General features: G+C 40.9%; 1 protein-coding gene across 2 annotated transcripts; it reads left to right on the top strand.

Annotated features, from left to right (window-relative positions):
* Positions 1-36,548: 36,548 nt before the first annotated feature.
* Positions 36,549-62,141, top strand: LOC138738540 (uncharacterized). 2 transcript variants are annotated; one of them, XM_069888952.1, is made up of 7 exons: positions 36,549-36,976; positions 40,596-40,666; positions 43,321-43,546; positions 45,598-48,317; positions 52,662-52,883; positions 53,559-53,683; positions 59,677-62,141. In XM_069888952.1, exons 1-7 carry the CDS (start codon positions 36,616-36,618, stop codon positions 59,681-59,683), a joined length of 3,732 nt encoding a protein of 1,243 aa, XP_069745053.1. In that variant the 5' UTR covers positions 36,549-36,615; the 3' UTR covers positions 59,684-62,141. The 2 variants fall into 2 exon arrangements, with proteins under 2 accessions (XP_069745053.1, XP_069745054.1); XM_069888953.1 differs by lacking the exon at positions 36,549-36,976 and adding an exon at positions 41,601-41,774 and having other exon boundaries at positions 40,612-40,666.
* Positions 62,142-72,089: the final 9,948 nt, after the last annotated feature.

Raw genomic sequence — 72,089 nt, 5'->3', positions numbered from 1 at the left:
TGCCAAGAATGAAACTTTGAATTTTGCCATCTCCTCAAATAAAATAGTGAGATAGGTCTATAAAAAGATGGCTTTAACAGGTCCTTAACTTTTTTCAAGATCGTTGTAATGATTGCTGTTGAAAAATATTCTGGGAGTCTGTGAGTCTCCATTGCCTGATCTATCACCTCCATATTAAGAGGTATCAACAGATCTTTGAATTCCTTGTAGAACTCAACGAATTGAATGTGCTCACTATTTCTTCTTCTGTGAAGGGACTTTTTGCCTAGACCATAATATACCCACACTCCTGTTCGTCTCCAAATCATGGGTCCTCTACCGGCATCACCTACGGCTCCTAGAACGCTTCCACCAGCGTTGTCTCCGCTCCATCCTCAACATTCATTGGAGCGACTTCATCCCTAACATTGAAGTACTCGAGATGGCAGAGGCCAACAGCATCGAATCCATGCTGCTGAAGATCCAACTGCGCTGGCTAGGTCACGTCTCCAGAATGGAAGACCATCGCCTTCCCAAGATCGTGTTATATGGCGAGCTCTCCACTGGCCACCGTGACAGAGGTGCACCAAAGAAGAGGTACAAGGACTGCCTAAAGAAATCTCTTGGTGCCTGCCACATTGACCACCGCCAGTGGGCTGATATCGCCTCAAACCGTGCATCTTGGCACCTCATAGTTCAGCGAGCAGCAACCTCCTTTGAAGAAGACCGCAGAGCCCACCTCACTGACAAAAGACAAAGGAGGAAAAACCCAACACCCAACCCCAACCAACCAATTTTCTCTTGCAACCGCTGCAACCGTGTCTGCCTGTCCCGCATCGGACTTGTCAGCCACAAACGAGCCTGCAGCTGACGTGGACATTTACCCCCTCCATAAATCTTCGTCCGCGAAGCCAAGCCAAAGAATATGGCCTTTTCCATGCTGTATATTTGAAGTGTGTTATTTTTCAGCTTTTTGTTTGTTAAAATCCTGTACTGATCTTCTGAGCTGATTTTTGTAAGTCCTTTTCCAAACAAGTGATTTCTTGTCCAATTTGCCCACCTCCCTCTCATATTCTTTCTTTATTGTTTTAGTATATCCAATTATTTGACCCCTCAAATATGCTTTGAGGGCATCCCATAAAAGGAATTTATCTGGAGTAGAGGTACAGTTGGCCTCACAAAACATATCTATCTGCATTCTTATAAAACTACAAAACTCCAGCTTCCTTAACTGCAATGTATTAAGATGCCATCGGTATACTCTCTCCTGCTTATCTGGCATCTCAGTCTTGACTACTAAAGGTGAATGATCTGGGAGAAGTCTCGGCATGTACTCAGGTTCCATTATCCTACCCTCTATATGGGCTGAAGCCAGGAAAAAATATATTTTAGATTACAAGTCATGTTGCCTTGAATAGAAGGAACAGTCCCTCTCCCTCAGAGGCTTCCACCTCCACATGTCCATCAAATTCAACTCTTTCATACCATCAATAGCAGCATGTGCTGCCATTGTTTTCATTTTTTTTGTTGACTTGTCCAAAATGGGGACCAGACAAAAGTTAAAATCTCCCCAAATTAGAATATTCTTTTTTTTCTTCCCCCAATCACAGGAAAATGTCCTGCATAAATTTTTCATCATCTATATTGGGGGTGTATAAATTCATTAGGGTTTAGGATTCTCAGTATATTTGAAAGTGAACCATTATAAATCTACCTGCTTTATTTGTACTCTCATTGGAACACTTTACTCAATCAGAATTGCCACCCCCCCATCTTCAAACCAAACAAGAAGGCTAATATCTGGCCCACCCATCCTCTTTTTTAATTTTTGGAGCTCTTGTTTCGTTAAATGGATTTCTTGGAGGAAGGCTGAGTACACTCCCATTTTCTTAATGTATTCCAAGACTTTTTCTCTTGATCATACCATTCAAACCATTAACATTGAAGCTTGAAAATGTTATACTTTTAGCCATTACCCCAGGGGTTATCATAGTTATATTTCTTTTGTACCTCTATCACCCTGAATCCCCTCCTCATCCAACCCTTTTCCATCAGCCATCTGCCCCTGACCACTTGAGCCAATGCCAGATCCTGGAAAAAAAAGACAAAAACTAAAATAATTAACCAAAAAGAGATGAAAAAGACAAACACATACACAAACTAAGGTAACTATTTAATTAATCCCAAATGATTTTCTCAATGCAGTCCTTGTCCTGCATTGGATTCCCCCTCCCTCCCTCAGTGACTACCCCCTTTAAGTCATCACCATCCCCCCCCATTATGACAGGTTGTGCTTCTTGTACCCATCCTCTCCTCCATCTGGCTCCCATGGATTCCCAGGATATTTACCCTTATCACTTCACTTCCATTTGCTATAAACACAATATTTACACCTTTTGATACCAGTATACTTTATGATACATGATATAATTATGGGTTAGTCTCCAACTTGGTTTTAACCTTTTTTTTTAACCAATCTTCTGCAAATAGCCATGCCCTCTCCAGATGAGCAATATATTTCCTTCCCCCCTGGTAATACCAATTTCAGGGTGTGGCTGGATGTCTCAACACACATTGGTATCCCTTTTGCTTTATTAGCATTTTGGTTGGCTCAAACATCTTCCTGGCCTTCAAATATGCTGCACTAATATCCCCTCTATTTCCATGCAAGACCCTCTTTTTTTTGCACCAGCAGCTGATGCCCCTCAAATTTTTTTCCCTGACATGGTAACGTAGGGTGGTTTCTGCCTGGGTCCCAGTCTTGGGAGGAGGGACCTATGTGCCCTCTCTATTTCTACCCTTTTCCTAATGTGCCTTTGCCCAGCTCCTCAGGGATCCAGGTCTGAAAAAAGCCCACCAGAGGACACACCAGCTGCCAATCAAAGTTTGGTTCCGCCCCACCCATTAGTGCACACCTTGCTGTTGGACTGGACACTCCAGCCTGCCTGTACTTGGCCTTGGGCCATTGGGTGTTGTAATTGGATTTACCCTCCTGGCACCGAGTCATTAGCCCTTGCTAACAAGATCTCATGTGTTCTTTGTTCTCTCTCTTTGTCAGCTCGGGATCAGCCTACTTCACTCCAGGCCGAGAAATGTGGAAGGGTGCTGGACAAACTGTTGTTAAGATGTGCACTGTTAAAGGGTTGGGAGCATTAAATTAGTGTCCCTTGTAGCATAGACCCATGCCTGCATTGAGTCAAGGGGTGATGGGACTTCATAGTGATTTTCCCTTGATCATTGTATGTACCAGTTCATTGTATATGTGTGCATTTTGTTCCCTCGCTATTTCCCCACATTCGTTATTAATTGCCTGCTATTTCTTTCCCACGGCTGCTGTAAACTCTGTGTGTGTGTGTGTGTGTGAGCGCGTGCACGTGGCATCAGTTACCATTTCCCACACTTGCCTTCTGTAAATAAGATCTTTCCCTACTAAAACTATGTTCAGAGTCCTTGCCTTTGAGACCTACCAAATCTGTTTCCTCACTCACAACACAGCCTTCCTTGGGCTCACTGCTCGAAGCACCCATCTCACCTCATGTTCTTGCACAGTGAGAACATGGCTGATAGGGGCCAGTGAGCGTGTTACATCCATCTCTTCCGCTTCCACCTCAAATTGAGTGAAAAAATGATTGAGATCCTCGGCCAGCCTAACAGCACCATCAACAGACATGCCATTGTTGCTTTTATAATTGATGAAGTGCTGGATGCCCTGCCACATTTTCATTGAAGTAGTCCTATTAGCTGCTTTCACATCCCTGATACCTCTCTTCAAGCTGGCTCTAGCCACACTATACAGTACACTATCACCTGACCTGAAAGCAAAATTGCGGTCCCTGAGAAGAATTTTAACCTCCCTCATCATCCAGGGCTTCTGATTGTGGTACGGTGACGTTGTCACCACAGGTGTTGCTGTATCCGAGTACAGCAGCCGTATACTCCTCCATATGTTGACTTTCAAAGATGTCCCAGTTGCCTTCAAGTCTGCAATGATGTGAGCTGCTTCAGATTGCTTACTCTGTTGTAGTTAACAGCTTTGAGAAGGAAACCCAAAGCTATGTTCACATTAGCATCCGGTGGGATATGAACAGCTATAATGATAGTAAGCTCCCGTGGGAGGCTCTTGAACCTCCCCATATCAGCTGGACCATAACATTACTGCAAGACCACGAATGATCTGTATGCACAGCTGACACACTTATTTACACTCCTGTACAACTGTGAATATTTATTATTTTCTTACCCTTTTACATTTATCATTGCTTTTTTTTTTCTCTTTGTAGCATTTTACATACTGAAATTGTTGTCAGTCTATTTGCCATCACTGGAAAGTTGCTCCAAGTAAGACTTTCATTGCAACTTTGCATTATTTTAATTAAAAAAATATTAGAGATACAGCACAATTCCAACCCATGTGCCTGCGCCCAAATGATCAATACTCAAGACAATAAACTCTTAATTTGTACATTAATTCATTTCTGGCCTACTGGATTTTCATCAGGAGTGCAGTTATTTTTGTGAGAAAAAGAGGTCAGTTTCCGGGGTCTACTCAATAATCAGTCATGGATAGATTCCTAAAGTAATACAGAGCAGAAGCAGGTCTTTTGACCCAACATTCATGCTGACAAGGATTCCTATCTAAGTTGCATTTGCCCATCTTCCCCTAAACCAGTGGTTCTCAACCATTTTTTTCCCTAGGGACTTACCTACCCAAAATAGTGTCAAGCGCAGGGGTAGCCAACGCATCAAAATACTCAGTGGCAAGGAATTTTGGCTGCCATGTTGTATTTGGCGTTGTATAATTGAAAGTGAATGCTAGGATGAGGAAGGAGGACGAAGGTACTGAGCAGATGTATGTTCCTTGTATGTCGGAGTGGCCAGCCTTCAAGTGGGGCACATGCCATGCCTTCCATACCCTAGATGGACTCCTGACCACAGCACCTGTAGCAAAGGATGCCAGTCCTCGCCCTTTCATACACTTCTGAGACCAGGACTACTTTAACAGACATGTTAAGGTCCTAGAAAAAGACCACAAATGCAAACCTCCGTGGCCACTATCCCCAGCACTGAGTCACAAATTCCTCTGCCTCACCTCCCCAACCACAGACTCCTGAATCCTCTTCCTAGGCTGCCCCAGCTCAAGTGAAAGGCATGAACCACCTCAAAACTATTCACTCATTTGACCCTTTATCCATCCCCTGCTGCATCTGTGGAAGAGTTGGTGACTTTATCAGTCACCTCAGAATCCAATAAACTGGGAGAATAATATAATTCTCGAGTCTGAGATGCTGCCAAAGAAGTTTTAAGGGCTGACATGGACTGATCATAAGACATAGGAGCAGAAATAACCTAATCAGCAAATCTGCCCTGCCATTTAATCATGAACTGATCTGTTTTCCCACTCAGCCACACTGCCTGACCTTCTCCCAATAACCTTCGATGCCCTGGTTAATCTCTGTTTTAAATACACCCAATGACCTGGCCTCCACAACTGCCCGTGGCAACTAATTCCAAAGATTTACCACTGTCCGGCTACAGAAATTGCTAAGCATTTTTAATCCTGAAGTCATGACCTCTTGTTCTAGACTCTCCCTCCATGAGAAACAACCTTTCTACATCATCTCTGTTTATGCCTTTCAACTGTTATGGACCCAGAGGACTCCAAAACAAGCAGCAATAGAAATTCACCAAGACAATTGTTACTTAAAAATGTTTTTCATACATAATAATAAGATAAATATTTAACTTACTACTATTAACTTAACCCCCTTCTAATTCTAAGCGCATGTGTATGTGATGTTTACGTGTTCAGGAAAGTTCTCAGTTTCACTGTCCAATCATTCATTTTTCACTTCTCCAAGTTCACTGGTATCAGGTAATTTTCCATATTGTGCACAAAACTGAACAGTTCTGATTCTTCACCAGGCTTTGGTGCTTTAACTGAAATTGTTACCGCAAAGGAAAGTCTTTGTTGGTTTCAGAGAGAGAGAGAGTCATTATTCATTGGTCACGCACACAAACTGATCTCCTTCGATGAGCCACTTCAGTCTCTTGCCAAAGTAACTTGCCCCCTCGTGAGTTTTCCGAAAGATAACCTCTTCTTCCAAGTTACCACGAAGAGTTCTTTTTCCTTTGTTTCAGGAGAAACACATTAACCAGTAACATCCTCTTGCAATTCTTGGTTAGGTTCTGCATTGTACTTCTGAATTTCTACACCTGATCCTTTTTGTACTCGTTCTGAAGCACATATCATAATTGTGCATTTCTTTCTATTAAATAAATGTGAATGAAATATTTTGTAAAGATCTCTACATTTCTAATGTGTGAACCTCAGCAGTAAATCTTCAATAGGTTTATACTTATTGGAATTTAGAAGAAGGAGAAGGGATCTCACGGAGACACTGGCAGGGTTAGACATGATAGATGAAGGAAGAATGTTCCTGACGTTGGGGAAGTCCAGATCAAGGGGTCTCGGTCCAAAATTTAAGGGAGAAGCACTCGGATGAGAAGAGACGTCTTCGCTCAGAGAGTTGTGAACTTGTGGAACTCCCTATCACAGTGAACTAGGCCAGTTCAAGGAAGTTGGATGTGGGCCTTATGGTTAAAGGGATCAAGGGGTATGGAGAGGAAGCAGAATAGGGTACTGAAGATGCATGACCAGCCAGGATTATATTGAATGGCCTCTACCCAGATAAGATGCCAATCAAAAAGGTGAAGTACAAGTTTTCTAGCTGAGAACAGTGCAAAGCCAGAATTGCAGTATGATCATTTGTGCCTCTACCTTCGTTCCTGGGATATGTTCTGATGCTGTTTGACGCGATGGGCTATTTTATTTTCCCTTTTCTGCATCTCACAGAATTCTAACATTTTTTTGTTTGTTTTTTTTCTCTCTCATCTCTTCTCCCTCTATTCTGCAAAGGGGATTAGCTGCCACTGACAATCATCGCTCCCTCTGTCAGCTGTCACTTTCACTTGATGTTCACCTTATCACAGCTCTCCCTTCTCTGCAATTTAACACACAGCTCCTTTCTAGCTTCTGATGACAGACTCTCAGTTGAAACATTAAATTGGGTTCCCAGTCCAAACATTGCTGTTTTCACTTTATGATTTTGGTGCATATCTTTCTTGAACTTGCTGACAGGTTCGTGGTGGTAAACCTATCACTTTCCTTTCCTGCGTGACTGCAAGCTGAGAGCATGGACTTTCTGGAAATGTCCATCTTCAAAGGCAAGAAGTCGGCCCACAGTTCCTGTGCCATGCTAGAACTGAATCAGAATCTCCAATTCCATTTATTTGATGGGCATTTTGAGGCTTCAGGGAAGAGAAGACCAAGGAAGATGTGGCACACTTTCAAATACACCTACATGCAGCTCTTTGACATACAATGTGTGGCTTGTGGAAATAAGTTGGCTGAGACAGGAATCGTACAATCCGGAGCTCACATTGGTAGTTTTAGTGGGCGTGTCTTGCGATCGCATGGTTAGTGCAGCTCTCAAGCATCTGAAATTCATTGTATGTGGCTCTTGTGTTAAATACGTTTGGCCATCCCTGGCTTAGTGCAAGAGGGTTGAATCTTGGAAATGAGGAAGCATAGATACAATTATGCAGAGTATTAGTGAGGCCAAAGGAAATACTGGCTTTGGAAGCAATGTGAAAGAGATTCACTCGCCTATTTGTTGTGATAAGAGGATTGTTTATTAGCAGCTAACAAAATCTGATCTATGATCTTTAGTGTCTAGATGAACAAGATCTGATTGAGATATTTCAGATCCAAAGGAGGAATGATAAGGCTGATATTGAGATGTTGGGAAATCTTGAAAGAACAGACATAGTTACAATGTGAAGGGCATTGATTTCAAAATGAATATCTTCTTGCAGTGGGTGATGAACTTCTGAATTCACCACCAGGGGGTTGTGGAGGTTAGATTGCTAGAAGGTAAATTCATTTTCAAAAGATTGGGAAGTTGAGGTGCAGGGACAATTGATAGAGCCGATGGGTCAGATCAGCCAGGATTGCATTGAATGGCAGAGTTGGATGTCAGGTGGCCTGCTCCTAGTTCTATTTTCTTGTAATCTTATGATCACGTCAGAGGTTTGGATCTGGAGCTTGGGCTGTCAATGAAGCGGACAGAAGTCTATGTGCCTGCAGAGACCACGGGAGGCGAATCCATGGACACTCAATGACTTTAAAGGGACTCTTTCTCTTATTGTTAGGTGTGTCGAGCTCATGGCAACTCTTTGTTGCCTTACTGCAGCTTCAGCTCGACAGGGTGCTCATTTGCTGACACCCGAACCCACACCCAAAATGGCACCAGGTTCATGGAGGAGGGCAGCCTAACTTAAGGGAAAGGATGGGAAGGGGTGACGTTACTTTCATAAGATCAATAATAATAATTCAAATTATGATTCTAATATACAGCCTTGCTGCACTCAATCTATTTCTCTCTCAAGACCAAGCTTGAGGAAGTGCACCTCATCTTCCATATGGGCACTTTGCAGCCTTCTGGACTCTATATATAGTTCTACCACTTCAGGTGACTTGTCTATATCTGTTGTCCAAATTGGATGTTGGTTCAATTTGTTGCTTTTTTTTCCCCCTTGATCCCAGGTTGACCTGCAGGGCATGCCTTCCTGCTTGATACTGCAGGTAGATGAATCTGGAACAAAACACAAGTTTCTGGAGGAACTCAGCAAGATAGGCAGCATGTATGGAGCGAAAGTGGAGAGTCGATATTTCAGGTCTTCAGGAAGGGCCTTGATTCAAAACATTGACTCCACAGATACCATCCGATCCTTAGAGTTTCTCCATCCACATGTCTTCTTTCTCTGAATTTCTCAACTCCTATATCCCTTTGTAAACATTCTCAATCTCTAAATCAGTAGTTTTCAAACTGGCCCCCTAAACTTACATTCCACCTTATGAAACTCAGCTGGTCAAACAGTGTACTTTATTTAGCAAAGATAAAGATGCATAACCAACATTTCAGACTTGAGCACCTCATCAAGGTGTGGACAAAATGAAGGCAGGCAATTGCCTACATCAGTGGTTTTCAAACTGCCCCCCCTAAACTCACATTCTATCTTAAGCAATCCCTGTGCCATAAGTGCTCAGTGATTAGTAAGGGATTGCTTAAAATGGTATGTGAGTGGAAAGAAAAAGTTTGAAAACCACTGTTTTAATCGTACCTAATTGACTTGGTATGTGCATGGTTTCATAACTCCAAAGGAAATGGGCCAGTGACAATTTTTCTCAAGCAAAATATTTCAGTAACAATTGGGTCTAGAGCAATGTATCTCAACCTTCCCTTCCCACTCACAGACCACCTTAAGGAATCCCTTACTAATCATAAAGTACTTATGGCATAGGGATTCCTTAAGGTGGAATGAGTTCAGGGGGCATTTTGAAAACCACTGCTCTAAATGATCCCATTCACTCACTGGCAAGATCGCCTTGCAAATAACTGATCTCCATGGTTTTACTCTACCAGAACAATCCTCCCTCTCTACTCTCCTGTAGCGTAAGAAGCGTCTTTTGTCTTCTTCCTCATTCTGACAAAGGGTTTTTAAACTGAAACATTCACTCAGTTTCTCTTCCAACAGATGCTGGTTGACCTGCTCTCCATTTCCAACATTTAAAAAAAAATTAGATTTCCAACAGCTGCGATTTAAAAAAAAAAGTCCTTTTATTCTTGTTCACAGTTATTGTGAAGATATTTAAATTTTAAACATTTAAATATTTAGATATTCAGTATGCAACAAGCCATGAGTCCATGGCCCCCAGATACCCCAATTAACCTACAGCCCATGTACATTTTGGAGGAAACAGGAAAACCCATGCAGACATGGGGAGAATGTACAAACTTCTTACTGACAGCGCCTGATTTGAACCTGGATCACTAGCACTGTAAAAGGGTCGCGCTAACCTCTACACTAACAGTACCGTCTGACATTAACCATGACGCTTGGGATTTAGCATGTTTGAAAATGAGCACGATTTACATCTGGCCAGAATTCAACCTAGCCAAGAGCTGAATCAATTTTGCTGGCTCAGGTCTCATAAGTTGCACAGGTCAGACTCACAATAGGATTTTTTTTAAACAGGGGGAGTTCACAGCTAATGGATGGGGAAGTCATCCCTTGTGAGGAATGGTGTACATTCTAAAGAAAGCATAGAAGTCCCAAGTCCAAATGGTTCGCTGGGGGTCAGCTGGAATTAGTGGAGGTCTTGAAAGTTGGGATAGGAAGGCCACCAGTATCGTGAATTCCCTTTCAATGATGCCAATGCCATCTGGTGCAATAGCAGAGATATCATTTGATGCAGGAGGAGAATTTAAATTCAACTAAAAGGTTGGAATTGAAGAGAAAGCTAACGTAACTAGTAATGGTTGCGAAACTACTGGGTGCTCTAAATATCTAAGGGTGGAAGGAAATATGCCATCTTTTACCCATTTTCTGATTCTATTTATGTTAATCGAGACCCGCAACAATGTCAGTGATTGATTTTTAATCACCTTCTGAGCTGGCCTCACAAATCAATTTGGCCTTCCATCTCTGCCAGCTCATCTGATACTCTGACATTTGGTTAGTGCAATAATAGGTGCCCCTGCTGTTTAATCAGATAGAAACTGATGGGTTCTATTCAGAACCACTGGAATTAACCAATGAAATCTAGCCCAGAGATATCTATTTTGAACAAATCGACTGCCTGCTGAATAGCACATTAAACCCCTGCAATCTGGTTTCAGGCAGAAAGTTAGGATTTGACCATTCCCTCAAACTAATGATCCTGCTACGCATTCAGGGAATCACAAGCATGTCTTCTAACACCATCTGAGCATCGCTTCAGGAGAAGTGTTGACACCATCACGTCTCTTTGACGTTGTGGATGTATAATGGACAATGTGGGTTGCAGCTGGATAGAACTACATCAAAATTGGGGGTTGCGTTAATGATACTAACATGTCTGCATTAGGAATTATTCAGGGATGCAGGGATCAAATCAAACCCCCCCCCCCCCCCAGTTGAAAACACATAACAATGAGTCATGGCTGGGGAATTGGGGGAAGATGGAGTGTGAGAAGGAAATTGGCTGACGGATAGGTGGTTTTCCTTGTCAGCCACATCCCCCCCACCTCCCCACACCTGCTAAACTGATCCACGTTTTCCCCACCACACCACGGGACCCTTTACACTGACATCAGGGAGATAAGTTCAGGTTCAAGTTTATTATCATCTGACTGTCCATATACTTGGCAAAACAGCATTTCCCTGGACAATGGTGCGCACACATAAACACATGATGCACAGCGCATAGTAATCACTTATATACATAAAATATATTAGATAAGTCACAGATGGGTAGCACATTTAGTGTAGCAGTTAGTGCAATGCTTTACAGTGCCAGCGACCGGGGTTCAAATCCGCAGCTGTCTCTAAGGAGTTTGTCCATTCTCCCCGTTTCTGCGTGGGTTTCTTCCGAGTGCTCCAGTTTCCTTCCACCCTTGAAAGCACACCGGGGTTAGAGGTCAATTGGGCACAATTGAGCGGCATAGACTCATGGGCTGGAAGGGCCTGTTACAGTGATGTATGTCTAACTTTAAAAATACATATTTTGGGATGAATAACTCAGTTGCAGGACAGTGTAATCACTCTCACAGCCTGCAGGAAGAAGCTATTTCCCAGCCTGCCAGATCTGATTTTGATGCTCCTGTATCAATATATTAAGAAGCAGATGAAGTCAGAAATGAAGCTGCATCGAAAATATATTGATGTGTTTGTGAGCAGCAGAGCAGTTTATGTCAGTGGTTGGAAAATGAATGGACATTATGTATGCAAATCTGAGACGGCATACACACAAGAGGCAGTTGATTCTGGCATCTGAAGCCACACACAATCTGCTGGAGGAACTTGGAAGGTCAGAGCAGCATCAGTTGGAGAAAAAGCAGAGAAAAAAAGAAAAACATCCACCTTTTTCTCTCTCGCTGATACGGCCCGATCCACTGAGTTTCTCCAGCAGATTGTGTTTGGCTTTTGTACGCAAATGTAATTTTGGTTCTCAGGGACCATTAGGAGTTAGGGCTCTCTCTGTGCGATTGGTTTTTGAATCAGAATTCGGGGGAGGGGGATAAAGGCAGCAGCAGAGAGAAGGATAGTTCTATGTTACTGACTGCAGCACCATGAGTGAAAGGCTGGGAACATAGACATCTGCAGCGCAATACAGACCCCTTGGCCCGCAGCATTGTGCCAGCCCAATAACCTAGTCTATCAAATGGCTAGAATTTCACAACTGCATAACCCTCCATTTTTCTCAGTTCCATAGTCTCTTAAAAGATCCTATTGTACCTGCCTCTGCCACTGTTCCCGGCAGCACATTCATGCACCCGCTGCTCTCAGTTTGAGGAATCTACCTCTTACATCCCCCCCCCACCATATTTACTTCCAAGCCCCCTTGTGTTAGCCATTTCAGCCCTAGGGAAAGCCTCTGCCATCCACATGAGAAAGAGACTTCTGTTGGCAATTTCTATTGTAAATTATTCCAAAACTGCAGTGCGAAATGGTAGATGCTGAGTGAGATGATGCTATTCCCTTTCTAGACCTATAGAAGAAAACAGAGAAATAAAGCTATATCTGTCCCATTCTCCATATCTGTGCCCAATTCCACAACCTACCTTAAAGCAAGTAAAACACATCATTAGGATTGCTAAAGGTCATTAATGCAACAGGTTGAAGTAAAAATGTAACTTGTGCTGCAACTAACAGATCTGGGGAAGTTCAAACCTGAAGGCTGAGTATAGGGTTAATGGTCGGATACTTAACAGTGAGGAGGAACAGAGGGACCTTGGGGTCCAAATCCATGCATCTCTCAAGGTTACTGCACAGGTTGATAGGATAGTTAAGAAGGCCTATGGAATGTTGGGCTTCATTCGATGGGGGATTGATTTCAAGAGTCGAGAGGTCATGTTGCAGCTCTACAAATCTCTGGTGTTCAATTTGGTCATTTCAATATAAGAATGATGTGGAAGCTATGGAGAAGGTGCAGAGGAGATATACCAGGATGTTGTCTGGATTGGAAAGTAAGTCTTATGAAGCAAGGTTAGTAGGGCTAGGATTCTCCTAAATAGAATAATACCTAGTGTCGCCGAGAATGTTCTCCTAGAATCACAGTGCGGCTTTCGCGCAAACAGAGGAACTACTGACATGGTCTTTGCCCTCAGACAGCTCCTAGAAAAGTGCAGAGAACAAAACAAAGGACTCTACATCACCTTTGTTGACCTCACCAAAGCCTTCGACACCGTGAGCAGGAAAGGGCTTTGGCAAATACTAGAGTGCCTCGGATGCCCCCCAAAGTTCCTCATCATGGTTATCCAACTGCATGAAAACCAATAAGGTCGGGTCAGATAGAGCAATGAGCTCTCTGAACCCTTCTCCATAAACAATGGCATAAAGCAAGGCTGCGTTCTCGCACCAACCCTCTTTTCAATCTTCAGCATGATGCTGAACCAAGCCATGAAAGACCTCAACAATGAAGACGCTGTTTACATCCGGTACCACACGGATGGCAGTCTCTTCAATCTGAGGCGCCTGGGGTGGAGGAGTCATGTGATGGAGTAGTGGCCGGACGGTGAACTCCAGCCCTCTCCAGAAAAGTCGGGAAAAACAAGAGAAAATACAAAGGCACAGAAATACAAGTTAAAGAAAAGTGAGTATAAAGGTGGAAAGAAGATGGAGACAAAAGAAGAAAAATCAAAATCAACGGTAAGAAGAGAGGAAGAGAAGACAACGGAGGAAAAAGGTGAAGGCCTTACCTGTCCGAAGAGGCCCGCTGTGGAGAGAGGAGCCCGCTACCTCAGGTCGGTAGAAAAAGAATTACAACAATGGCTCACAGAGCCGAGTAAAAGTGCGCAACCACGCATGCGCGAGGAGTCGCGCATGCGCGATGCGCATGAAAAAAAACACACCGACGGGAGGGGGGACCAGCTGGGGAGTCGATCTCCACAGCCGGCAACGACAGCTGCAGAACACCTGCAGCAAGAAGAGACCTCAGAAGACAATAGAAACAAGAAAGAAGAGGAGGAAAGGGCACCAAAGAAACAACAGATGGCCAACCCAGAGGAAGAAGAAGAGGAAGAATACAGTGAAATAGATAAAGGGAAAGGCAAGGTAAAGGACATACTTGCTCTTGTTAGAGGATACATGGAGTCATTTAAAGAATGGCAAACACAGGAATTCAATGATTTAAGAAGAAGAATAAACAACACAGAAGAGAAAGTGAATAAAATAGATATGACCTTAACAGAAATGGGGAAAAAAATGGACAAGATGGAAGAACGGGCAGTAGCAGCAGAAATGGAGGTAGAAGACTTAAAAAAGAAATTGGAGGAATCTAATAAAAAAACTAAAGAGACACAAGAACTACTAGCTCAAAAAATAGATATAATGGAAAATTATAACAGAAGAAATAACATAAAGATAGTGGGCCTTAAGGAAGATGAAGAAGGCAGGAATATGAGGGAGTTTATAAAAGAGTGGATCCCTAAGACCCTAGGATGTCCAGAACTACAGCAAGAAATGGAAATAGAAAGGGCACATAGAGCATTGGCCTCTAAACCACAACCACAACAAAAACCAAGATCTATTGTAGTAAAATTCCTAAGATATACTACAAGAGAAAAGGTACTGGAGAAGACAATGGAAAAAGTAAGAGAGGGCAACAAACCACTGGAGTATAAAGGGCAAAAAATCTTCATTTATCCAGATATAAGTTTTGAACTCCTAAAGAAGAGAAAAGAGTTCAATACAGCAAAGGCGATTTTATGGAAGAAAGGGTATAAATTTACACTGAAGCATCCTGCGGTATTGAAAATATTTATTCCAGGACAACAAAACAGACTGTTCTTGGATCCAGAAGAAGCACGAAAATTTGCAGAACAATTACAAAAATAGACTGAGGGAGGAAGACGGGTAATGAGAGTAAAAATGATCACGATTGATATGTATGTGGGTAAAGAGGTATAAGAGTGAATAGAGACAATGGGCATACGTGAAAGTATCTGTAATTAGAGGAAAACATAGATAGTATAGACAAGAATTAATAAGGGAAGGTAATGGAATAGAGAGAATAAGGAGGGAATTAAAAGAGTGACCTTTGTGACATATGAAAAGTGAAATCTTTTCTGGGGGGGGCTGGGTGGGGGAAAAGAGCGGTCACTGCAAAATCAGTTGACGCTTGCGAGTGGATTCGCAAATCCAAATGGAGAGGGGAGATGTGGTTGTCCGACAAGGGATAAAGGACAACTCAGGAGGGGAAGGGGAGATTGGGGATAAAGAAGATAGAAATAGGAGAATAAGGAAAATGTTGGATGTTGTAGGAATGTTGTCTGGTAAAGAGTTGAAAATAAGAAAACCGAAATGGAAAAGGAGGAAAGGTAATGATGGAAAAACGGAAAGAGAAGATAAACAAAATATAAAATGGCTACGCTGAACTATATGACTTTAAATATTAATGGAATACATAACCAAATTAAAAGGAAGAAACTACTAAATTTACTGAAAAAGGAAAAAATAGATATAGCATTTGTCCAAGAAACACACTTAACTGAATTGGAGCACAAGAAATTAAAGAGAGATTGGGTAGGACATGTAACAGCAGCATCGTATAATTCAAAAGCAAGAGGAGTGGCTATATTAATTAGCAAAAATGTGCCATTTAAAATAGAAGAGGAAATAATAGATCCAGCAGGGAGATATGTTATGATAAAATGTCAGATATATTCGGAGCTTTGGAATCTACTTAATATATATTCACCTAACGAAGAAGATCAAAAGTTTATGCAAGATATCTTTTTGAAGGTAGCTAATACGCAAGGGAACATACTAATAGGAGGGGATTTCAATCTGAATTTGGATCCAAATATGGATAAAACGGGGAAAAAAATTAACAGGAAGAACAAAGTAACCAAATTTATAATTAAATCAATGCAAGAAATGAAACTTGTGGACATATGGAGGAAACAAAACCCAAAAGAAAAGGAATACTCATACTACTCGACTAGACATAAAACATACTCAAGAATAGACCTATTTTTGTTATCAGCTAGTATGCAGGTTAGAGTAAGAAAAACAGAATATAAAGCGAGAATGCTATCGGACCATTCACCCTTAATACTGACAGTAAAGCTAGAGGACATCCCTCCAAGAATGTATAGATGGAGATTAAACCCCATGCTACTTAAAAGACAGGATTTTAGAGAATTTATTGAAAAACAATTAAAAATGTACTTTGAAGTAAATACGGAATCAAAAAAATAAAATATGAAACATTACAAACATATAAGGTGGAGAAGAATATAATGATGACAAAACAGAAATATTATGAACTAGGTGAAAAAACACACAAAATCTTAGCATGGCAGCTTAAGACAGAGCAAACTAAGAAAGTGGTATTGGCAACAAGGAAAAAAGACAAACAAATTACATATAATCCAAAAGAAATTAAGGAAAACTTCAGAGAATTCTATGAACAATTATACCGAACCGAAAACGAAGGGAAAGAAGGGAAAATAGATGAATTTTTGACTAAAATTGAACTACCAAAACTACAAATAGAGGAACAAAATAAATTAACAGAACCATTTGGAACAGTAGAAATACAAGAGATAATAAAAAAATTACCAAATAATAAGACACCAGGAGAGGATGGACTCCCAATAGAATTCTACAAAACATTTAAAGATCTATTAATACCGCCCCTCCTGGATGTAATCAACCAGATTGATGAGACACAAAACTTACCAGATTCATGTAAAACAGCAATAATTACAGTGATACTAAAACAAGGGAAAGATCCACTCTCACCAGCGTCATATAGACCAATATCTCTGCTAAACACAGATTATAAGATAATAGCTAAACTATTAGCAAACAGATTAGCAGAACAGGTACCGAAAATGGTAAATTTAGACCAAACTGGATTTATCAAAAAAAGACGCACAACAGACAATATTTGTAAATTTATTAACTTAATTCATGCAGTAGAAGGAAATAAAGCACCTGCAGTAGCAGTTGCTTTAGACGCAGAGAAGGCCTTCGACAGAGTAGAATGGAATTACTTGTTCAAAGTATTGCAAAAATTCAGTTTACCGGAGAAGTATATTAATTGGATTAAAGCATTATATAAGGGACCGTTAGCGAAAGTGACAGTAAATGGACATGTATCAAAGCAATTTAACTTAAGCAGGTCAACGCGGCAGGGATGCCCACTATCACCATTATTGTTTGCGCTAGCTATAGAACCACTAGCAGAATCGATAAGAATAGATAATAATATAAAAGGAATTAAAATAAAAGACAGGGAATATAAAATCAGTCTATTTGCGGATGATGTGATAGTGTACTTAACAGAACCAGAACTATCAATAAAAGAACTATATAAGAAATTGAAGGAATATGGAGAAGTGTCGGGATACAAGATAAACGTAAATAAAAGTGAAGCAATGCCTATGAATAACGCGGATTTCTCAAAATTTAAGAAGGAATCCCCATTCAGATGGCAAATGCAGGCAATAAGATACCTAGGTGTACAAATAAACAAAAATCTAGGCCAATTATATAAACTCAATTACAATCCACTAATGAAAAAATTACAGGACGATTTAGAGCATTGGAAAGAGCTACCACTAACACTGATAGGAAGGATAAACTGTATTAAAACGAACATTTTTCCAAGGATACTATACTTATTTCAGGCATTGCCAATACAACTGACAGAAAAATTCTTCAAAGAGTTAAAGAAAATAATAAGGAAATTTTTATGGAGAGGGGGGAAACCGAGGATAGCACTAGATAAATTAACAGAATGGTATAAACAAGGAGGCTTACAATTGCCAAACTTCAAAAATTATTATAGAGCCGCACAATTAAGGTACCTATCAGATTTTTATCAAACAAGGGAAAAACCAGACTGGACGAGATTAGAATTAGATAAAATAGGGGAAAAGATACCTGAACACATATTATATAAATGGGACGAAAAATTGATACAACATAGAACTTCTCCAGTATTACACCATCTCCTCAATATATGGAAGAAGATTCATGTAGAAAGAAATAAAACAAATTATCAATTACCAAAACTAATATTGACTCAAAATAAGCTACTCCCTTTTACAATAGACAACCTTTCCTTTAGAAAATGGGAAAAAAAAGGGATTAAAAGAATAGAAAATTGTTTTTCAGGAAGTAGATTCTTATCCTTTGAACAAATGAGAGATAAGTACAATATAACTGGAGATACAGCGCTGGCATATTACCAACTGAGATCCTACTTGAAAGATAAATTAGGAAGCAATTTGAGTTTACCAGAGGGAAGTAACCTTGAATATGTGATTACAGATACAATGTTAATTAAAAGATTTATAACAAATATGTATATTAAACTGCAAGAAAAGGAGAATGAGGAAACAAATGGTAAAACTAAACAAAAATGGGAACAAGATTTAAATATAAAGATAAAAAAGGAAACATGGGAGAAATTATGTTCTGGAACGATGAGAAATACAATAAATACGAGGCTGCGTATGATACAATATAATTGGTTACACAGACTATACATTACACCGCAAAAGTTAAATAAATGGGACCCAACAGTATCTGATAGATGTTTTCGATGTAAAAAAGAAAGGGGAACAACAATTCATGCAATCTGGACATGTGAGAGAGTAGAAAAATTTTGGGATGATCTCAATCAGATATTAAATAAAATAACAGAAAACAATATACCAAAGAATCCAGAGATCTTTCTCCTAAGTAACATAAAAAATAAAGAATTTGGAATTGACTTGGAAGATGCACAAAAAAGATTTGTTAAGATAGCCCTAGCCGTAGCAAAAAAATGTATTATGTCATCCTGGAAATTGGAAGATAATTTGAAAATACAACAATGGTATATAGAAATGAATAAATGTATTCCATTAGAAAAAATAACATATAGTTTAAGAAATAATATTGAAATATTCGAACAAGTATGGGAGCCTTACATTAAATACAATAGCAAAAACCTACCGGGGACAAATATTACCTAAGTTGATGGAAGGAGAAAGAAAGAAAAGAATGGACTCTGTAGAATTTCTGGTGTATTTTTGTTGAATGACAACATTGTCTGACTGAATTAATGCAACCTAGATTGTATACCTAAAATGGATGAGAGGGGGTGGGGTGGGGGGGGTGGCTTGGGAGGAGGGAGGGGTGGGGGAGAAAAAGTCACTGTAAATGTGTGAAAAAGAAAAAGTGTATATCATGGCTATTGTGATTTATGGTGTGAAAAATTAAAAATTAAAAAAAAAATCTGAGGCGCCTGAAAACTCACACCAAGACACAAGAGCAACTTGTCCGTGAACTACTCTTTGCAGACGATGCCGCTTTAGTTGCCCTTTCAGAGCCAGCTCTCCAGCGCATGACGTCCTGTTTTGCGGAAACTGGCAAAATGTTTGGTCTGGAAGTCAGCCTGAAGAAAACTGAGGTCCTCCATCAGCCAGCTCCCCACCATGACTACCAGCCCCCCTACACCTCCATCAGGCACACAAAACTCAAAACGGTCAACCAGTTTACCTATCTCGGCTGCACCATTTTATCGGATGCAAGAATCGACAACGAGATAGACAACAGACTCACCAAGGCAAATAGCGCCTTTGGAAGACTACACAAAAGAGTCTGGAAAAACAACCAACTGAAAAACCGCACAAAGATAAGCGTATACAGAGCCATTGTCATACCCACACTCCTGTTCGGCTCCGAATCATGGGTCCTCTACCGGCATCACCTACGGCTCCTAGAACGCTTCCACCAGCGTTGTCTCCACTCCATCCTCAACATTCATTGGAGCGACTTCATCCCTAACATCGAAGTACTCGAAATGGCAGAGGCCGACAGCATCGAATCCACGCTGTTGAAGATCCAACTGCGCTGAGTAGGTCACGTCACCAGAATGGAGGACCTTCGCCTCCCCAAGATCGTGTTATATGGCGAGCTCTCCACTGGCCATCGTGTCAGAGGTGCACCAAAGAAGAGGTACAAGGACTGCCTAAAGAAATCTCTTGGAGCCTGCCACATTGACCACCGCCAGTGGGCTGATATCGCCTCAAACCGTGCATCTTGGCGCCTCACAGTTCGGCGGGCAGCCACCTCCTTTGAAGAAGACCGCAGAGCCCACCTCACTGACAAATGACAAAGGAGGAAAAACCCAACACCCAACCCCAACCAACCAATTTTCCCCTGCAACCGCTGCAACCATGTCTGCCTGTCCCGCATCAGACTTGTCAGCCACCAATGAGCCTGCAGCTGACGTGGATATTTACCCCTCCATAAATCTTCGTCCGCGAAGCCAAGCCAAAGAAGAAGTGTAGGGCTAGGACTTTTCTATTTGGAGTGAAGAAGGATGAGAGGCAACTTTATAGAGGTCTACAGGATTCTGAGAGGCATTGATAGGGTAGCCAGCGAGCACCATCTTTCCACGGCGGGAGTAGCAAACACAAGAGGGAGGAAAACTTAGGGAGATAAAGAAAATTGTGGGTGCCTGCAATGCCTTGATGGTGGAAACTGAAACATTAGGGCATTTAAGAGATTTTTTAGACAGGCACATGGATGACAGAAAAATAATGGATTACAAGGTAGGGAGGTCTGTTTTGTTTTGGTAGGAATATATGGCAAACATCTTCATTCAGGGAAATGTTTGTCACTGTCCACAATATTTCTAATTACCGGTAGCTGTAAACTGTACTCAATTGAACAAAGGCGAATGTAAAAAAAATCGTCAATGAATGAATGACCAAATTAATGATCAATTAAGGATGAAGATCTTGCATAGTTTTCATGGTGAGAAACATTTCCTTGAATGGAGATGTCGAGCACAGAGGGCCTTGGAGAGTTGAGGAACACATTTGCACCCAGTGAGTTCTTGGAATCTGGAACACATTGCCCATATGCGTAAGTATGATTTGAGTCATGCTTCCTTATCACATCCTCTGAGGCCAAATGTTTATTGCATCTCCATCATGAAGTAATTTGAGGCATAACTTTTTCTGAAGTCACAATGTGAAGGTAATTTGTTGTTGAGCAATGGGACATCATTATCATGGTGTTGTCCACCAGCTGCGAGATGCGCAGTGAGTGCTGAGGGTGGATGAGGTTAGATCTTTAAAGAGTGCTGTTTGTTGAAAGTAATGAATTAACTCAACAGTGGACTTTAAAGCTTTATAAATATGTAGAAAGAACAGATTAATGAGCTCAAGTACAGGTCCCCTAAAGTCAGAAATAGGAAAATTCATCGTAAGGTGCAGGGAGATGGCACAGTAATTAAACGGATACTTTGGTTTTGTCTTTGCAAAGAGGACAAAGTAATCTTGCAGAAATGTTACACAGCCAATAATCCAATGATCTTAATGAGCTAAAATTGAGATTTAAGAAGAAAATTTTATTGGAGAAATTAATTACACTGTAAACCAATAAATCCCTAGGGAATGATCATTTTCATTCCAGGGTCTTCAGAGAAGCGGTCGTTGAAATAATGGCTGCATTGGTTATCATTTTTCAGAATTATATAAATTATGCAATATTCCCACAAAATGAATGGTGGCTAATGTGATCCCATTATTTTTTTTAAAAAGGACGAATAAATAGGAAATGGTCGGCCATTTAGCTGAGGTGCTATTATAAAAGATATCAGTCCATTAGGAAGCTTCAATGCAATGTAGACAGATTGAGGCAGTGGCAAACATTTGACAGACATAGTGAAGTTACCCACACCTGTAGTAAAACCTAAGGAATATTTTTTTAGAATGATGTTAGATTGGGAAGATTTGAAATATAAAGAGACTTGATTGTTGTTGTATACCAGTCACTGAAAGTAAACATATTGAGGCAACAAGCAGATGGTACGCTGGCTTTCAGAGCAAGAGGATTTGAGTATGATGGATAGAATGATAGGACAGTGCAGCACAGAAACAGATCCATGATGTCTGCACTGAACATGATGTCAAATTAAATTCATCTCTACTGCCTTCACGTGGTCAGTAAATCTGCATATTCTCCTGTCCATCTAAAAGCCTCTTAATTCTTACTATTAGCCCTTTTCACATTAGCTAACTGGTAAATTGGTGGTTCAACAAACCAGTTCAAAATAGCATTTTTGCCGTTCACACTGGACCAATGTTAACCGGTTCTCTGCGCCCTTTCATACTCAGCACCCAGTACCCCAAAGCAAAGGGTCGCTTATCCTCCAGCGGTGATGTCCTGAATACCCCCTGTCCCTTTCACAATGGGCTAACTGGTACACTGATTCAAAACGAATGGACGATGATACGCTCTTCCTAGGTGGACTGATGCCTGCATGCCAATTTGCGAGCATTCACACTGTCACGTTAATTGGTAGATTGGTGGTTAATTACTGGGTTAAAGTGTGAATGAGGCTATTGTCTCTGCTTCCATCACTACCCCTGGCATCACAGGTGGCATTCCCTTTCATAGAAGATGAAAGAAATCACAGCACTGAGAATATTTAAGAAGGCACTGGATAAACTTGGTGAAGGAAAAGCCATCAAAGGGAATGGGGAGAGTCCTAGAATACAGTATTGAGTTGGTTGATCAGCAATGCTGAATGGTCAAGCAAGCTCAAAGGATCAAATAAAACAAAATGTCGAAATGCTGGAGGAACTCAGCAGGTCTTGCAGAATCCTTAGGGGTAAAGGTGTATAACCGATGTTTTGAGTATAAGCCCTTCAAGGTATGAGTAAAGAGCAGACAAGTACTCGAATTAAAAGGCTGCGAGACCTGCTGAATTCCTCAAGTACTTCTGTGCTTTTAACCGCAATCACAGCATCTGCAGGCCTTCATATTTCACTCAAATGACCTTTTGCTGCTCGTATTTTTCCATCGACGAAGTCTATGCATTAGGGATTCATTATGCATTAACTGTATTTGAAACACAGTCTGCAGTGTACCTATATCAATGGATTCATTCAGAGCATCACCACTATTTTACAACCCAGGGGAGGGAGGGAACGTTCAAAGTCTCCATCTCCCATTTCATTCACATAATCACTAACTTAGTTCTGACCCAGCTATTTTGAACTCGCAGAGTAATACCTCCGCGTACACAGAAAACAGATTATTCAAAACCCAAAGCAACCTGATTAATTAACTGGTTTAGAGCACAGAACGGGTGGCGGGTTGCCAAATCCAAAGATTCCCATCCCAGCCGTCACATAAAACATTTGGGTCAAGCCCTCATTCCAGTAGCAAGAACACTACTGCTTCTTGGACAAAGGTCATGGACATCTAAGCTTTAACTTGCTCAACCTGGTCTACTCTCACATCCTCACTGCTTGAGCTCAGCTGATGGCCTTCCAGATACAGTAGTTTGGCGTGGTGCAAACAGAGGAAGGAGAGAATGGGGAACAATAAAAAAAATCTGGGAATGAAAGTGTCAGAGTCTGGCAGAGGCAAGGTAATTGAAAATAAAGTAAGAAATGTCTACAGGATAACAACCAAAGACATATATGAACCAGTTCCCTCAGAATCAGAAGAGGAGAAACAGCTTCAGCCTGAGACAATTATCTGGTGCTAGTTTGTTGCTTGGAGCCAAAACAATGTAGTCCACATTGTTTCATAAATTGACTGCATAAATGTGGGGAGCTCAATAGCTATCCTTTTCATTATATATAATGAATGTAAACAGCTATGAAAAAGCATTGAGTGGCATTTTGTATCAACGAGAAGCATATCGGTTGTAGCCAGAACCTCAACGATGGCAAATTACTTTTCTTTTAAAGTAGTCACCAGATTGGTTTACAGAGGCACTGAGGTGACTGAAGGGGTTTGCAGGGACTTCCAATTCGAGATGAAGTTTGCTTTAAAGTTATCACGCAAATCATCTGCACATCAAATGTAATCACATGCCAAAGGAAGCTATAAAACTGATCTGTACTCATCTGAGGGCACAATCAAACCAGGTATTCTAAGAACAATGGGTTCCAAACAGGGAGGTTAAGGTGGAGTGGGGGTATGTCAAAGTCAGTGATTAGGTGTAGATAAAGTATCGAGGGATGTAGATGTAGACGAGCATGGCGATTGAAAATGTTATGCCTTGTGTAGAAATCTCATTTAGGTAGGTGTTGAGGAGAGTGATGTTTTTCAGTTTTCAGATTGCAGTGGTCAGGAGGTTAGGGTGTTGGCACATGTTTGAATGTGATTGATAGAATCACTGTATCACAAAATCATGGAACTACTAATGTCAAGATAGAGGTCATTGGGCCAAATCTATGCCAGCTTCCTGCAAGAATAGTCCAGTCAGTCCAATTCTTGCATTATTCACCACAATTATTTTCTCCCTCAAATCTGTATCGGCATCCTCTTTGAAAGTTGCAATTGAATTTGATTCCTTCACCATTTTAACTTTGAATTCCAGATCACAAGCACTGATTTATGAAACGCCTTTCCTCTGGTCATTCCTGATTTTTTTTTTACCAGCATCTTGAATCAACAGGGCCTGTACTGTGCTGTAGTGTTCTATGTTCTATTCCCTTTATTCCCAAGGTCGTCTAAACCCTGATGTGGAACTATGAACAGTTCACAGCGGGATGTCTCCTATGCTGGACTTTGATAAAGGACGTGCAAACTCACTACTGCTGAACAAATTGAATGTAGTCTGTGGATGATAAGTACACTAATTAGGGTTGCAAAGGCAGTGAGAGTGAATTTGGGGCAGTGGAGGGTAAACATTCCAAAGATCTCAGAATGTGAAGAAGACATTTAGCTTGCCGTTCTTCCTCAGTCAGAGCACTGACTGCAAGATTTGGGACATCATTTTACAAGATGTTGGAGCAACCAGATTTGGAGTATTATGTGCAGGTGTGGCTGCCCAATTATAGGAATAATGCCAGTGAGCTAGAAAGGCTCTGGTAAAGATTCATGAGGGTATTACCAAGACTGAAGGGCTTGAGTTGGTACAGACAGGCTAGATACCATGGGACTTTACTCCCTGGAGTATAGGAGGTGAGGTTGATCTTATAAAATCATGAGGGAATTATTAAAACTTAAATATGATTTTAATAAAAGTAAATAAATGGTATTAAACATATGAAAACACTAATGAACAAGTCAACACATTACAATAATTCAAGCAATAAATTACCAGCTTAATGGAAAAAAACCAAGAATGTCTGCAGACACTGGGGTTGAGTGCTCAGCTCACCTTTTTTTATCCAAATCTTTTTTTATGGTGAATTCTCATTCAAATGAATCTTGTCCAGTTGTAAAAGCTTTCTATTGTATCTTGTGTACATAACAGTAAATTGAATCTGAATCTAGGTTGTAATGCACAAAGCAGCTTCCTGTACCCCTAATCCAAACATGCAACCATCAACACCTCTCCCCAGAGATAACTTGAGAAAAAGATTTGGAATGGAGTGATGGCCTAGATTGCTTGTGATTGATTCATTTGAAATGCAGCACGAGTCTGTGCCGCCCAATTTACACTCAATTAAACCTACACCTCTGGTACATTTTGAATGGTGGGAGGAAACCGGAGCCTGCAGGGAAAACCCACACAGACGTGGGGAGAATGTACAAATTTCTTACGGACAGCGTGGCATTCGAACCCTGGCCCTGTCCCGATCGCTGGTGCTGTAAAGGTGTTGCACTAACCGCTACGCCGACTATGCTGCCCAGAATATTTGCTTCTATGTGGGAAGGTGTAATCATTCCAGGTTTCAACCTCTAAACTTGTCTTTTCTCCTTTCAAATTATTAATTGAACTTTATAATTTGTTTACACGAGATGATTCCTGATGGAGTACTACATTCGAATGGCAGAGTCATAAAGGAGCTATAACATACAAAATCTTTTCATCATGGTCACATTTGCCCATGACTTAAATTCCCTTGGATTTTCTGCTGCTGTTAATCAGGTGGGCATGCGGTAGAGGTTCTGGTCATGTGGCAGCAGCTGGACCAAAGTAATTCGAAGTCATGACAAACATGAACAAAATTATGTCAAGACCAATCAAATCTGTCCGCACACTTTGAGCTTGTTTCCATTCTGCCTGTTTTTCATTCCTCCACTGGCCCAATATCTTAACTTTTACCACAATGCCTGATTCCTGGTGCACAGTTTGCAAATTATTCACCAAAGTTGTTCAAACAATGAATGGCATACTACATTAATATCTTCCCGATAATCAACCAACTGTCCTTTGAGTGATTCCATACATTGAGTGACCTGCTTACTAGTTAAGGCACAGCTGAGATATTCGGCTGACCAACACATCTTTCAGTCAACAAAAATAATCAAATAAATAGATCAACGATTACACAGTTGTACTCTGATGTTGCTGTGTGTAAATTGGTATATAACTGCCCTCTTAATGACTTCAAAGGTTCTTCATTGACTGTGAAGAATTTAGAAGAAAAGAACAAATAAAACGTTCCTCTTTTCCTCATTGAATATAGTCAAGTCAAGTCAAGTTTATTATTATCTGATTGCTCAAGTGCAACCTGACAAAACAGCGTTCTCCAGTCCTCGGGGCAAAACACACAAGATATAACACACATACAAACAAACAATATAGATGCAGGACAAGTATTCATATAGACAAATAAATAAATAAATATTGCTTAGAATCGGATGCTTAGTGTGAGCAGTTCGTTTGGTTGTTTAGCAGTCTCACTGCCCCTGGAAAGAAGCTTTTTCTCAGCCTGGTGGTGCCGGCTCTGATACTCCTGTATCCCTTTCCCAATGGGAGTAGCTGAAAGACACTGTGTGTGGGATGGTAGGAGTCCTCAACGACTTTAGTGCCTTCTTCAGACAATGATCCTGATAGAAAACATCAATAGGGGTCTGAAAGACTCCAGTGATCCTCTCTGCCACATTTATGGTTCTGTGGATTGACCTCCGAACCATTTCTCTGTATCAACTGCACCACACTGTGATGCAGCCAGCCAGGATTGTCCCAATGGAGTTCCTGTAAAAGGATGACACGATGGTGACTGGTAGCCTTGCCTGTTTCAGTCTTCACAAGAAGTGCCTTCCTGACATGAGAAGATGTTAAGTGTCCATAATAGGTCACTAGTTAAGTGAACTCTAAGGAAATTGGTGCTTTCCACTCTCTACTACAAAGTTGTTGATGTGTAATGGAGGGTAGTCGTTCCTAGCCCTCCTGAAGTCCACGATCATCTCCTTCATCTTGTTCAGGTTGAGACTCAGATTGTTACTCTTGCACCATTTCACGGGATTTTCCACTTCTCTGTAGTGCGACTCATTGTTGTGGCTGATGAGGCCGACGACTGTTGTGTCACCTGCAAACATGATGACACTGTTGAAGCTGAATCTGTTGATGCAGTCGTGGGTCTGTCACGTAAACAGGATCGAGCTGAGCACAAAGCCCTAAGATGCACCAGTGCTCAGTGTGGCAGTGCTTAACGTTCTGTTACCAATCAAGACAGACTGTGGACTTTCCATTAGGAAGTCCAGGATCCAGTTACAGAGAGGGGTGTTGCATCCCAGTGAGGACAGCTTCTCTACCAGTCTCTGGGGAATGATTGTATTAAGTGCTGAGCACTGGCTAGTCAATGCTAGTCAATGAACTGCAGCCTGGCTTATGATGCATCATTCTCCAGTTGGGTCAGGATGGAGTGAAGGGACGAGGCTACAGAATCATTTGAGGAACAGGTTCTTCTATAGATGAATTGAAATAGGTCCAGCATCTCTGGGAGGTATACTTTGATGTGTTCTATCATCATACGCTCAAAGCATTTCATAATTACGTTCGAGTTCAAGTTTATTATTATCATACTATGGTATGTACAACTGGACAAAACAGCATTCTTTGGTCCTCAGTATAAAAACACACACACACATACATTGACATAGCATATTGTTACAAATTAACAATACTTTCAGTTATTTTTAGGACCAAAAGGACTTTGTTATCACTAACACGGGAATAGCAATGGAAAATTCACCAGACAATGGTAAATTCAAAATAATAGTTTTTTAAAATTAAACTATTAATAACATAACATTACTTACTTATCTTTAAACTTACTTAACTTGAAACTTAACCCCACTATGTGCAAACATAAATGTGTGTGTGTGTGTTCAGGAAAGTTCTTTGTTTCACTTGTTCACATTTCACTTCTCCAAGTTCACTAGTATCAGGCAATGTTTATACTGTGCACAGAATTTAACATTTATGATCTTCACCAGGCTCTGGTGATTTAACTTAAATTGTTCTTGCTCAGGAAGGTTCTTGTTGGTTTCAGAGAGATATTCGTTGTTCTTTGGACACACACAAACCGATCTCCTTCAATCAGCTATTTCCAAGGAAACTTGCTCCTCATGGGTTTTTCCAATGATAACCTCTTCTTCCAGGTTACCACAAAGAGTTCTTTTTTTCCCCTAGATCAGGAGAAACACAATAACCAGCCACATCCTCTGGTAAATTGGGTTTAGAATAGGCTGAACTCAGAACTCAAAACCCGTGTTCAAATGGGATCTTTACCAAATCTCCCAATTTTGCAGCCTTCACCACAAACCTGCTACAGAAAACTTTCTCTCTCTCCTTCTCTGTTTGCAAAACCACATGACCCCTCTTAGATCATCAGACTTCAAGCTGGCACCAGCTTTAATAGCAAAAGAAGATTCATTCATTTCTGAGCCTCGACATCTGTTCCTTTAAAGACAGTAGCCCATTCCAATTATAACATCAGTTCCATTAACACCTACTTGTGAAGTCTTCAATACTGTAAGACACTGGCAGAGGCAGACATGAAGGCTCCACTTTAGTCATTGCTTTTGCATTTCAAATGAGATGTCTTTTGTGAACTGTTGATGTCTCTTGTGGAATGTAAACTGAGATGGCTGCTTGTGAAATGTATTAAGCTAATACCTAAACCCCTACAATTTAACTTTACCCCTTAAGATATTCCATAATTGTATTAACTTATTCTGCAACAATACATATTTACAAGCAATTTATATGCAACGCATATAAAAAAGTAAATAAATATTGTTAAATAAATAGTTGAGTCTCGGAGGGATTAAACGAGCAGTTCATCAGTCATTCACTAGTTTCACTGACCGTGGGAAGAAGCTGCTTCTCAGCCTGGCATTTCTGGCTCTGATACTTCTGTATCTCTTTCCCGACAGGAGAAGCTGGAAGATGCTGTGTCGATAACCACCTTTGACCTCTCGCCTTTGGGCCTGTGCTCCTTCCTCTGCCCCTCCCTCACACCATTTTATTCAGGTGCCTACTTGTATTTTGCTCATACCTTGATGAAGGGCTCAGGTCTGAAATTTTGATTATACATCTGTGTTTTTGCTCTATAAAGAATGCTGTGTGACTTGCTGAGATTCTCCAGCATTTTTGTGTAAACTTCCCTCATCTTACCATCTTTGCTTTTACCCTTACTGAACCTGGACTCTTACTATCACATTCGTATTTAAATATCACTCACACCTTGGAGGATGCTTTGCTCTCTAGGAACTGCATCTAATTGATATCCGTCAGCTCTTGCCTTACACTAGTGAAATCTGCCTTCCCCCAGTCTTGGGTCCTATCTCGAGGAGCAACCCATGAAGCTGAGACATTTCTATCACTTGACCATCCTCATTCCCTAAGGTAAGGTCTCACACAGCCCCTCCCCTCATAGAACACAATTCCAAGGCTATCTGCAAATTTGCTGATGACACCACAGTTGTCGCCAGAATCACAGACGGCAACGTTAGTAAAAGCAAGGAGATGATTGTGGAATTCAGGAGGAAATCAGGAGAACATGAACTAGTCCTCTTGTGGAGTCAGTTGTGGAGAGGGTCAAAAACTTCAAATTCCTGGATGTCAACATCTCCAAGGATCTGCCTGGAGCCTCCATGATGATGCAACCTCAAAGAAGGCTGGCGAGTGGCTATACTTTTTAAGGAGTTTTAAGGAGATTCAGTATGTCACCAAAGACTCTCAAAAACTTCTACTGTTGCACCATGGCAAGCATTTTGGCTGGTGCAGAGATGCCAATGGTCAGGACAAGAAAAAAACTTCAGAGGGTTGTTAACTCAGTCTGCGACATCATCGCCACCAGTCTTCACTCCATCGAGTACATCTATAAGAGGTTGTTTCTGAAGAAAGCAGCCTCTATCCTCAAAGACCCCCACCACCCAGGCCATGTCCTCTTCACTCTCCTACCATTGGGGAAAAGGTACAGGAGCCTGAAAAAAAAACACTCAGTGGCACAAGGATAGCCTCTTCCCCTCTGCAATCAGATTCCTAATGAACAATGAACCACAGACACTGCCTTGACTTTTTTTTCTTGCACTATTTTTATTTATTTTGTAAGATGGTTTATATAAATGTTTGCACTGTGATGCTGCCACAAAACAATGAATTTCATGACAATAAATTCAGATTCTGGATTTTCTACATACTGGTTCAAAAAACCTTTTGCAAGTTCCTCTCCATGTCAGCCCCTTTGATTAAGAGAGTCTGGTTTAATGTGGGCAAAGTTTAAAAACCCCCACGACTACAACCCTACAGCTTTTTCAAACTTTGGCAATTTGTCTAGATATCTGTTCTTCAACTTCCCATTGACTTTTGGGAGACCTGTAAAATAACCCCTCTAGGTGACAGCCCCTTTCTAATGCCTTTGTTCCACCCATGTGGTCTCATTGGCTGATTTCTCCAAGAGTTCCTGCATGGTCTCTCTGATGCAGTGAAATGCACCCTGACCTCTGCTACACCTGAAATATCTGTACCCCAGAACATTTTGCTGTTAGTCCTGCCCTTCCTTCAACCACATTTCTATGATTGCAATATAATCTTCCCGTGTGCTGATCCACACACTCGGCACTTGGGGTTAAACCTGCTGTCTCTTTCATACTTCAGACTTTTTTTTTTCGTACTGCCTCTATCAGCTCTTCTCACTGGACCTGTAGGCTATATTTTCTCCATAGGATTTATTAACATGGTGATAATAGCCATAATGTTCCAAAGATCTGGAAGGGATGGAGCCAAAGGGCTGGGGAGATGCAAATGCTGTATCCTTATTCAAAACAAAGGAAGTAGGAATAAACCTAGGAACCAAAGACCTGTTCAATCTGGGATTGAATTGGCAGTCTCTTGGAAAAATGTAGCAAGATGAGGGAAACTCTGCATGGATTACCTAAGGACAAATTGAATGACGATAGGCGAATTGCAGCGGATCCAGATTTTGCTTAGGTACACGTTAATTCTGGCCATGACCAGCCTCTCAAAGCATTTAATGACAGTAGAGGTTAGTGCTGTTGAGCAGTAGTCGTTGAGGCAGCTCACACTACTCTTCTTGGATACCGGGATGATTGATGCCATTTTGAAGCAGGTGGGAACCTCTGACTGGACCAGTGAGAGGTTGAAAATGTCTGTGAACATTCTGGTGAGTTGGTTAGCGTAGATTTTCAGTACCCTGCTAGGTATCTTGACACTTTGCAAGGGTTCACCCTCTTCACTGATGTTCCGACGTCACCCTCAGAGACAAATATCACAGGGTACACAAGTCAAGTCAAGTCAAATCACTTTTATTTGTTCATACCATGCACGCATGGTAAAGACGAGATAGCATTTCTCCAGGACCATGAAGTATATTTACATAAATATAGGTAAGAATAGAACTTCAACACATCTAAAATATTAAGACTTATACATTAACAATCCATGATCTTGCCAAAGAAACTTTTGTCCTTGTGGGTTTTTCCAAATGGTAACCTCTTCTTTCAGGTTCCCCCTATTTCAGAAGAAACACAATGACCAGTCAAAGTCTCTGTAAATGACCTCAGAGATTTGAAATAGGCTTAACTCAGAACTCAAAAACCCATCTTGAAATGGGGTCTTGCAGCAGGTCTGCAAACTTGCAGTCTTCAACACAAACTGCTGCAGTAGACTGACTGTCTCTCTCCAGAAAAAAACATGGATGAATTCCTCTGTTTGCCAAAAACACATGGCCCTTCCTGAAACAATAAAAGACCTCTCAGTTCTTGAGCTTGGACACTGTGCAATTATTCCTTTTGTCCAATGTATATGCCCCTCTTTTGTAACTTCAAACAAATCTGTTTTTTTTCTCTGTTCCAATTTTGACAAAGGGGCTTCAACCCAAAATATTAATTCTTTTCACTGCTGCTGTCTGACTTTTTGAGAGTTTCTAGCATTTACTGTATATTTCAGAGGACTTCGACAACAGACGTCGTCTTAAGAAAGCAGCTCCTATCTTCAAGCCACCCCATCACCCAGGCTATGCCCTCTTCACACTGCTACCATTAGGAAAAAGGTACAGGAACCTGAAAACCAACACCCAGCAGCACAAGGACAGTTTCTTCCCATCTGCCATCAGATTTCTGAATGGACAATAAACCTTGGACACTACTCCATTTTACTGATTTTCTTGCACTATTTATTTATTTTGAAATGTAATTTATCGCAATATTTGCACTGTAATGCTGTCACAAAAAAAAAGAATTTTGTGATATGTTCATGACAATAAACTCTGCTTCTGAATGCTGGTTGATATACTTTTCCCCTTTGAGGTGGGAAACGTGCATTTTTAAGGTCTTGTTATCTGGCCCATATAAACAATGGTGGTCCAAAATTGGTCTTTTAAACTACCAACATTTTGCCTTTTCTGGTGAAGGTTATTACAATCATGTCTTCACCTATTGGAAGAACTGAAATCCAACTGCTAAGACTTGCCAACATTGTGCTAGGATGATACACCAGATTGCATTCAGGGACACATTTAACTGATGGCCCTTCAATTCTCTCAGGTAGACATAAAAGATTTGTGGCAATATTTTGAAGAACATGAGGTTCTTGTGTTCTGGCCAACTTTTATCCCTCAAACTACCGATGTTAGATCAAAAGCAGAATATTGTTTATGCTGGAATTTTGAAATAAGGCAGTAACCTCTGGATAAAAGCAAATGAGGCAGAATCTGGGGAGAGAGAAGCAGAGTTAATGTTAAAATTGATGAACTTTCCTCAGCACAGCAAAAAGTTATCTTTAAGCTCTATGGAAACCCATCAACTGCTTCTTTCTTCATATTTGCTGCCTCATCTGAGCCACCACTGCTTTCTGTATAGTTTCAGATAAACAAGTCATCACTCATCACAGCAAAACTCTTTGTGGGAGCTAAGTGATGTGCTACAGTCGAGCAAAAACATTTAGGTATCATTTATTTATTATTATGTATTTCCATCATATATTATCTTTTTTTTTGCCCTTCTTTTTATGTGTTGTTTTGTATGTTATATACCTGGTATAAGACCTATTTGCATCTGTAAATATATTTATTTAAATTTCAATTTATTTTATGTTTAAAAAATTTAGACATACAGCACGGGAACAGGTCCTTTCGGCCCATGAGCCCATGCCACTCAATTACACCCGATTATTCTACAAGCCCTGATACATTTTGAACAGTGGGAAGAAACCGGAGCCCTCAGGGGAAACCTACACAGACATGGGGAGAATGTACAAACTCCTTACAGATTGGGATAGGGATTCGAACCCCGGTCCCAATCACTGGTGCAGTAACAGCATTGCGCTGACTGCTACACTAATCATCCCACCCATGTACAAGATAATAAATTTAAACACAAGATGATACTTCTTTGATGTACAGCATTTATGATTGTGATAGAATTATAAAGATGTGAATCCTTTCTTTAAATAGTGAAAGCTAACACTTTTTCTGGATTTACCGTATTTATTTTGGCGAATAAGACGACCCTTGAAGCACCCAAAAGCAAAGCCAAAAACAGGGGTCATCTGATAGGCCAGATATAAAAATCGTGTCCTTAAAATTTTACTCAAAATAGCAGTCAATTGGTCCATAACGCACTCAGATCCCACCCTACAATAAATTTTTAAGCTACTGGTATATTAGTGTGATAGTACATTGAATCCACGCTGCTGAAGATCCAACTGCGCTGGGTAGGTCATGTCTCCAGAATGGAGGACCATCGGCTTCCCAAGATCGTGTTATATGGCGAGCTCTCCACTGGCCAACGAGACAGAGGTGCACCAAAGAAGAGGTACAAGGACTGCCTAAAGAAATCTCTTGGTGCCTGCCACATTGACCACCGCCAGTGGGCTGATATCGCCTCAAACCGTGCATCTTGGCGCCTCACAGTTCGGCGGGCAGCAACCTCCTTGGAAGAAGACCGCAGAGCCCACCTCACTGACAAAAGACAAAGGAGGAAAAACCCAACACCCAACCCCAACCCACCTTGCAACCGCTGCAACCATGTCTGCCTGTCCTGCATCAGACTTGTCAGCCACAAACGAGCCTGCAGATGACGTGGACATTACCCCTCTATAAATATTCGTCCGCGAAGCCAAGCCAAATCAATCAAATCAAATCACAGATTCTATCACCAATATATATATGTACAGATGGTAGTGTAGGATGACTGTGATTGGCTGAGAGAGTAGCCATGCCTACTGGCAGGTCTTAAAGGATTGCTCCTAGCCAGACCAGGTCATTCTGGACTGGTCGACCTACTTGTGATATGCTCCAGTCTTTTAGTTAATAAAAACCTTGGTTTGGATCAACAAGTCTTTGGTTCTTTCGACGCGCACTACAATTAAAAAGAAATTTTTATTGTAAAAAAACAAATCTAAAATTCTTCTAAATCACTATCACCCTCATCATCTGAGGCGAAGAACTCAGCAAGCACATCCAGAGTCTCACTGTTTATACTGCCATCAGACTTTTTTTGGGGGGAAGTCATCTTATACACCCGATTTATGCTAAAGCCATGAAATTCAGGCTGAATTTGGGGACCCGTCTTATCTGAAGGTCATCTCATACACCAAAATAAGCAGTATATTTGTATGACTTCAGGCCCATCTTTCCCGACCATAGGTCACCACTTCTCAGCTGCTGACTGATTTGCTGTGAAATTATCTGCATTTCTATTTTCATTTTTTGACGTTATGATCTCCAAGTAAGACACAATGATGGAGAAACTCAGTTGGTGAAAGAGTGTACTTTATACAGCAAAGGTGAAGATACATGACCAACATTTCAGACTCGAGCCCTTCATCAACGTATGAGCAAAATGTAGGCCAGTGGTTTTCAAATTTCCTCCCAAAACTCACATTCCAGCTTAAGCAATCCCCATGCCATAAATGGTCTCTGATGGATAAAGGATTGCTTAAGGTGGTATGTGAGTGGGAAGGGAAGGTTGAGAATCACTGCTCTAGACCCAATTGTTACTGAAATATTTGCTTGAGAAAAAATTGTCATTGGCCCATTTCCTTTGGAGTTATGAAACCATGCCCAGAACGAGTCAATTAGGGACAATTAAAACAGTGGTTTTCAAACTTTTTCTTTCCACTCACATACCATTTTAAGCAATCCCTTACTAATCACAGAGCACTTATGGCATAGAGATTGCTTAAGGTGGAATGTGAGTTTAGGGGGGCAGTTTGAAAACCACTGATGTAGGCAGTTTCCTGAATGCCTGCCTTCATTTTGTCCACACCTTGATGAGGTGCTCAAGCCTGAAATGTTTTGGTTATGTATCTTTATCTTTGCTAAATAAAGTACACTGTTTGACCAGCTGAGTTTCTCCGGCTTTGTGTTTTTACTTCAATCACAGTGTCCGCATTTTCGTGTTTTACTCCAATTATCCCAAGATGATTTTATATTTCTTTTACCTGCCCTAATTTCCCCTACTCCTTTAAAAAGTTTGGGACGCTTCTAAGTGTGGCACAGTTCGCATAGCCGTCAGCACCACACTGTTACAGCGCCAGCAATCGGAACCAGGGTTCGAATCCTCTGCTCCTGTATGTGCGTGGGTTTTCTCCGGGTGATTCAGTTTCCTCCCACTGCTCAAAATATACTGGGGACTGTAGGCCAATTGGCTATCCTTGGGCGGCACAGACTGCTGGGCTGAAAGGGCCTGTTTCCGTGTTCTACGTCTCAATCTAAATACCCTTCTTGGGTGTCTATCATCAAAGTTTCTGCACAGGAACTTTTCCATCCTCCTGTGGTCTGAAGGAAACAGCAACACTCAGGAAACTTTTCCATCCTCCTGTGGTCTGAAGGAAACAGCAACACTCAGGAAACTTGCTCATCAGTCCAAAACTCTTTTACATCAAAAAATGGATCTATTTTGGAGGGGTGTGGCTGGAAGGGCAGACAGATCCATGTCTTTGAGATGGAGCATTGACAACACATCCCAGTCCTGACTCCTGAGAGGAGGATGGTGCCTTGGAAACTGGGTGAAGCGCCCGGCCCACCTAACTTGTTGACCCAGTGGCTCTCGTCATCGAGAGCTCCTCCGCCCCGCCCCCTCTCCTTCTCCAATCAGCAAGCGCCGCCGCCTCTGGCGGCACGTGAGCCGGGTGGAGACTTCTCCCATCAAGTTCGGTTGCGCCCGAGGTTATATAAGGAGTGAGGCGGGGCGGGCGGCGGGGGAAGAGTCGTCGTCGAGGGGGTCTCCGCGGCTCTGGGCCAGTGAGGGAGATACTGAGTGAATTAAGCGAGGGGCGAGAGGAGATAATTATTCTCGGGGGGGGGGGAAGGACCCCAAAGAGTAGGGGGAGGCAGCGCAACTCGTTTACCGATGAGGAGAAGCGGGGCCTGTAAAATGGCCGGCGACAGCGGCAAGTGCGAGGCGGTCAGCCGGTGTTTGAAGGACGCGGACGGGCCGGAAGCGGTCGGCGCCGCCTGGGCGGAGGAGGAGGAGGAGGAGGAGGGCGACCCCGGCGCGGCGGCCGCCTCGGCTTACGAACTGATCGAGGGCACGCTGTACCGCAAGAGGCTGGAGAGGGGGGCGACCAGCTACACCGAGGTGCTGGTGGGGGCGGCGGCCGAGCAGCGGCGCGCTGTCATCGCCTCGTTCCACCAGCAGACCGCGGCCGCCCAGCGCCACTGCACCATGGACGAGACGTACAAGAACGTGTCGGAGAACTACTGGTGGGAAGGTGGGTCTGCCCCAAACTTTGTCCGGCTCCTTCGACCCTTCCTCCTCGGCCAAAGGCTGACTTGGGGTTGGAGGTTGGATCCCCCCCCTACCCTTCCCAGCCCCCCCCTACCCTTCCCAGCCCCCCCCTACCCTTCCCAGCCCCCCCCCTACCCTTCCCAGCCCCCCCCTACCCTTCCCAGCCCCCCCCCTACCCTTCCCAGCCCCCCCCCTACCCTTCCCAGCCCCCCCCTACCCTTCCCAGCCCCCCCCTACCCTTCCCAGCCCCCCCCTACCCTTCCCAGCCCCCCCCTACCCTTCCCAGCCCCCCCCTACCCTTCCCAGCCCCCCTACCCTTCCCAGCCCCCCCCTACCCTTCCCAGCCCCCCCCTACCCTTCCCAGCCCCCCCCTACCCTTCCCAGCCCCCCCCTACCCTTCCCAGCCCCCCCTACCCTTCCCAGCCCTACCCTTCCCAGCCCTACCCTTCCCAGCCCTACCCTTCCCAGCCCTACCCTTCCCAGCCCCCCCTACCCTTCCCAGCCCCCCCTACCCTTCCCAGCCCCCCCTACCCTTCCCAGCCCCCCCCTACCCTTCCCAGCCCCCCCCTACCCTTCCCAGCCCCCCCCTACCCTTCCCAGCCCCCCCCCTACCCTTCCCAGCCCCCCCCTACCCTTCCCAGCCCCCCCCCTACCCTTCCCAGCCCCCCCCCTACCCTTCCCAGCCCCCCCCCTACCCTTCCCAGCCAATGTAATGGAATGTATGGGGCTGCGAGGACCTCAAACTCTTCAGCGAAACATCAACTTGCAACTTTCCTCGCTGCTGGTGTCACGTGACGGCCCTTTCGGCTCTGACCAGGTGACCTGCTTTGATGTTTGTTGGAGTGGTCCACCTTTGGTCCCCTCCACGGGCTCTCATAATCTCTTTACCAGCCGGGAGGTTCTGCAAAGGTAGCGAGGGAGAGTTGTCTGCCTTCATCTGTTTAACCTCCCCCCCCATCATCATCTTTGAACATTGGAATTCTCTCTCTCTCTGATAATTGTTATATTTCTCCTTGCCTTCAATGAGAAAGGGAAGATTATTTGTGCTCCTACAATGAGCGTGGTGGGTGAATGGAGGATGTTTCTCTTTCCATCCAGGATTGTTTCTGAGGAGCTGCAGGCTGAGAATTCTGGATTGGAGGAGGGGTGGGGTTAGGGTGTATTAGATTGACCAACAAGAAAAAAGATGAAAAACAACTCTGAAATTTGGGAATAGTGGTAGATCTTTTAGATACTATCACTTGATGTGGATATATTTGTTTTGGGGTACCATTTCTCCAGGTTCAAATAACATCAGTATCCTATGAGTTGAAAATGCAGGTATGTTTTCAAAGTTCATATTTGAATCATCTGACTCGTTCATAAAATATCAATTAATTTTTGGATGTTATATCAGAATTCCAGCAATTAATTGGGTGGGAACTTTATGTTAATACTCCACGCAGCTGTAAAATATACCAGGAAAATGTTTAAAAAGTCCATTGTTCAAACACCTACTTCAGCAGTTTTCATCCATGAAAGTTTGGGTAGCTCATCGTGAGCCTCTAGTGGCAATAAATAACCTTGCAGTTGAGGGCTGTTTCTCATAAAATTACCCAGAATCTGGATTTATCGCCATGAAACTTGGTGTTTTGAGGCAACATCCTAGCACAAACATTCATATTATAACCACTTTACATAAAGAATAAAAATAGCAGTGCACGAAAAATAAGGCCGTGGTTTTGGTTCATTGATCATTCAGGAATCTGATGGCAGCAGGGAAGAAGCTGTCCTTGTGCCATTGAGTGCTTGTCTTTTGGCTCTTGTACTTTTTTCCTTATGGTAACAGAATGAAGAGCGTGTGGCCTGGGTGATGGGGGTCTTTGAGGATGGAAGCTGCTTTTTTAAGACACCGCTTCATGTAGATGTCCACGATGGATTTAAGTCTGATGCCTGTGATGTCACAGGACAAGTTAACAACCCTATGTTCATAGAGTTGCTTTCTCCATACCAGGCAGTGATGCATCCAGCCAGGATGCTCTCCATGGTACACCTGTAAAAGTTTTCCAAGAGTTTTTGGTAACCTACTGAATTTCCTCAGACACCTCAAGATATAGCCGCCGTCAAGCCTTTTTGATTAGATCAACGTGGAGGCTCCAGGGTAGATTCTTGGAGATCCTGAAGTTCTTGGCCCTCTCCACTACAGAGCCCTCGATGAGGACTGAGTCATGCTCCCCTGATTCCTTTTGAAGTCCAGAATCATCTTGGTTTTGCTAACGTTGAGTGCAGGGTGGTTTATTGTTATACGCATTGTTCAATGTACATATGGACTGAAATCTTTGCTCTACTGTGGTATTAAATGTAATCAAGTATTAAATTAAAAATAAGTTTTGTGTAGTGTCAGTATCAAGGGAGAAAATGACAGTGGAGTTCATAAATGGGAATGATCTTATCGACATTTTGCAACATTCTATTATTATGTACAAAAATGCTCAAAGTTTGTTTGCAGGTAAAGGCACACAGAAGTGCCACCAACCACATTAGAATTTATCAAGATTTTGGCACTTTATTGTGAGTGAGATTTCCTTGGTCCTCAGCTGAGATTCATATTTTACAAAGTAATATACTTGTACAAAGATTTGGCTGAAACAGTTAACCTGCAACAAAAAAATGAACAACATTTGGAAAAAGAACTTCCAGTCAAAAGAAAGAATTACAATTAAATAGTTACAGCCTGAAGTTAGAGAATACAGGCCTAATCAAAAACAGATCTGGATAGGTGAGCTGATGGCAAATGCTATTTCATGTGGGGAACTTCATTACCTCACTCTGCCTCTGTGATTTATAAAGTGAGGAAAAATATATGGATGGCCATAACCAGGATTTTGTAAACAAGTGATTTGCATGAGAGGATTGTGCAATGAATCTACATTTGCTGATGAAGCAAAGATGGATAACGTTGTGGACTATGAAGAAGGATACAGGGAAGACCAGGAAGAGTGAGAGAGGTTATTTGAATGGTCAAGAATGTATCTGATGAAGTGCAATTTGGAAAAGTTGAGGTTATCAACAGGCAGAAAAAAATATACATCTTCTTTGTAGCCTCGCAATACTGGAACTTGCAACAGGCTGTTGAAAATGTGGCCTTTTAATCTGATGATTGGAGATTATGACTTATTTACTCCTTAGCTGAAGTTTCAGAAGAAATGTATAAATTAAAATTTGCAAATGTTTCTTGTGGGGGGGGTTGGGGGGGAACAGGCTCTGAGCCACATCTTCGAAACCTTTCTAATGTTTAAGGACTTGCTTGATAAAGGAGCTAGGATTTTCTAATTATTAAGTTACTGAAGATAAAATTCTTCATACTTCTTTACAAGTAATCATACCAAGGTACTGGTGGGGAACAGTATAAAAATGTAAAAGAAGGTTCAGAAGTTCAAGGCTTTTTTCCCTCCAGGTTGCACTCCCAAAATATGCATATTACATGGATATTTAACATCAAGGCTTCTTTCTATTTTCTTGGAAAGAAATGGTGCACTAATAAATGTGAATCTGAGCCAAGGTTAACTGTAGTTTGCATAAACTGTCTATATCTCCATTAATAGACTTTTACATTTTTTAAGGAATGTTTCCAGACATCAGAGACTATGTCCAGGGATGCAGTCAGTGCAAAGATAGAAGAGATAATCCTCAGGTAAGATGTGGAATAAAAGTAAATACATTAAATTTAGTAATCATGAAAATATTTGTTGATAGGTGGGAAATGTTGTAATGTAGAATGATACAAATTCATCTGGCTTTGTCAATAATTTTCTTAGTAAGATTTATTTAAGAGTTTCATTAGTTTTGGTGACTGGATCTTTGATTTAAGTTGACTTTTTCAAAAATTCTATCTCAAATTTGTATTTTCAAATATTTAATCCATTCTGTTTAACTGCCATTCTCTGCTGTAAATGTATTCGTGACCACGAGTGCAGGTTTAATAAAGGGACCAGTGGTGAGATAAAATTGAATTCCAAAACTTAAAACTGAAAGCTCAGCAACTACATTCTTTTGACTTCATATTTTATTTGCCAAGCATAGTCATTTTTTGTGCAATGCATAAAAGTTCTGGAAAAATCAGCAGGTCACACAGCATCTTTTGAAAGCAAAGGGTAACCATTGTTTTGGACCTGAGCCCTTCTTCAGGGTGTGACAAGAAAGCTGATAATTTCTTATTTTAAGATCCAGTAATGGTTTCCCCAGAATGTTTATTCGTAGTACTATTTGTTTACATTCATTACTAATAATCATATGCATGCTTTTTTGAGAAGGTTGTCTTGATTTACTTGCGCATCTCCTCCAGTCTCATTGATATCCTAGGTGCATTTGGTTACAGTTCAAATGCCACAGAAAATTATGGGATTAAGTCCATTCCAAATTGAGCACTTAATCTGAGTTTACAGATGAGTGATTTGACACAATATCTAACAAGTGTGACATTGTAGTCTTTTAGATGGGACATCAAAGCTAAGCTTGTATTCATTCATAGGGAGGATGTGAAATAATCCAAGATGCCCTTTGAAGAGTATGCCTGGTGTCTGTACCAATCAACATTAACAAAGCAAAACTGTTTATTTTTACACAAGGATTGTGAGTTTCCTTTTTAGACATACAGCACAGTAATGGGTTTTTCCAACCCACGAGCACATGCTCCCCAAATAAACCAATTAACCTACAATCGTTGGACATTTTTCAAAGGAGGGAGGAAACCCACAGACATGGGGAGAATGTACAAGCTCACAGCACTGGATTCGAACCTGGTACGCTGGAGCTATAATAGCGTTGCGCTAACCATGCCACCCAAATTTGTGTAAATTATTTGTCAGTTTTGCTGGAATATTGTAATGATGAGTAATTGTACTTTTAAAAACCATTGATTAGCCACAAAGTACTTTGGGTCAGACTGAAGTTGCAAAAAAATGCAAAATGATATGTAATTTCTTTCAAAAATTCCATAATGTGTATTCTCATTTATTTTTGTGAAATACTGGCAATTCTGTGCATTACTGCCAGCTATCCCTGTTTAACTTCTGGGAAATTCAGAAATGAGTGTAACATGATTGCTGATGTTAAATTCTTTGAGGAGTCCATTGTAAACTTCCAGAATTTTTAATTATGCTGAGAAATATGTTTGTTGAACTTGTGCCAGGGCCAATTTAGATAGCCCAAATTCTGGCAGAGGGAGAATGGTATTTAACCTGATTACCTTGTTTTTTCTGGTAGATGTTTTAATTTTTAATTTGAAGATTAGAGCACAGTTGCTGCAAATTGCATCATTTGTTGACCATGAACACATCAAGTCTCATTGTGTTGCTTGTTCGATAAATTTACAATACAGATGAATAAATATGATTTTCTAACTAGAGGCAGGTTAGGTTGTTGTGAATGAGCAGTTGTTTGAAGCTGTTTTGGAAGATTCTCTGTAAAGATTTATTTTTTCTAATTGGAGAAGTACTGTAGAAAAGTAATATGCTTGCATTGGATTAATATGCTTGCATTGGGTTAGCATTGCATTGGATTAATATGCTTGCATTGGATTAGCATTGCATTGGATTAATATGCTTGCATTGGATTAGCATTGCATTGCATTGGATTAATATGCTTGCACTGGATTAACATTGCATTGGATTAATATGCTTGCATTGGGTTAGCATTGCATTGCATTGGATTAATACGCTTGCATTGGATTAGCATTGCATTGGATTAATATGCTTGCATTGGATTAGCATTGCATTGGATTAATATGCTTGCACTGGATTAACATTGCATTGGATTAATATGCTTGCATTGGATTAGCAGTCCTGGTGGGGCTGACAATGTGATGGGAGTATTTTATCATAAGGAGCATGATAATTATTAGCCTATTTTCCACTGGACTCTGTCCCAGGAATTAATTGGGAATTTTACTGGACAGGGTCCAGTGGACAAAGGACATGGTCTGAACACCGGTGTCAAATGATGTCATTTCACATCAGGGATTAACTGCCTCTATCCCTACTCCTATCCCTGGCATTTGCTGATGCCGGCGTGCTGATAAAACCAGTGGAAAAGGGACAGCAGATTTCCATTTGAAGGTAGAACACTCTGATGCACAGGGATGAGTTGTGTTCAGAGGCAAAGCAATTAGTGTCCCAGTTAAGGGGGGTCCAGTGGAAACAGCACCCAGGGCTTCCTATCCCAGGACATTGCACAGCCAATTAACTGGGATGCCAGTGGAAAAGGGGCTTTAGAATAGGCAAGGGAACAATGTAGAAGTTACTCAGATAGGAAAGAAATGTTATAAACATTTGGTTTCTCTTTTGACAGATTTCAGAAGAAAAGTACATAAATCATAAATTGACTTCACACTGCACCAAAGTGCTTGAGAGATTGAACAGTCAACGATCAAAAGGAGTTTTTTGTGATGTGACTTTGATAGTGGAGGAAACATCCTATCCAGCTCACCGTGCTGTTTTGGCAGCTGTTAGTGAATACTTCCAGGATCTCTTTTCAGAGAAAGGATCCACGTCAAATAAAATTGTGGATTTAAAAGGTGAAGGATTTTTAAGTACAGTATTTTATTCAAAAAATCTACTTCTTTCCTAATGGGAGCTTAACAGTGCTGATCAATCATAAATTAATGGGTTTAAATACATATTAAAGAATTAAACTCTGTTTAATATTTCTGGTGCACCAGAGGGTAAATGTGAATTCATCTTGTAATCTTTTAGATAAGGTGAAAGGCAGCGAGGATTGTGTGGAGTATCTGCATTGGCTGTGATTAAGACAAGTGAACTCTTACTAATACAAATACCCAGTTTTTTTTTTTGCTTCGGTGATTTAGTTGAATGTTTAAGGACCTGGAAAGTTTGTAAAAGGCCTTTAAACATTCAAACAAAGTTGTTGAAAGTTGATTCAGCTTAGAAAATGGGGCAGCACGGTTAGCACAGAGGTTAGCGCAACGATGTTTCAGTGCCACTGATTGGTACTGGGCTTCAAATCCTGTAAGGAGTTTGTATGTTTTCCTGTGTCTTTGTGGGTTTTCCCTGGGGATTCCAGTTTCCTACCACCCTTTAAAATGTACTGAGACTATAGGCCATTTGGTGTTATTGGACTGCATGGATGCATGGGCTAAAAGGGTCTGTTACCGTGCTGTTTGTTTAAATTGTAAAAGAATTAAAATTGCAATATGGTTTAGTATAGCAGTTAGTGCAACGATGTTTCAGTGTTAGCAGATGGGATCAGGGTTCAAATCCAATCTCAACAAGTTTGCATGTTCTTCTCGTGTCTGCATGGGTTTTCCCTCAGGGTTCAGGTGTCCTCCCACTGTTCAAAACATGCAGTCAGGTGGCTCGGGCTTTTGGGCCGAAAGGGCCTGTTACTGTGCTATGTGTCTAAATTTAAAATTAATAAAAACTGCTGAGACAGGAAACCTGAGAACAAATGAGCAAATTCTTAGTCATGCAGCATCTGTGGAAAGAGATCCATAAATGAGTGCTTAAACTCAAAAGATCCTTTGTTACGAGAACTGTAGTGTTTTCAACCTTATTGATTTTCCACTCTTTCCACAGAAGGTGCCTGACCTGCTGAGTGTTTATACCAACTGCTGCTTCAACATTTTTGTTTGTCTTGTAAATTAAATCCACTATCTGCTCTGTGAATATTAATTATGATAATCTACAAGTAGGAAACTGTTCAACCTTTGTTTTTTCAAGATACTTTTATTAAGGTTATTTAATCTCACTTTAACAAAACGTTTAGTACTCAATCATGCAGGAACTGATTTCCACTAAGGTTCCAATATTGTCATGTCATACTGGATTTAGAATGTAACATGAAATTCTTGAATTTTTGTCTACTGTAAGAAAGACGGAATCTCCACTTTGTCCAGTGCCCTCAGAAATGAGGCCCCAGTGGGGAACGAATTCACAACTCCTGGTTGCTTTAAATTCTTTAACGGAATGTTGTATAATTTAGCGAGTTGTGGGGCTCATGTTAATCTTGCTGCTTTTATTATACAAACACATTTAATTTGCTTTTGCATTTAATTTTAGTGATATTTAGTTAGCTTAAGCCTTTAATTAGAATAGAGCATATGGTGAAAATCTGTTTCCTTTCTCAAACACTTAAATAATTAGAAATCTATTTGTGATAAGCAAACTCTAGATAGAATAACATTTTTGCCTTTGGTTCAACTGATGACCTGAGTTCAAGTGTAAACTTGGATGAAATTAAAATACTGAAATTTGAAGGGAAATGTTCAATAAGAGAGAATTAGTACTAGCAGGAAAGAGATCATTCCAGTCTTCAGAATTGTGTTGGTGGTCATGAAATTATTTTGATGAATTCCTCTGCAAATGTCATCAGGTTTTTCTCATTACTGAAGTTATGTCCATCAGAAATTTCATCCTTTATATAGATTCCAAATTTAAAAGATGAAGTTTTCCAACGCAGAGAAAATTTAGAACTGTTTTTTTTAAAGAAAAAAAAAATTAATTTCAGTTAATTGCTTGTAGAAACTGACTTAGACAAATTAATTGTTTGAAAATTCACTGGTAGATTGGCTTGACCAGTTCTCTTATCATTTACTTTTTTGCCTTCTAGGTTTCAGTAGCAAAAGTTTTCTTCCACTTTTGGAATTTTCGTACACGTCTTCATTATCTGTGAAACCGGATTATTTTGCTGAAACATCTGCTTTGGCCAGGCATCTTAGGATTTGGGAAGTGGTTGAAATGTGTGCAACGTTATGCAAACTTCATGGAACTGGGAATAGTAAAGCACATAAAGAAGAAGCCAGCAAGGAAGAGAAAAAGGACTTCTCTTCATATGAAGTCTGTATTGATCAATCTTTCACTGGACGTACACAGCAAATGTCTGATATTTACTATCGGTTTGGCCAGTTAGAAGATGGCCCAGCACAGCAGAGACTAGATAATTTTGGTAGAAATGTGTTTTCATCAAGATCACATTCGCCAGTAATTCAAGGGGAAACAAAAGGGCCAGATTTTACTTTTAATCTTCAAGAACTGCATTCAGGACACTTTAAAGACAAGATGGCATCAGCATATTCTGAAAGCTCTATTGGTAGCCGGGGAGTGGAGACTTTGGAAAATTCGAGTAGGAAGTTTAAATTATTAGGCTTTTATGACAAAACTCAATCTAAAATGCTAGTTAAATCTGTCTCACGGCAAAGGTGTTCATCTACAAATAAAGCACGGAGTGACATTCCTACTACTTTAGATCTGAAATTTGCAGACAAGTCCAGAAATGTTTATAATCAAAGAAAGTGCAACTTGGAGAAAACCCTCGTGAACTCCATATCATCTGCAAGAGTATCAAAGCACTTGGATCATAACATTGCAGACCCTCAGGACAACTCTAGTTGTAAAGGGGCAAGCACCCTTCGGTCACCTGTCAAACAAATGGCCACTGAAGAAGAACTTTATTCTCCTAACACGAGTGAGAAATATAAACTGCTTAGTGTGCTGGGATTGCAGAGAAAAACCTCTGTTACTGATGGTGAAGAGCAGGCTAGTTGGAAACAAAAAAGGAGACTTCGACAGCCTAAAGTAAGAAATTACTCATTTCATACTGCAACAAAGAAAAAAAGAATAGTTTGTGCAAAGAGCCAACTACTGCATCAAGACCAGATTAAAACAAAAGGACTTGCTGATTGCTTTGTTGTCATTGAAAAGATTCTACCACCAGTTCAGAAACAAAAACAAGAAAATCAATTAAACAAAGCATTGTTTGCACTAAAGAAATCTGAACCTTTAAATAGTAAAATCAGTTTGTCTCAGGATTACACTGGAGGTTCATCTAAAACACAAATGGGCAACCTTAAAGCTAAAATGGAAGATTGGAATCGTTTACATGACAAGAAAATCCAGCAAATAAGTAAATGTAATAGCCATTCTGCAAATTGTTCTTTAACCAAAAAGTCACAATGCCAAAAAAATTCCAGTACTTCTGCAAAAAGTGTGAAGAATGATAAGTTGTCAGTAACATCAAAAACTCAGATAAGGGACAGCAAGGGTACGGAAGGGAGTCCATTGACCAGGAACACCAGAAAATGTGCCTCCTATGACAAGTCAGTAAAATGTCCTTCCTTACGAGGAAGAACCACAGCTAAAAAGTCAATTTGCTTGACAGGTCATGGTCACAGTGAGAGAAGAACTAGGCAGTCATCCAAGTCTATGGTAGATTGTAGAGAATGTAAATTAAAGAACTTGGACTATAAGCCAAGCCGTTCTCAAAATGCGCCTAAAAGTATGTCTAAAACAACACTTCTGAAGAATAAACCAATGAAAGATCATCTGTCGTTAGAAGGGCGTAAATTTCGTGATAATCAAAAACAGGGTTTTGATGATATTTGTGTGGTGGTGCCATCAAAAAGTAAAAGAAAACAAGTTGTGAATGAGAATCTGTTAAACCAACTGCCTGCAAAAACAAAGGTAGGTAATACTAGAAAAGTTGAGGAAAAGTATGGTGAAAAACATCCAGTTGATGTTTGCCGAAGTACCTCAGGAGCAGGTAAAGAAAAGAAGGCAGCAACTCAACTTGATCGGAGAGCATTGAGAAATGAGCAGCCAAATTCATCAGAATTGAGATGCAAACAGACAAAGAAACAAAAACAGGCAAAATCTACTTCCAAGGATTCAGAAAAGCATATTTGTATCACCTCCAGTGTAAAACAGCAAGTCAAGAAGAAAGTAAAAAGCACAGGATGCAGATCTTTAGATGCTGTAAACCAAGATTATTTGCATTGCATAAAAACTCCAGTCCTGGGTAAAAGGAAACGTATACCTACAAAGAAAATAATTGAAGCTGGTTTCTCTTTTGGATTTCTTGTATCATCTCAAAAAAAGAATAATATGAAAAAGTTACCTGTCCAAACCAAAAGCAAACACTTTGATTTGTCTCCAAGTCTCATAAGGAACTGTGCAACTGAAACAAAGGTGCATGCAAAAACTTATTCAGAGGTAACCACTTCTAACGAGCTCGCAGCCATTAAGAGACAAAACTGTAACTCAACTGGACCTAGCTTTGGTCAGAGAAAGTTAACGTGTTCAGAAGTTTCAGAAATGATGAAACAGAATGTGGTTTCAAAAAGAAGGAGAATGAAACCTGTTGTCTTATATGGAAAGAAGTTAATAAACTTGGACATTAAGAATACACTGGGCAAAAAAGGTACAAAGCAACCTAATGTGAATGCTAAAGCTCGAAAGAAAGATACACAACTGTCTACCTCACAGAAGACAATAAAGTTGCGAGAAGTAGTCAGTGCAGGTTCAAAGTTCAAAGATTGCAAGAGTTTACCAAAGGTATGCATAATTTTTTAATACTGAAGGCAATGTGATCAGTCTTGACCGTTAGATTCTAATTAAACCACTGGAGTGAAAATTGAATATTTGTCATTTTGTATCTGTGATACAGAGAACTCAAATACAATGTAATTGAGCTAACTCTTTTAACACTGATTAGTCTTTAAATGGAAATATTCTCCAGGTTCCACACTGTGTTCTTAGGCTTTGGAATGGTGAAGAAGTTGTTTACTTAAATATTGAAGTTTATAGAGAGTCCAGAGCAGTTGGACTTCTTTTAAAAATAAAGAAGACATTTATGAGGCATTTCAAAGATGTGAAAGGTTTGAATAGGGTAAATTATTTCCAATACCTGATGGGTTGGTGAACAGTAAAGATTCAGGATAGCTGGAAATTGAGCCAGCAGTGAGAGATGTTTTTTTAAGCACAGACCTCTACTTGACATATACTGCATGAAAATGGAGTTAAAGATTCATCAGTAAGGTTTAAAAGGAAAATAGGTACTGTATGTGATTAGAGAACAATTGCAAGTCTTCTGTGAAGAATGTGAATGATCTAAATTTTTAAATTTAGACACAGCAGCAGCAAACCCTTTTCGACCCACAAGCCTATACACTCAATTGACCTACCACCTTGGAAAGTGTTTGGAGGGTGGGAGGAATCTGGAGCACCCAGAAGAAACCCACGCAGACACGGGGCAAACATTCAAACTCCTTACATACAGCGCAAGATTCAAACCCTGGTCCCAATCGTTAGTGCTATAGCAGCGTTGCATTAACTGTGCCACCTTTGTTGTCATAGCAGTATGCAAATAGTTGTCAATCTCCCAGCATTCCAATGACAAGACAAGTATGTATTTGCATTTGATTGTCTTCTACTGTCATTTATCTCCAAATAGATTGTTGGTTGCTTAAGGTATCTCAGTTGGAATCTGTGCTGAACTTGAAGGCATTTCTGATGCCAGTTTCTAATGTTGCAAGTTACAACCTTTTCCTGACCTCTTTAGTTAATAATAGTCTCACAACAGATGTTAAGAATGGGAGTTTTGATCCTGATCTTTGCTGAATGTGTTTGTCAGGAATGAATGCAGGATCATTATTGACCATGGCCCTAATCGAGAGAACCATTGAAAAATAATCACTCAATTGCATCCCCGATCAGGCATTGGGTAAGGGTTGGTTTGAAATGGATTGCAATCTGTCATACCAACCTATCTAATTCTTTCAAACACTGGGCCAAATGGTTACCTTTAGTGCAATAAATTGATTTTTATATTTGCTTAGCAATTTATAACGGCTTTGAGTGAATCTGAGATCATATAAATACAGATTACATTATTGGTTTGGTCATAGTAGTTGCAATCAATGCCTTTGTTTTTGTGCACAAATTTTGGAGTGTTATGTCAGGTACTGACTGATATTTGTAAGTAACTATTTGGACATAACATTCATACCCTGGGATGCAGATAAGGGATAACATGGTAAGTTGGAAATCGACAAAAACACTGTGGGAGAGATTCACTGAAACAGCTGTGACAGAAGAGCGAGCAGGTATGGGAAGAGAGGCTGCCAGCCAGTTCCACTGAGTCACTAATGCTCTCAGCTCAGACTTGGGTGGGGAAGGGATGGAGGTTGTGGTGTGAAGAGTAGGCATGTTAATGTTGTTACCCAGCAGAAGATATTTGTAGGCTCACACCAGATAGTCTCTGAAACTCAGACTCTCTTTCATACTCTGGGCATGATCTGCACAAAGTTCAAGAGTTAATACTTCAATTATGGTGAACATACTAATGTAGGTACTTTTTTTCCCATTTTGGACACTACAACTGTATTTGTTGGGGTGTGATTGGGTTGATTGTGAGTGCAAAGGTGGTGGGCTTTTTGGGCTTACTGGTGCATTTTTACTAGAATTATGGTGATAAAGCTATAAATTATTGGGACAATGCAGTAACGGCTTGTATTGCTTTTTGATGTAAAAGATGGGGCTCTTTGACTTTAACAGTTTGGTAGGGTAGATAGAGATTAATTTGAAGGAATTTGGTAGGTAAATTTTTTTTCCAACAAATTTTGAAGCAATTAAATTTTAAAATAGACATCAATTTTTTTTAATGTGTATGGATCAAAGTGGTTATATATTTTTCAAACTCTGTTCTTGAGCATGGTCAATTTTTATTAGAGATCAGGGTGACTATGAAATTGTTTGATTTCAGAGAAATTAGTGACGGGTAAAAAAAAATGTGGATGGCTCAGTAAGTTTGCAAATGAAACCAGAATTGGTGGAGGTGTGAACAGCGTAGAGGGCTTTCAAAGAATCTAGCAGAATAGATCAGGTACAGACATGAGCAAATGTTTCATCTGGACAGGTGTGAGGTGTTGTACTTTTGGGGGGTGGGGGGGGGTGTCAAGTGTTACAGGAAAGTACGATTAATGGCAGGGCTTTTACAAGCATTAATCTACAGAGGGATATGGAGGTCCAGGTTCATAGCTCCTTGAAAGTGGCCGTGCAAGTAAAGGTAGTAAAGTGTACGTGTCGTATGCTTGCCTTCGTCGGTTGAACCATTGAGTTCAAGAGTAAAGAATTCATGTTGCAATGATACCGAACTCTAAGTTGGCCACACTTTGAGTATTGTCTGCATTACTTGTCTCCCCATAACAGGAAAGTTGAAGCTTTGGAAAGGGTGCAGAGGATATTTACCAGGATGTGGCCTTGTTTAGATACTATGAACTATCAGGAGAGATTGGACAAAATTGGGTTTTTTCTGGAGTGGTGACCTCAGGAGTTCATAATATTAAGAGAGGCAGAGATTGGTAGTCCATCAGAACTGGGAGATTACTTCACTGACTGGGATCTTTCAGTGGTCAACCACTTCAATTCCACACCCCAGTCTTATTCTGACGTGTCTGTCCATGGCCTCGTACTGTCCCACCAAGATCACCCATAATAAATTGGAGGAACAACACTTGATTTTCTGTCTGGACACTCTTCAACCGGATAACATTAACATCTACTTCTCTGGCTTCTGCTAACCTACTCGCTGTTCTCCTTCTCTTCCCTTTCCTGTTATCTTTTTTTCTTCAGCTCTCTATCCCATTTCCTCTCCATTCACAGAACCAGGCCTCCTCTCTGCTTGCTGGTGTGCCTTCCCTCCCTTATCCACCTATTACCTCCTGCTTTTGGGATTCCCCTTCTCCCCCCACTACCATTTTGTACTGACGCCTGATTGCATTTTGTCCATACCTTGAAGGCCTCAAGCCTACAATGTTGGTTATGTATCTTTGCTGTATAAAGTGCACTGTTTGATCTGCTGAGTTTTTCCAGCATTGTTTTTATCTTTTATCCCCCATCATACAAATGTCACATACTCAAGGGCTTGCATTTTAAAATGGGGATAGGGAAGGTTTTTTTGAATGCCATGGTGGGTACCTGGAATGGGCTACCTGTGCTCTTCTATCTTTTAAAATGGTTGGGTGCCGTACTTCCCTAAAATACTTAATTTCACTGAAAGGAATGGGAAGATGTTTTTCCTCTTTTGTCAGTGTAACTTGCTAGAAAAAAAAGACATCTCAGATATTGTTTAATTCATGGGATTTTTCTGGTACATGAAGCAGCTTGATTCAAGCCAAAATTGGGTTACTGTAAATGTATTGTCATGAACTGGTTTTTGAGATGCTAAAAAGTGCGTGCTGCAAAGCTGACAATTGACCTTTCCAAGTTGCAGTTCATTTGGACTATAATATAGAATGCACAGCAGAAATACTCTCTCCAAGAACCTATTTTGTTTAACAGCTGGAGGAAGTTGCAGACCGATAAAATAATGAAATCTTGAAATTAAAATCAAATGCTTAAATCCAAGAGACTGTGGATGCTAGATCTGGAGTAAAAAAAAATACTGCTTGAGGAATTCAACAGGTTGAACAGCATCAGTGGGAGAAAAAAATGAATGACATTTTGGATTGGAATCCACCCTTAAGACAAATCTCGATGAGGGGTTGTGACCCAAAATGTCAATTTTTTTTTCTTTCAGGTCGATGTTGCTCAATCTGCCAGGTTCCTCCAACCGAGTTATTTTTCGTAAGGTGTAAGCTGGGGTGTTGTCAATAAGTGAAATCACTGTTTTATGTATGTATTCTAAGGGTTTCACCAAATTGGTTCTGAGGCCATGAAACAAGAATGGGTTCATGTGGGGAAAGTAACTACATAACAGCAAATGAGTGAAATAATCACTTACAAAAAAAATGCATATCCTTTGAGTTGCTGGTCATTCAGTGAAATACTAGAATTGAAAGTACATTATTACATATGACCTTTTGAACACGAGTAACGTGATTATAAATGTATTTTTAGAATTTGCGGGGAGCTGCACAAATACTGAAGAAAGTGCAGTCAAATTTTAAGGAAATGTTAAAATTGACTCCAAGAAGAAAATACATTGCTGTAGAAAGCATGAAAACGACCAAAGTTTCAAGAGCCCACAGATGCTATGAATGCAGTGCAACGTTTACAAATTGTGATTCTCTGTTTATGCACAGAATAAAACACACTAAGGGAAAGCGCTGGCCTTGCCTTGTAAGTACTCATACTTGACTACTGAACTAGCGTAAGGTTGATTTCTCTCAAGAGGAAGAATGCAGGGTAGAGAAAATAATTTTATTCCAAGAACTATTATTCAAGATGATGATGTTAGTAAAATTTTAGTGGATTTAAGGTGCTGGTCTGTTTGGATTTTCTTTGCTAGTTCATTGGGCTATACATCAAGTGGGTCAATAATAATCTGGGCAGCATTACATAAGCCCTGGCTTTCCTTGGCACTCTGGTTTCCTTGGTAAGGAAATCTGCTGCATTTGAGCAGGTCCAGATTGGTCTGTTACTTTGCAGTTTCCTTGATGAATTGCATGGGGATGATCTTAGTATCCAAGATCACCTAAAGAGACCCAACCTATATTACTCTGCATTGGAAACAATAACATTTTGTTTTAAAAACAAATAACCCTGAAACATTTTGGAAAAAGTAGTCTTTTGAAGCTTTATGGGAATGCATACGTTGAGAATTTCTGTTCAAAGAGAGAACCATTTTCTTAAATTGTTTATAACTTTTGCTCATGCTGATATTAAAAGTATTAAATGTTATGGTAATTGGGATATTATGAATTCAAATAGCTCTTAGCTTTTGTGCATATAGCCTAAATATTTTTGCCTTGTCCATAATTTCTAAGCAGCAAACTGAAAATTGTTTATTTTTAGTTGTGTGATAAATCCTTCTATTGCCTGAAGAACATTCAAGTTCACCTTCGCAGTCATAGAGAGAAGCTGTACAGATGTAAACTCTGTGTCACAGCATCAAAGAAATCAAAGTCATTTCAGTCAAAGTAAGTAACATTGCTGTCTCCTTAACTCTAGCCGCAGAACATTTGAATTAAACCAAAATTAATCTATAAATTATCCTTACCTTCCCTTGCCCTATGTTACATGGTATTTAAGATTTTTTTTCTTTGTATCTACCTTCAGTCAAAGACATTTACTAATATGCTTCCTCTAGCATTTAAATAAATGACGGAATAATCTAGGTTTTCCACTCAACAGTGTGGTGAATCTTAAGAATTTGTACTTGCTGTGATCAAAGTTGTTACTTATTGCATTGATATCCTTTAAAGGTTGGTGCTGCAAAGACCTCAGAATCGGACAATCTTTGCCCGTTTCCACCCGGCTCTCACATTGCCTGACTTTACACCCATAAGAATGCACAGGAAAAGTGACAAAAGCATGAATAAAAACCCCCTGGCCCCTCAAACGACTCCACCCTTCAATAAGGCTGAACCTAATCTACCTCCATGCCTCAGCTATACCGTCAAATCCCCTGGGCCTCAGTTCACCAATCTCTCCACTTTGAATTCCTTCTAATGATTTAGCCCCACAAATCAAGTTATTCCTTTCTTGATCTCTGATATCAATTATGTTCATCAACACCCACAATTTTCTTGTGTGCACCTCTTCTCACCCTGTCAGGATTCTTGTGTCCATCCCTGTCATATCTTTGATGACAAGAGTTTCCATATTAGTGTCTTTAAGATAGCTTCTTATTACGCAACCAAGTCTTTTCCTCGTGATAGGTGGTATTTCTTCCATTTCAGAATCAGAATTTATTGTCAGGAACAAGTCATAAAATTCATTGCTTGGGCTCAACGCCCATGTCACCTCTTCTCCCAGCTAGACTAAGGAGAGGATTTCTCTTAATCCCAGCGCATCAACAATCATCCATCATCATTTGTCACCTCCAGTGGGATTCCACCACAGGCATCTTCTCCCCTTTTAGAATTCATAGAATTTGCTCTTTGGTTCACCTTTCCATCTCCACCAACTACTCTTACCATACTTGCTTACACAACAAGAGATGCCAATACCCCTTTTCACATTCTATTTCTTCAGCATATTCTTGGCATATAAAATTATTTTGACTTGACTATCATGCTTCTTGACCGTGCACCGTTTTTATTCAGGGTTAATATATTGTATGTTTTAATGGTCACCTATGGCTCCTAGAACGCTTCCACCAGCGTTGTCTCCGCTCCATCCTCAACATTCATTGGAGCGACTTCATCTCCAACATCGAAGTACTCGAGATGGCAGAGGCTGACAGCATCGAATCCACGCTGCTGAAGATCAAACTGCGCTGGGTAGGTCACGTCTCCAGAATGGAGGACCATCGCCTTCCCAAGATCGTGCTTTATGGCGAGCTCTCCACTGGCCACTGAGACAGAGGTGCACCAAAGAAGAGGTACAAGGACTGCTTAAAGAAATCTCTTGGTGCCTGCCACATTGACCACCGCCAGTGGGCTGATATCGCCTCAAACCGTGCATCTTGGCGCCTCACAGTTCGGTGGGCAGCAACCACCTTTGAAGAAGACCGCAGAGCCCACCTCGCTGTCAAAAGGCAAAGGAGGGAAAACCCAACACTCAACCCCAACAAACCAATTTTCCCCTGCAACCGTGTCTGCCTGTCCCGCATCGGACTTGTCAGCCACAAACGAGCCTGCAGCTGACGTGGACATTTACCCCCTCCATAAATCTTCGTCCGCGAAGCCAAGCCAAAGAAGAAGAACAATTCCATTGTGGAAATAACACAATTAAGAACACTGTGTGCCTGTACTTTACCACACTTTTCATATATTACCCTGTTATTCAGAAACGCGATAATCAAACCGATTAATCAGTCATGAAAAATAAAATTAAAGAAAAACTAAAACCTTTCAGAATAAAACTCATATACTCAACTAAAACCTATGGAAGGCATCTTAATTGCTGGAAATTACTCTAACTTTACTCTGGGGAGTCTAATGTTGTAGTGTAATCAGGAAGTTGAGATATTCATCCTTTTGTGTAACTGGGTACACCTGAATCAGTTGAATGCTGAGTTCCCTGCAAAATGTAGGTCAATTAAATTACAATTTAATCAATTAGCCCACAGTGAATGTGTTCTTAAATGATCAAATGCGTCATTGTTGGAGCCATAGAATTAGAAAGAAATCCATGTTGATACTCATTCTCTCTCCCAACACCAGTAGTAGTGGTAGTAATTCTAATTGGTTTCAAAATAATTTTCAGTCTTAAATATTGAAAATAGTCACTGTTTCTTTTAAATTTGTCATACCTTTCATGGCACCACAACATTCTATCTAAGAAAAAAAAGTTGTACTTTGTTCTGGTCTTTCCAACAGCAAGATTCTAAAGCAACTTTATTGCAGCAAACATTAAAGCCAAGGCTCTTCACAAAATGTCATCAAGTACAAACAGAATTGATTAGTAATAACCAGCAGACGTTACTTGACCAAATAAATTTGGTTTAACTAACGTTTCAAAGGGAGGAAATATTGACACGTGTTGAAAAGTTGATTATGTAGTAGAAAAGTAGCTAGAATTCTATGGAAAAATGCAATTGCATGTGAATGTTGTCAGGGGTGGAGAATTAGTCATGAGGAGAAAGAACTAAGTTATTTTCTTTTAACAAAAATCAAATTGCTGGAGGAAATTTGTGGGCCAGGCAGCAGCCATGGAGGGAAACAAACATTGACATTTCAGGTTGGAACTCTATTTCAGGATTTGAGCAGGGTTTTGACTTGAAACGCGACTGCCCATTTCCCTCAACATGCCTGACCTATAGAGTCCCTCCAGCAATTTGCTTTTTTGTTCTCGATTTTAGTATCCAAAATCTTCTCTTTTGAAGTTTCACAACTATGGAGGTGAATCATGGATTCTTCCATGATTCTTCCTGCTTTCTAGCTGCTATTTGCAAATATCCTTAAGTAAGTTTACAGGGGAAAATTTATTTATCTAATTATTTGTCCCATTTTACAAAGGCTGGGAAATGTAGATAGCCTTTCGCACTTCCAAGATTATCGGACAGATGGTGCTGTTATGTAAAAAATGCATTAAAACAGGGGAATCACGCTGCTCTCAATTGCAGGCAAAATCTTCACTAGGATTCTCCTTAATAGACTAATACCTAGTGTCGCCGCAAATGTCTCCCAGAATCACAGTGTGGCTTTCGCGCAAACAGAGGAACTACTGACATGGTCTTTGCCCTCAGACAGCTCCAAGAAAAGTGCAGAGAACAAAACAAAGGACACTACATCACCTTTGTTGACCTCACCAAAGCCTTTGACACCGGGAGCAGGAAAGGGCTTTGGCAAATACTAGAGTGCCTCGGATGCCCACCCCAAATTCCTCAACATGGTTATCCAACTGCACGAAAACCAACAAGGTCGAGTCAGATACAGCAATGAGCTCTCCGAACCCTTCTCCATTGACAACGGCTTGAAGCAAGGCTGCGTCCTTGCACCAACCCTCTTTACTATCTTCTTCAGCATGATGCTGAAACAAGCCAATAAAGACCTCAACAATGAAGACGGTGTTTACATCCGATACTGCACGGATGGCAGTCTCTTCTATCTGAGGCGCCTGCAAGCTCACACCAAGACACAAGAGCAACTTGTCTGTGAACTACTCTTTGCAGACGATTCCGCTTTAGTTGCCCATTTAGAGCCAGCTCTCCAGCGCATGACGTCCTGTTTTGCGGAAACTGCCAAAATGTTTGGCCTGGAAGTCAGCCTGAAGAAAACTGAGTTCCTCCATCAGCCAGCTCCCCACCATAACCACCAGCCCCCCCCACATCTCTATCGGGCACACTGAACTCAAAACGGTCAACCAGTTTACCTACCTTGGCTGCACCATTTCATCTGATGTAAGGATCGACAAAGAGATAGACAACAGACTCGCCAAGACAAATAGCGCCTTTGGAAGACTACACAAAAGAGTCTGGAAAAACAACCACCTGAAGAAACACACAAAGATCAGCGTGTACAGAGCCGTTGTCGTACCCACACTCCTGTTCGGCTCCGAATCATGGGTCCTCTACCGGCATCACCTACGGCTCCTAGAACGCTTCCATCAGCGCTGTCTCTGTCCATCCTCAACATTCATTGGAATGACTTCATCACCCACATCAAAGTACTCGAGCTGGCAAAGTCCGCAAGCATCGAATCCATGCTGCTGAAGACCCAACTGTGCTGGTTGGGTCACGTCTCCAGAATGGAAGACCATCGCCTTCCCAAGATCGTGTTCTATGGCGAGCTCTCCACTGGCCACCGAGACAGAGGTGCACCAAAGAAAAGGTACAAGGACTTCTTAAAGAAATCCCTTGGTGCCTGCCACATTGACCACCGCCAGTGGGCTGATCTCGCCCCCAACCGTGCATCTTGGCGCCTCACAGTTCGGCGGGCAGCAACCTCCTTTGAAGAAGACCGCAGAGCCCACCTCACTGACAAAGGAGGAAAAACCCAACACCCCACCCCAACCCACCAATTTTCCCTTGCAACCGCTGCAACCGGGCCTGCCTGTCCCGCATCGGACTTGTCAGTCACCAACGAGCCTGCAGCAGACGTGGACATAACGCTCCATAAATCTTCGTCCGCGAAGCCAAGCCAAAGAAAGAAAAGAAAACTGTATTGACCTAAAATTGAATGTTTTGAACAGTGAAAATTTGTAATCATGGTTTCCATAAATGTTTTGTATAAAACATTAATTGGAAATCAGGTAATCAGGATTAATAATGTGGTTTTGTCCATTTTAGTTTCCTCATTTACAACTAATTTTTATTAATGTTTACTATAATTGAATGATTATGAAAGGGCTTGTATAAACTTGATTTTTATTGAAATAAACAATAATCCAATGTAGTTCTCGTGTATTTTAGTTGGTACAATAGAGCAACCAGTTAGCCCTGTTTCCTTTCTCTTGGGCCATTCCCCTTCCCTGCCTTTTAGAATTAAATTGCTAAATTTAAACACAAGATTTGCTCCCAGGAATGAGAGCACTAATGGAGTCGTCACCTGAGAGTTTTTTTGTCAGATGGCATACCAACCCTGCTTCTATTCCAGGAACCTGATGTGAACTCCTGCCTTTCCCACTCGTGTGCTGAGAACGTGCTGGGAAACTTGTGAACAGCTGCCCTTATGCTACAGACTTGGGAGCCTGTTGGGAATCTAGCATTAAAGCTCTCTGAGGCTACTTGTGAGAGATGATGTTGTGTGGGCCTGATTGATTGGAGGCACTGCTCAGCAGTGAGATGTAGGTCTTGGCTGCACTCTGGCCTTTACTCCATGTATTGACAAATTGGTTAAATTCTTTAGATTTTTTTTGTCACCTGTAAGATGTGATGAGAGCTGTTCCATCTTTTGATTAATGATTGATTTAATGAAACAGCATGGCAGAAGTCCATTCTGGCCAATAAAACCTACCAACCCATAGGTTTTGGAGTGCGAAAGGAAACCAAGCAACTAGAGAAAGCCCACATGTCGCACGGAGAACATACAAACTCCTTTCAGACAGAGCTAGATTCAAACCTGGGTCATTGATGTGCTGTGGTAGCCATTACGCTAACAGTGTTGCCCTTTTGTTTGGGTACAGCTGTTTCAAGCTTGAATATTTTCCAGCAGTTACAAACGAATTATAGAGAAGTCTCCATCTGAGCAGCACACTGCACATCCTACTCTGTCCAACACCTGCCCTCACAAGCTGCTGCTCCACACTGAGCACTGGAATAATTCTTTGGATTTGTGCCAAGTTCCTGGAGCCAGGGGAAAGGCAGGAGCTTGCACCAGTTTCCTGGCACAATGCTGCATACGCCAATCAAATGGTTTTTTTTTTAAAAAGAGTCCAGGGTAGAAACCTATCCAAGTACTCATCCTGGAGTACCAAGTCTGGAGGGTTGTGCTGAGCAGGGATGCCAGTGTGGATGAATGGTAACCAGAAATCTTTGCTGTAGGTAGATTCTACTAACACTTTAATTTATTTCCTTTTCTTTCAGGCGGTAAGAAGTAACAGAGACGAATGGTTCAAACAACTGATTTGGTTTTACTGCAACCACATACTGAAGTTCAAGTTGCCATTCAAAACTACAGGAATTATGAGCAAATGGATTCAGTTTTAGCATCTGTATTAAAATGTTAAGTAACCTTTGGATACTCTCCAACTTGTCCTTCAGCAAGAAAGAAAATGGAGCCCAGGACTAACCATTTAAAAAAAAACGTTCTTCCCTTAAATGTTATAGAAGACGAGTTCTTCGTTCCAAAAATGTACTGTTACTTAGTTTGTTTTGTTTTTATCTGAGTGTATATACCTTCATCACAGCACTGTTTTAGCCTGTGGTTTAATTACGATCAATTTGGAATGGATAAAATTTGTGCCTTCGAGATTTTTGTACAATAGAAAATGTATGGTGGTTATTAAAGCCCTGTAGAGGGTATAAACAAAAGCATGACTGTTTTCTATGCACTGGAGCTTGGAAGCTGGTCACTTGATAGATTAGAAATTGTGTTTGGTGTTGATCTGTGGTTAAAGTCATGTAGTTGATGTAGCCATTACTGCAAGAATGAAGCAATTGTGCAAAACACTGTAATATTCTGTAGATAACTGGATATTTTGTAAATATTCAGAAAATTGTACGGTCAGTCTATTTAAAAAAAATGTGGTTATCCAATTAAGTCTTCTCTAACTAGTGAAATATTTCATGCTTTAAATTTATATTTATGAAATGTAACGATATAGCTGTAGGTTTTACTACTTGACTATTTTTAAGATATGTTCTTTGTATCTTTAAACTGTTGCACGTTTTGTCTCAGAAGCACACCAGCTTTTTTAAAAAGGGAATTGATGAAGGTGCTTACTATAATACTGCATTTGAAATGGCCATTTAATGTTTTTGAAGTTTTTCATTCTGCAAATCTAACTCGTTCAGTTGTATGTCTTTAAATATTGTAAAAATGTATTTCCATTCTGACTAAGCACACAAATGTGCTTCTGTGGCGGAGGACACTCCACACTCTGCTCAGGTTCTGGTTAGCTGAATGCATTTGAGAGAGAGAAGCAAATTTGAAATGGTTTTGTTTTCAATATTTTAAAAACAGTGAATTGGTCTAAAAATTTGAAAATTTTGGCTAGTCTTTGAAGAGTGGAAAAATCCTCTCAACATCTTGACATGTTGAAACAAACATGAATATTTGTATTAAGGAATTAACATTCATTCTAAACAGTCTTCATTGTTCACTCACCTGTCACCATTTTTCCAATCAGTTATGTTCTCTTGAACTCTATTCATGAGCTCCATTCTGAATCTTAAGTTCTCTCAATAAAATCCTTGTATTTGGAGATTAAACAGTCCTGCAGAGGTGGAAAAGAGAAAGGGTCCTGGACACTAGCTCCAATTTTTACATTATTTACATAGTCACTACTGAAGTTGCATCAATTATCACCTCTGTTATCTACATTTTTACTGTCAAGCTACAGATAGATGCATTAGGTGGAACTTTAAAATGTGAATTAAAAGTCTAACATATTCATTGATGCAGTGGAACCAATGAAATACTTGCTACATAAGTCTGTGTTTCAGAAATCCTGATAAACACACTTTAAATTTTATTTCAACAAAGTGACATTTTTTCCTCTTACAGACTCAGGTTCAGTGTATTCTATTGCAGGCTTTAAATCAGCCACTTTATGTAAAAAGGGTTCTTTTTGCAATTTCCTTTCTTCCCAGGAACAGTGCAGGAAGAATCATACTTTTAGGTTTTGAAATGCTAGCATATTCCTGAAGGGGAAAATCTTCCTTGAACTGTTGATGAATTTGGTTCCCATTCCAAAAATCTTAAATTGTTTAGGAATGTAAATTTTGTATGGAAGTTAACACCTGAACTTTTTGTACATAAAGTTTTAAGGAGTTTTACAATGTTGAGGTCTTTATATAGTTTTGAGAACCCCCCCCCCCCCCCCCATGAAAGATGAATGAAATGGTTTTTATTGTACTATTTTGTAATTTAACTTTTGGCAGATAGATTCATAAAAGATTAATGAAATTTTGATCTATTAAGGTACTTGTTACTATCTACATTTCACATTTTCAATCACCATTTTAATAAAAGTACAAATGTACACATTTCAGATATAAATTGCTTTTCAAAGTATAGGACTTTTACCTCTGACTTTGGTCATATTTATGCAATTATAAAAGCTGTAAAAATATGAACAAGGATGTTAATTTCAGTGCTTTACAAATGTAAAATATAAAACAGTTATTTACAATGTGAAGGTAAAGTAAGGTTAAATACTTCAAATTTTGTGGCTACCATTTTGGTGGCAAAAATTGCTTTCAACTGCAGAATCTATTTTGATTGTTTTGTGAATCAACTTTCCAAATGGAAGTTGATCTTTGCCTAATTCTTCACTTTGTTTCCTTTCTTTATGATTACACAGAACCAATAAACACTTTTATATGAAGTAATTTGTTTTTCAATCTTTCAATGCTTCCCCACAAACTTGTCCCAGCGTCCTGTTGTTAAACTCCTGTTGCATTACCCTCAAGCAGAAGTTACAGATGTAGTCCATTGCCGATGTTCCCTTCTGTTGATACAAATGGGAAAGTGCTCCCTGCCCTTGACGTTTATGCAAAAAATCTCCACTTTAACTGGTGAGGGAAATCACATTGGGAAAGCGTTTTAATAAAAAAACGAAGTGCAGCTAGTCTTGTTTAACACCGTGGAATGAGCTGTCAGGGAGAAGTGAAACACTAAGTCTGCAGACACTTTGTAGTTAAAAAAACAAATGCTGGAGGAACTCCATCTCATGCTGTCCCTAGGAGGTAAAGATATATACCGATGTTTTAGACCTGAGTCATTCTTTAAGGTATAAACACAAAATAGTGAGTCTGGATAAAGTCTGGCGAGAGAGAAAGGGGAAGGAGCCCAGACCAAAAGCCAAAAGGTGCTAATTGGATATGATGAGAGGAAAGGTGAAATTTTTGCTTCTGAAAGGAGACAGCTGGGGTAAAAATGATGTGGAAAAAGCCGGGGGGGGGGGGGGGGGGGTGTGGTGAAGATTAACGGAAACTGGAGAAGTTGAAGTTAATGTCATCTGGTTGGAGGATGCCCAGATGAAAAATGAGGTGTTCCTCCAATTTGCATGCGGTCTCAGTGCATGAGACCATTATCAGACATGGCAGCAATATAGTGGGACAGGGAATTAAAATGCGTGGTCACTGGGAGATCCATGCTATTGTGGCGGACAAAGCCAAGGTGCTCAACAAAGCGATCTCCCAGTCCGTCCAATCTCTGCGATGTAGAGGAGACCACAGCAAAAGCACCGGATGTAATGGATGACCCCTGCATGTGAAATGTTGCTTCACTTGGAAGGGCTGTTTGGGGCCCCAAATAGTGGTGAGGGCACAAGTGGAGCATCTAGGGAGATGTGAATACAGTTCAGTAGTAGCAGGGAATAGAGGGATATGTATCAAGTGCAAGCAGTAGAATATTAGTTTAGCAGACATGTGGGCTGAAGGGTGTATTCCTATGTTCTAGGAAACACTATTTCCTTGCCACATCTGGATCATTGGGCTAACATTTGCTTTTAATGTGCCTTTCCCGTCTTCTGACCAAACTAGGTTTTTTTTTGTGAATGAGATATTCAAAACATTACTGGGAATGCTAACTTTACAACTAAGATGCCACTTGAAAGAATACACTTGTAGGTGGTCAAAAATATACCACAAATATAGTTAAGACATCATGGAGAAAAAAAATATAAAAGTAAAATAAATATTCACTCTTGGCTGGTAGTGCTGGTGTTGAACAGTTTCATTACATTGCTAAAATTTGTCTTTTTTGGTAGAGGACTTGCACCCAGTGACAATGAACAGCAAGAAGCACAGCCAGACAGGAGATGGAAATGCTCCAATCTGGAGCAACAACAAATCTGCTGGAGGAACTCAGCAGGTAGAACAGCATCAATTGGAGAAAAGCCAGAGCCTTTCATCTAGACTGTATTCATTTGACATCTATTCATGGTTAGGGATAACTTTGTTCCAATTCCAGCCTACTGCAGGGGGAAACCTCTGTACCTGCAGGAGTGTAAGGGGACAGGACAACACCTGGCCGGCTGTCAATCAGTCGGCCTGAAGGGATCAAGCCCCACCTGGTCGGGTGTCAATCACCCTCTTGGATATAAGCCTGCGCCGGCCTCCCGAGGCCTCACTCAGAGTTGCTGCAGCCACAGCCAGAATGGCTCTTTGTGTGTGTCTGATTCTGGCTAACAGTGCACCACAGGGCCCAGACCTTCCTTTAAAATAAAATACTGTCAGCTCAAATAACAAGCCGTTTAAAGCCAGTACAGAGCTATTGGTCGTTGGACCGGGCATCAAAACTCTGCAGAGGATCTTTGTATCTCCGCTCCCTGCTCTGTCCAGGCAGAGTGGCTGTTACAGCACCACCAATTTTTTTTTTGTCCCCTCCTTTCTTTTAATGACAACTCCCCTGCTTTTGACCAGACAATCCTTACATGCTAGCCACTTGCAGACAGCCTGAAGGTAGGTTTAGGTCTATGATTTTCCAATCAATGACCTTTTCTACATTAAAGAATAGTCAATAATCACTCAACAAGGTGGACATCTCCTTAGGCTAACTTTGCAACTGGAGGTCTGAACTTTTGTACTTCGTCAGTATTAGTATAGGATATATTCTCAAGTCTATTTAATAAGACTTAAAACATAACTTCAGTGAGAAGGACCATATTATAGTTGCATATAGTTATCACTTAACAATTAGATACGTCTCTTGGGAAGGAACTGGCATATACACAAAGGCCAAAGTTGTTATCGAAGTTTCATATGAAGAGAAGTAAACCTGAATTATATCCACAAGTTGTCTGGAAAAGTGCTGAAAGCTATAAACTAAACCTTATGGTACTTCAAAAGATGTTGGGTGGAGTGAGCTTTTGACACTATTGTCTATCAAGATGACAGGATTGTAGTCCACACTCATGGTGTTGTGGTTTCTGCCGGGGTCGACGCCAGAAGAACTCCCAGGAGACCATCACCATCTTTTCTCTCAAAGCGCAAACCCCAAATTGATTCCTTAATTAGCTGATCTCAGTTCATGCTATTTCTTCCTCAGGGGTTATCTGAAGGATCTAGCACATATGTGTCAACATCCAAAATGCCACAGAGCAACTTAAGGTCAGTATGAAGCCTTAAATCTGAAGATTCCCCTGACGTGCAATTTTAAAGAGCTGTAGGCTGCTGTCGCAATGTGGCAAGTCAAAGGGAAGAATTCCAAACAGATGGTAACACCCAGTTAACTTGCTAACTTCCTCTTAATTTGCATGTTTAATATTTCATTTCAAAGTCTTTGGACTTGGTAATATTGAGGTAAATAATATTATTAGCTTTTAAAATGTTTTTCTTGTTCTTTCTTTATGCATATATATTTGGTCTTTTAGCAAACAAGGTTACACCACCATGTAATGCATATGAATACCTGAAAGAAATAAGTTCATCCCTACACTTCTATATATCGTTATAGACAACAGGACTGGCAACAACTAGGAAGAATTTAACTTGCACACTGTTGCGGTAAAATGCAGAGAAAGGGACAAATAAAAAGACTCAACCAAGCATGATTCGTGAAGAAGCATCAGATGCAAACAGGTCTACCCTTTTGTACTGAGGTTCTCACTCATTTTGTGTGATAGCACAGATTCTATCACCAATGTGTATATGTACAGATGGTAGTGTAGGATGACTGTGATTGGCTGAGAGCGTAGTCACACCTACTGGCAGGTCTTAAAGGATTGCTCGTAGCCAAACCAAGTCATTCTGGAATGGTCGACCTATTTGTGATATGCTCCAGTCTTTTAGTGAATAAAAGCCTTGGTTTGGATCAACAAGTCTTTGGTTCTTTTGACGTGCTCTACATTTTGTCAGCCTCCAATTCCCCACAGCTTTTCCTTATTTTCCCATTGTTGTTGATTTGTTTTAATCATGATAAGTTTGATACTGTTGTACTGGAAGCAAAAGTATAAAAAGCATCTGCCTCACATGGCACAGTAGCCAAAAGAAGAACGCATGCATTTTTAAAACCATTTTCTCTCATTAGCTTCTAGGGTTAGCACGATGCCATGACAGCGCCAGCGACCCAGCTTCAACTGGCTGTAAGGGGTTTGTGCAATCTCCCCATGTCTGCGTGGGTTTCCTCTCGGTGGTCTAGTTTCCAAAATCTTAACAGAGGTTGTAGGCTAATCGGGCGGCATGGGTTTAAATGGCCAGAATCATCTTCTACTGTGCTGCAAATAAAATTTAGAATTCATTCTGGTAAAAAATTGATTTAATTTGATTCGACTTCTCATATAAATGGAAAAAACAACTTTTCCTTTGGAATTTTTTGCCTCAGGGGATTAACAAACTGCTTGCATAAATTCTACATCACTATTAAGTAAACCCATTGCAGTCCAAGGGTCAAATAAAGCAGTTCCTTGAACCCCTAACACCACATTTGATTAATGCTTAAGAAAGTTTGTCTAGTTTGCCACTGGATGGCAATCTTGCCATGAGGTTTTGGGAGCAAGAATAAATGAACAAAAGAGACAAGAAACGATCACATAATGGGCACTTAGTTTTGAATGAAATTGCACCCAATGTGAAATTGAACTGGGGAAGTTTATGTGCTATTCGTGTTAGTGTGGCTGATATTTTCCTGGTGTCAGACATATACTTAATGTAGTAGAGAACTTCACAGTAAAACACGTTTAGTGGGATTAGTTTCGTAGGCAAAGAATTGCCAGAGGAGCTCAGCAGGGTGCACAGTGGGAGAAAATACATGCCGATGGGGAGAGAGGGTGACTCCAGTGATCCTCTCTGCCGCTTTTATGGTCATGTGGATTGACCTCCGATCCGTTTTCCTGCAGCAACTGTAAATGATCTAGCCAGCCAGGACACTCTCGATAGAGGTCCCGTGGGTGGTTGACATAATGGTGGCCAGTAGCCTTGGCTGCTTAAGTCTTCTCAGAACGTACTGTTGCGCCTTCCTGACAAGTGAGAAGCTGTTGAGTGTCCTCAATAGGTCACTAGTTAAGTGAACTCCAAGGAACTTGGTGCTCTCTGCTCTCTCTACTACAGAGTTGTTGATGTGCAGTGAGGGTGGTTGTTCCTGAAGTCCATGATTATCTCCTTCGTCTGGTTCACGTTGAGACTCAGATTGTTACTCTAACACCATTTTACAAGATTTTCCACCTCTTCTCTGTAGCACAACTTGATGTCGTTGTTCATGAGGCCAACTACTGTTGGGTCATCTGCAAACTCGACACTTTTGGGACTGGATCTGACTCTCAGGTTGAATCAGGAACCACGAGACAAGAGCCAATTTATGGCGGTGAGCTGAAACTAAAAATCAGCTTTCAGGCAGCTTTAAAGATGTTGAACCATGATACCATAGAGTTCATTTCAATTCACAGTTCATCAGCTGTTGAAGCAGCTGATATCTGCATGTGACGAGACCCAGACAACCTGTAGGCATGGGCTGCTAAATGGCAAGTTACAATTGTGACATCAACGTGTCAGAAAAAAAGATCATCTCTAACAAGGAGTCAAAGCAACATCCCTTGGTAACTGACAAACATGGTGGCTACATGAGTAAGTCAGAAAGGTGGGCATCTGTGGTGAGTGACTCCGTCCCTGATACCATAAGCCCTTTCCAGAAACAGCAATGCAGATGTTGAGTGTGTGATGGAGCACTCTTCACTTGCCTGGATGTGCACAGCTGCAAAAGCAGTCCAAAAACAGGTCAAGTAGCTTGCTTTGCTGACACCCCATCAGCCACCCTACATTCATTACCTCTACTATTAGCACCATTTATAAACTGCACTGCATCCCTGCAAATGCACAACTTCAACCAGCAAGGAGGAACGGACTGCAGGCACATGGGAACACCACCTCCTCCCAAGTCATATGGTACTCAAGTCAAGTCAACTTTATTTATCGTTCATACCATACTTATACAGTAGGACAAGATAGCATTTCTCCAGGACCATGGAGCATATTTGCACAGATATAAATTAGGAAAGCAGTTAACATATTAAAATAATAAGATATTAAGACATATACACCGAAAACCCAGGGCACACTATCCACATCTGTACAGGGAGTTCAGAAGCCTGATAGCTTGAGGGAAAAGGCTGTTTCCTTACATCCAAAGGATCCGAGTGCCACGGTACCACCTGTCAGATGGCAGAAGGGAGAACAGTTTACAGGCGGGATTTGTGTGGTCTTCCACAAAGGTTATTGCTTTCCGCCTGCATGGAGTGCAGTAGATGTCCTTCATCCTAGGAAGAGGTTCCCCAATGGACTTTTCCGCTGACTTCACTATCCTCTATCCGAGGTGATACAGCCTCCAAACCAGGCGGTGATGCAATTGCACTGGACACTCTCAATACATCCTCTGTAGAATGGAGTGAGGATGGAGGGTGGGAGTATTTTAAACTATTTGAAACTACAAACCCAGCCACGCTGTAAGAGTAAGAAGGACTGCAGAAGTTCAGGGAGGTAGCTCGTCGCTACTCTTCCAAGGGCAATTGGAGATGAGCAATAAATTCTGGCCTTGTCAGCAGTGCCCAGCTTTTTTAAAAAAATGACCTTCTTGGACAACTGTGAGAATGTGGTTTTTCTCTTGGTTGTTGTTGGAGTTGGAATCACTCAGGCAAGTGTAAAGTATTAATGATCCATTGGTGGCACCTTATCAAATAGAAATGGACACATTTATGCCTATATTACATTTCCTCTTTGCCAGCCAATCTTCTATCCATACCAATATATTATCTCCTTCACTGGGGATTTTTGCTTTCAATAACCTTTGTTGCAGCACATTATCAAGTGCATCCAATATTTATCCATTCCTTTTGAATACTGAAAATGCATTTACCTCCAGGTCATTTCAGGCAGTGCATTCCAGATTAGTAGGATCTCTGTGAAAGGTTATCAACCTGATATCTTGCTCTTACCCCTCTGAGGAGGTGAGGGAGGGGATGGGAAACACTTTCTGTGAGCTAGTCCCATTTCATGCATTTGACCCATGTCCTCCTGAATTATTCCTGTCCATGTAACAGTTCAAATCAAATAAAATTATATCTGCCTCTTTCCTCCAGCTGCTGGTTCCAGATGTGGACCACTGAGTGAAAAAGATGCCCCTCAGGTTCTCTTGAGTCTCTCCTTACTCACTTGAAACCTATGGTCTTGAGAATTACCTACCCTGGGGAAAAGTTTGCAGGTATTCAATTTGTCTATGTCCTTTCAATTTTATACACCTCTGTAAAAGTCACCCCTCAGCCTCCTACATTGCAGGATATTAAGACCCAGCCTCTGCCTAATAACGCGATCTCCGGTCCGAGCATCATCCCAGTTAATCCCTTCTGATCCCTTTCCAACTTAATGATATCTTTCCAGCAGCTGAGCAAATAAAACTGTGCAGAGTGCTCCATTGGTATTTCCAGTGATTTGGACAACTGTATTGCCATTCCCTAACTGTTGCACTTGAAACCCTGCCCAAAGGAGACAAGCTACCAAGATACGTTGTGACCACTTGAGTCATCTGGAAATTAAGTGAGACCCTGGTCCTCTCTGGGACTGGAGGAGGGAGGAGTTCTTTACCACTCATATGGGTTACATTTGAGGCAAGCATCTCAAAGGTTGCCATTGCTTTTGTTGGAAACGACTCAAAAGTTGCATCTTTTTGCTTTTACTCTGTCGCTATTTTATTCGGCCTTGCTTTCAATCAATTACAATTCTTTATGGAATAACTGTGGTCTCCACAATCTTCCTTTGTACCTTGCAGGCGTCTCATTTATATTGTTGCCCACTCACTTATTATTTTTATAATCCTTGGGTAATTGCAATCCAAACAAAAAGGTTTTAACTGTTAATAAAGAGCACACTGTTCTTTAATATTTCCTCAATTATTTTCATAATTGGGATCAATTATTCATGGAAGCACAACCTGCCTCCCTCTCAACAGGAAGCATTCAGTTAAGCAAGGCACCAAAATTCAAACATTCCTCAGGAAGTTCAAGGTTAAACATTAATTAATCACTCCCAAGTGCCCTCTACAATAATAACAATATTTTAGCGGCTGGTGCAGTGGATAATTATGTATAAAAACAGTTCAATTTTTTAGTCTTCTGAGAAATTGTAATATTACTCAGGAGCTTGGTTTCCTGTGCCACTGTGGATAAATTTGCAGTTAATTGATTAAACAGTGCAACCACTAGGCAGGACTCCACAATGTAAAGTGCTCATTTGTTTAGTTGTGGAGACTAGGATTAAAGTAGAGGGATGGGCAATAGACATTTTACATTTATTATTCCTTTCCCGATAATCTTCCAAAGTAAGTTTTTTTTAAATTTGCCACACAAGGTCTCTACCCTGTATTCAGATATCTTCTTTGATAAAGAAGTAAAATTCTACATTTGTGAACAAATAAAATCATGGACAGAAGATTCACAAAGCAAATTGGATCACTGGCCTTTCCTTCAGAGCACAAGTCTAGCCAATCTGCTGGAGGATTTTGCCACAGAGGATTCTGGGTGGAAAGACCAGGAACTGCAACGGAAGATTTAACAAATTCAAAAGGTTGAACGTAGACTCGTGCCTTGATACTCAATTTGCCTTCTCTGCGGATTTCGGCTTTCATCGTGAAGCCTGCCCTTTCTGTAAAAACTGGAGCGACTGGGGTTCGAGTCCAGTGCTGGTGTTCTGGTTTCCTCCCTCCCTTCAAAATGTCATAGGGCTATTTGAGAGGGACAGGCTTGTGGGCCCGAAAGGGACTGTTACCACGCTGCATGTCTAAATTAAAAATTACATTAAAATTAAGAAAAACTAACGCTAAATTAAAAGGACTTCAGTCAATACTATGGTCAATAATAATAGTTTGGGATAATACCAATACCTAGATCAGCCATTCTCACAGGGCTCTCTGGCTCCTCCTTGGTGCAACAGCTCATTTAAGGGGTCTACGGACTGAAATCCTAAATATTTTTTATGTAGTTGGTTGGAGAGAAGAATGGAAGAAACTAACTAAACTTGTCTGCTTCACAGGGAAGGGGGGGCCTATAAACTTTGAGCAGAGCCCTAAGTGGGCCGCAGACAAAAGAAAAGTTGAGGATGTCTGACCTGGATGTTCCAATATACCTTGTAGGTCTGCTGGAATGGATCAGAGGTGGACGTCAATGACAGTGCTAGGTTTTAAGTATGAGGTGTATTTTGCTGTAGTTGATTTGAACAGGGAGAGCAGGGAGACTGTTAGGTGCTTTTCATTTCAGGTCTCCCAGATCAGGACTGCTTTATTCGTACAGAGAGTGTAAGATCCAGTGATCATTGGGGGATCAGAGGTGGAGAGGGTAAGCAAATTTAATTTTTTGGGAGTCACTATCTCAGAGGATCTTTCCTGGACCCAACACACCAATGGCATCGTGAAGAAAGCACGTCAGCGCCTCTGCTTCCTCAGGAGTTAGTGGAGGTTTGATATGACATCATAAACCCTGGCAAATTTCTACAGAGGCGAGGTGGAAAGTTTGCTGACTGGCTGCATCACAGTCTGGTATGAGGAAACCAAATGCCCCTGAGAGTAAAGAAGGTAATGGACGCAGCCCAGGAAATCACAGGCAAAACTCTCCCCAGCATCGAAAACATCGACAGGGATCTCTGCCGTCGGAGAGTAGCAGCAATCGTCACGAATCCACACCACCTAGCACACACTCTGTCTTCACTGCTACCATCAAGAAATAGGTCTAGGTGCCACAAGACTGGCATCACCAGGTTCAAGTACAGCTACTAGCCCTTCACTATCAACCTCCTCAGCAACAAACTCAATCAGGGACTCTACTTTTGCATTTCATTGATTTTTTTTCTCTCTCTATTACACAGTCAGCTTTTTGCATTTCTTTATTTTTTTACATGTGTAAGTTGGGTACATACGTTTTATTTTGCACTACCAATAAGTGGTAATTCTACCTCGCCCGCAGGAAAAAGAATCTCAGGTTTGTATGTGAGTCGTGTATGTACTCTGACAATATATCTGAAATCCGGAGATCTCAATAACCAACGTCATTAGGACAATGTGCTTTAACAGGAATTATGCACAGTGAGTCATGTCTGGTGTTGATGCCAAGATTACTTCAGGGCTGCAAAGGCGACGCATCTCAAGAAGTGCGCAGGCAACCATTTCAAATGACAAAAGATGTTCCAGAAATAATCATTATGGCGTTAAATTGAGAAAGAAAATCAGTTTTCATTGCATAATTCTGGGGAATCATTTAGGCGATTTCCAAACAGTCAAAGTTTAAGCTAAATGCTCACTAACGTGGCAAAAATCACACAACTGAGAGTCAAGGACACAACTAGCCTTGTGGAAT

Source organism: Narcine bancroftii, chromosome 7, assembly GCF_036971445.1.
Source record: "Narcine bancroftii isolate sNarBan1 chromosome 7, sNarBan1.hap1, whole genome shotgun sequence".
In the NCBI taxonomy this organism is placed as follows: Eukaryota; Metazoa; Chordata; class Chondrichthyes; order Torpediniformes; family Narcinidae; genus Narcine; species Narcine bancroftii.
Note: the sequence above shows the minus strand (reverse complement) of the source record. Positions and strands in the feature narration are given on the sequence as shown.

What these genes read in the sequence shown, in the direction of transcription:
- LOC138738540 (XM_069888952.1), top strand. Translation starts at nt 36,616, where the DNA reads ATGAGGAGAAGCGGGGCCTGTAAAATGGCCGGCGACAGCGGCAAGTGC. An exon ending in GGAGAACTACTGGTGGGAAG is followed by an intron (nt 36,977 to 40,595) that starts GTGGGTCTGCCC and finishes ACATTTTTTAAG; the next exon opens with GAATGTTTCCAGACATCAGA. An exon ending in ATAGAAGAGATAATCCTCAG is followed by an intron (nt 40,667 to 43,320) that starts GTAAGATGTGGA and finishes CTCTTTTGACAG; the next exon opens with ATTTCAGAAGAAAAGTACAT.